Source organism: Pituophis catenifer, unplaced genomic scaffold, assembly GCF_029215685.1.
Source record: "Pituophis catenifer annectens isolate HBS135680 unplaced genomic scaffold, rPitCat1.0.hap2 SCAF_1, whole genome shotgun sequence".
Lineage (NCBI taxonomy): Eukaryota > Metazoa > Chordata > Lepidosauria > Squamata > Colubridae > Pituophis > Pituophis catenifer.
In genome coordinates this window covers 227303179-227375267 of record NW_027256881.1, presented here as the reverse complement: position 1 = coordinate 227375267, position 72089 = coordinate 227303179, and positions in this window count along the sequence as shown.

Below are 72089 nucleotides of genomic sequence, written 5' to 3'. Positions count from 1 at the left end.
CAGCTGAGTGTGTCTTTCGGCTTTGGCCCAGTCGCTTCACTCTTTCTGGTGCTACTAGTACTAGCCCTCTGCTCTTCCCCAGTAGCATACTGGACACCTTCCGACCTGAGGGGCTCATCTTCCAGCATCATATCTTTTTTCCTTTTGATACTGTCCATGGGGTTTTCATGGCAAAGATATTGGAGTGGGTTGCCATTTCCTTCTCCAGTGGATCACATTTTGTCAGAACTCTCTGCTATGACCTGGTCCTCTTGGGTGGCCCTGCATGGCATAGCTCATAGCTTCATTGAGCTATGCTAGCTCCTTTGCTACAACAAGGCAGTAATACATGAAGTGGTTGACTTATGATAGACCACAGCAATTTTATTCAAAAACTATTCAGGCAAAACTTAGAAGTTGTTTCTTAGATTGTTTCTTGCAAGCAGAAACAATCTGCATGATGGCAAATATTTATACTGTTTCTGCTAGAGCTGTGCAAACTCTTAAAAAAAAGATGCTTTAGAGTATGCACAAAGCACCTCTTTTCAAATAGTTGAATTGCTGTGTGTTTTTCCAAGCCCATGTAGTGACTTTCTAAGTTGTCCCCTACTATCTCTGCATGCTTTTGCATAGACAGCCATATCACAAAGTAGAGACAGAGGAGAGCAATTTTCAAAGACACCATAAGAGCATGGCAAAAAAAAAAAAAAAAAAAAAAAATCCACAAAAAATCCCTGGTTACTTTAATGATTCAAAGAAAGGCGATATATTTTTACCCCATTGAGTTCTGAAGAATCTCTTTTAAAGGATTTGCACAGCAATAGTTCTCACCACTTGTTTCAAAGGGGCACACTTCCCTTTATTGTAAAGAGAATCTTTAAAACTGAGGTCTTGCTTCTGAAGCAAGAGGGTGAAGAATCACATAAGAAATGGTAGGCTACAAAGAAAGACTCCTTGAGAATAATTAGCCTACTCTTTAGGATACTCTTATCTATTAAAAGCCATTTTTTTCTGGGTTGGAAGATAAAAGCTTTTACTTTGTCATAAACCAGTGCTGATTTGCTCAGCTGTAATACCAGCATAACAGTTGAAAAGATGTTGGTTGACCTGGTTTTGGGTTGAGAGATTAGAACAATCTCGACCTTAGTATTTGTGAACTAAACCCTGAACTGGCCTCATAACCTGGGCTCTTCCTGGTTAGTATATCTTATCTTGTATTTGTACAACTGTCCTTGGAAGCTGAAGTGTTGAAAGTGTAAATTGCTTAGCTATGATAGAGTTAGGACACTTGTACATAACTTGATTAGAATTTGGAAAACTCTTTCCATTTAACTGAGTATTCCAACTAATTAATTTGACAGCAGTTTTTTTTCCCTTTCTTCTGGAGATATCAGGGACGAAGCCAATCATTCCACAAATAAAACATCAGTGGTCCATTGTCCATTTGTATGTATGTGTGTGTATGTGTGCCTCAGAACAGAATCAGATATACAAAAGAGGTTTTAAAATTATGATGATGTTCTCTATCTCTATAAAATCCAGCAGGTCCTGACAGGTTCTGGAGAACTGGTAGCGGAAATTTTGAGCAGTTCAGACAACCAGTAGCAGAAATTTTGAGTAGTCCGGAGAACAGGCAAATACTACCTCTGGCTGGTCCCAGAGTGGGGTGGAATGGAGATTTTGCAATACCCTTCCCCCAGGAGTGGGGAGGGAATGGGGATTTTGCAGTATCCTTCCCCTGCCATGCCCACCAAGCCATGCCCACCAAGCCACACCATGCCCACCAAGCCACGTCCACAGAACCCGTAGTAAAAAAAAAATTGGATTTCACCACTGCTTCAATCTACTTCCATTATTATCCCATTTAGAAAACTCTATTAACATTATGATACATTTCAAGCAAGTCAATTGGCATCAAATATAATTTTTCACCGAAGTTCTATTTGTGTAATTAAAAATGACTCCAGTAGTGGGAAAAAAACCCTTATTATTACTCTTGCACTCCCTTTCTCTTCAGTTTTAGATCTAAACCACTGGATGTTGAATGATCTGTGGGGATTACAAGCAGCCATCAGTTTCCTTCCCAGTTATTAATTCCAGGAAATAACCCAAATTTGAAACAAGATGGCTTGAATTACTGTGTGTTTTGACAGATTGCATATTTAATTGAATACAGTTTGCTAACAGCATAACCTAGTTAATGAGCTTGGGCAGAAGTAGGGATTTAGGTATTTATGCATAGCTTAAAGTTGGGGATCATGTGGTGTAAGATAAATGTATGTTTAAATTTCCCTCCTGAAATATGCAATAAGGCTATGTGCATTGTGCATTTTTGCTTGTTTATTGTTTATTGTTGTCATTTTAAAAAGCATAACATTCATTTTTGTTAATTAATCATATATCTGAAAATGTCACATTGGAAACTGCATGCAATAACCTTGCCTTGGAGGGTAATGTTCTAAAATGTGTTTCTGTGGGAATAAAAACTGAATTTCTCAGCAAGAAATACATTTTTTTTCTCTCTTACAAATTCGGGGTTATAGTGAATTGGGAACAGGGATGCCATTTATTTACTTCATTTCCATTCTGTCGTGGGGAAGACAGAATCTTTGTGGCTTGCTGGACTGTAAAAAATGTTGATTAATAGTCCCTACATAATGAGTTTGGCTTAGTATATCCCTACTGCAATATGCAAATCCTCAGATAATGAAGGCTACTTATATTAAAGTATGTTCAGCAGCATTGTTGACAGTTAAATCCAAACATGCTCGAAATTGTGATCAGAATGCATGGTTGTGCGAGTATGCTATGCTGAGCTATTATACATGAACAGCTGCTTATGTATTTAACCATTTTTGCAAACTAGTCTTCAACTAGTTCCTTTCAGCACTGAAGAGAAGTGCAGATACCATACCATATCATGGTATCACTCTAGACATGAATAATACATCAGTAAAGCTTAAAATGGGTATCATTTAGGATGACAGCTGACTATTAGGTATGCCTCTGGATCAGTCTAGGCTTAGTCTAGGAAAAATGGCCCAGTCTAGGAAAAATGCCACCAAGCATGCCACCAAACTCTTACTAGAGTTAAATATGTCTTCAAAGTTTACTATGCAGTTAGATTTAAATTCTAATTGATTAGGATGGGTAGAGGAAAGGTATTTAAGCAACTTAGAGCAACCATGATTAAGATGATCAGTTTAATAATTCTTTAGTGGAGAATATGATCCTGAGCAAACCATAATGTCTCTACCCATATCAACTTGCCAAAATATAAATTCTCCAGGGAAGGTCTTTCTGTGTGACACCCACAAGAAAAGGTGTACAATGTGATTACAAAAGGGATTGTTTTGTTGTGGCTTTAACAAAAGATTCGGGTTAATGTCAGGGTTCCCAATGAAATAAAGCTCTGAGGCCTGAGGTTTCTCAAAGTTCCAATTTGTCATGTTGGCACATCTGGGAAAATCCGAATCTGAAAACTTCCAGGTTTTATCCACCCAGCTAACAGTTCACAGCCCTGCCCCACACCCACAAGTTCATCACATTGTCCAATCAACTCTTCACACTCAACTGGATACAATCTTCCGACAGTCTCCATCAAACGCAGGCAAAAGTCCTTGAATACGGAATGTTGTTATGACTAACTTTCTACCACTCCAACAACAACCCCCTCCCAACTTCCCCAGCTAAAATATGTGGCAGTTTAGAAGCAAAAAGAAAATTGTCTTCCAAAACTGACCACTAGGACATTTTCCTCATACTTCAAAAATGATGCGAGTATTGCTCATAGTATAATATTTTTGGAATCAGATTCATACTAAGTCGAATCAAATTGCAAACTTATCTGAATTGCAATCATGTGATCAACACTTGTAACAAAAACTTGCCAAACTACATGTTGAAAAACTCCCAGCCAGGCAGGGAGCAGGGGTCAAGCAGGGAACTAGCCTTAAGTCTCTGCATAGCTGCAAGAGGCAAAAGTCTGATCTGTCTAAGCTCCATGAAAATGTATCTGTTTGTTTCCAAGAGACGGCAAGCAATTTGGTGAAATTCCTGTAATATAGGTAGAACACAATAAAATAGCTGACTTGAACCTTTAATGAATGGATCTGTATGCTTGTGCCTGACACTATAACTTTCTAAGCTACTAGATATGTCCTGATAGATTCTAGAGTGTGGCTATCCTGAACCTCTTCCTCCACCCTCTGCCAATTTGGGAATGTGCAATCTCTTAATCCCGGTCTCTTTTTGGGAAAGCTCTGAGTTGGACAAATCCTCCCCCTTAGCTGCTGCAGGTGTACATTTCATCACAAGAATTTACATTTGGGAAAAAAAATGTTTGAAGAATTGTAGTGGAACCACCATTTAGCAAAATGATGAACTGCAATGTATTGAAATTTCTATAAATATGTAACTTCTAATAGCTTTAAGTCACCTCCAGATCATGCACCATTTGTAACTGCATCTTTCCTTATCTGAAAAACATAATAAGATGAAAGTTAAATGTGAGGAAATAGCTTTCTTTAAACTTCATGCTCTTGCTTTGCTTTGAATTAAAATCAATTGGCATTTGGTTCTAGTGAGAAAGCTGTCACATTGACTGAGAACTGGCTAAAGGTGCTTAAATGAAGGCAGAAGATAATGGACGATGCGTCAGGACCAAGACAAGTTGTCTATCGGCATGCACAAAGAGAACTCTTTCAGCTTGGTTTTATTTAACAGCATTATTAATCGTCTGAGAGAGGAAGTAAACAACACATTAATTAAGTCCATAGATGACAAGAAATAGAGATATGTGGCAAGGGCTATCCAAAGGCAGCTGAAATAGTGGGATGGGATTTATATACGGAATAACAATTATGTATATTGGAATGGTGAACCTGATATTACAGTTCCAGAAATACTTCAAATATTTATTTTGACTAATCAGCCAAAGAGTAAATGTAACACAACTTCAAAACTGTGTAAGCATAGCAATTAAAAATGGAGAGGCTGTCTAAAATTATGTTGTAACGGATCCAAAGATGTTAATAATAAATTATTTCTTATAAATACAGAAGTAACTGAACTGATTAAAGTTTCACAAGTCCACCTTATTTTGTAATCACTGAAATCATCATGTTTGTGTTAGTGAGAATTCACATGTACTTGGGTGACACATTTCAAAACTGAAACGAAGTCAAATGTTTCAGATACTTCAGAATTTCCAGGATTTCCTGTTGCTTGGGTTGCCAGTATTTTCCACTGTAAAATACTGAAACTGATTTTACAGATATTAATATTTATAGGAGGCCCCTATTTTTTTTCCACTGAGGCACCCAGACACATCCAACCTGAAATCTATGAAGAGATAGGATAAACCTTTTCAAAGATACACTTTGAAAATGTGTGCCTGCTCAATTTAGCAACCACAATCAGTGAAATAAAAGATAGACTGAGAAGTAAAAATGAAGTGATGGGAAACAGCTCTGAGGAAGATTTTTCACAGAAATTTGATCATGAACTGAAATGAATCTCTTTTCCTAAGTCAAGCAAGACTCTTCTACCATAAGTTGCTAAAAATGCTAGTCTTGAAAATAAACACACATTTTATTACCAGCTTTGCTTTTACAATAATGTTTGGTATTTAAAAAACAGGTACCAATGATACTTCATTCAATGTTTTTCCATCACGGTAGTTAATCTCAAAACAAACAAACAAACAAACAAACAAACAAACAAACAAACAAACAAACAAATCCTGAGAAGACATTGGAATATATGCACTTATTCTAGATATACTTCAGATCTGATTCAATAATTGACAAATCACCTTGCTGCAAAGCAGAACAAATCTGAAGCATTAGAATTTAATTGGATTTTCAATCCATCTCTCTCATTTAGTAGCATAAGCAGCTCACAAACAATCAAGCTTTATTTTTTACTTTTAACAGGAAGGATGCATGAATTCTAAGCCCTTCTGAACTTTGAAGAAATGTGTTTTTACATGATATAAATTTTTTTTCTTGTAATCAGAATAATGTATTTTCGGGCCTGCTTCTCATTCTGTGGGAGTAAATCTACCAGATATACAAAATAAGCATGGATGAGTTTTGTACAAAGAAAACCAAGCAAGGAGAATTTTTAAACTGCACTATTATGAGGGGAGTTCATTAGTCCCACACCAATCATTATTTTGCAGATAATTTCTATGGAAACCACAAACACTGCAGGAAACCTGCCATGTTTTTAAAGGATAGAGGTAGAAAATTTTGCACCAGATACTATCAAAATGGATTTAGAAAAGGTAGCAAGAATCAGCCAGAAACAGTCTGCCCCAAACCAAGAGCAACTGTTTTTAATATTGTTGTGTTCACTTCAATAATTTCAACAAAGCACAGAACAGCATCAGCAAATTATAACATTCCACTTCTTTGCCAGAAAGGACTTGATGATATATCTGTCATTAATTCATCTCTTCTCACATTGACATATTCTGTTTATAAAAACTGAATGCCAAGTAGCTTGTTTTGTTCCTTTCTTCCTTTTGTCGATGTCATTGTTCATTTACATTCTCTGCTTTTATGGAACTTTCCAAAGCCTATGAAGCTTTACAAAGGTTCGCATTCTGCTTATTTGTACATTATTTCCTGAAATTTGGCTAAAAGATTTTGGCAGAAGTAGCTTAACTCAGGATTCCACAAAACGTGATCTGTGTCCCTGCTATTAAGTGAACATACTTAGTTATGTTCTCCTAGTATAGTACATTCATTTATCTCAACTGACATAATTCCTGCTCTTTACAATTATATCACATGGGTAAATCTATTTGGTGGCAGATGCCATAAAATCAATTTACTGCAGCAATGTAAGATCTACGCAAATTGAAAATGTAAAATGAGCAAGCAGAATTTCATATCTGGTTTAATGAAGAAACAAACTTGTCTGAGAAATCTGAGCAGGATGGCATTTCACAACAGTTTTGAAGTAACATGGAATCTTGTTTTCACAGAGATTCCATTTGTCATAGCTAAGAGAAAATAAACAGTAAAGTCATAGAGAAGTTCCTAGAGCAGCCCTGCCTCTGCTTTAAGTCTTCTCTAGATTGCTATATGACTGTCTCCATGCTGACACCAGGAAGAGGAACTTCTGATGTGATCTAGCTATCTAGAAAATATTAATTTAACCCTAAATTAAAATTAATGTTAAACACATCCATGAGCCAGTTAGAAAAGAGAAACATAGCTCATAAGTAACAAGTAACATAAGTAACATCAGAAGTGGTGGATGGTCCAACACTGGAAGTTTTTAAGAAGAGATTGGACAACCGTCTGCAATGGTGTAGGGTTCCCTGCCTGAACAAGGAGTTGGACTAGAAGACCTCTAAGGTCCCTCTAAACTCTGTTATTGTTTCATGTGAGTGATTTCATGACAGTATAATTTAAGAATATAGTATTGGGTCCATTGTTTGCATCCGGGAGTGGAATTAAATTAAAAATAAACAAACCAGATTCCTATTAGTTGGACCTCTTATCTCTGATAGATTTGGGGATCTAAATTTAGAGCAAAGTTTGAAATGAAAATATGAAATGAAATGGACATATTATCACACTCCTATTTAACTTCATGATTCATCTTGTAATTATACAGTTACTGTCCTTTCATCTTTGTTTGTGGCTTTGCTTCACTTAATTGATTTTGTTACTATAGGCTATTTTACCGCTATTAGCTTTAAATGCAATTCTATTTTTAACACAGAGGTATAACTATTTTTGTGTCATAGACTTTATTGCCTATTTATCAATTTCTGGACGCTTTTTGCTATGAGATATTAAAACAGCATATTATTTATTATTATTATTATTATTATTATTATTATTATTATTATTATTAGTCACATTTTTATGCCGCCCAACTCCCGAGGGACTCTGGGCGGCTAACAACAGAGAATAAAACAATGCGAACAATATCCCATACAAAAGTTTAAAAGAAAACATTAAAACCCATACACTCCAATTCGTGTATTGACATCTAATTTTGTAAATGCTGTTTTATTTTTTTTAGTATTCAGAATTCTAAATTCAATGGAAAAAATCTAAATCTCAACTACTTTTATGGCTAAAGCTAGTTATAGAATAAGCTATTGTTTCTAACAAATTGCATGCATAGTAAACAAATTCTATAAAAAATGAGAAGGAAAAAGTTAATCTAAAAAAAAGAAAATTGAAAAAATTGTAAAAATATAAATACAATAAGTTGAAGAATAAATTAACATTTTCTTAATATCGCTTCTGTCTTTTGAGTACCATATGCAATATTTTATATAAATATTTACATAATTACATTAAGTCTATGCTGTTTGCATAAGATACCAAATCATTTTATATAATCCTTTTGTCTACTTTAAAACTTTCTGTTAACTGTAAGAAAACTACTGAAAATTATGTCCCTCTGTCTTCATTTATTCTCTTGATTTTATTTTATGTTCTCCTTGACAAAATTTTCATACCTCACAATATATGAACCAATTATTTCTCATCCATAAAATGTTTTTGTTGCATTCGTTTTTTTATTTTTAAATTTTAATAAAATAATTATGCTTTTGCATAGCCTGGATTTGTATCTATTTCATATTCCATACTCATGTCAAAATGGCATGATGTCTAACATAATGAATTTTGAAACCTATATTAATCTTGACTTTCTACCACAAGTGTCTATGTCACCCAAATATCGGGTCATGTTCTTCTAGCCCAGGCATGTGAAACACAAGGCCCATGGGCCAGATTCAGCCCGCTATGTGGTCAGATCCAGCCCACAGGGCCATCCTGGAAAATGTAAGGGGCCGGACTGCATTGGTTTGGCCCAGTCTACCCAATGCGAAGAAAAAACATCAGGCCAATGTGGCTTCAGCCTGGTCTATCCAATGCAAAGAGGAAACGTCAACTAGCGTGGCTTCGGCCCATCTGTCCAATGCAAAGAGGAAACATCGGCCAGTGTGGCTTCGGCCCCGTCTACTCAGTGCAAAGAGGAAAAATGCCAGAAGTTTGGGGAGTGGTGTCAAACTGGCCACAGCCACCCAGTTGGCCACACCCACCAAGTCAGCCATGCCCTCCTGCACAGCCCTGATGCGGCCCTCAATGAAATTGAGTTTGACATCCCTGTTCTAGCCCTAAGAGTCTTCCATTTCTTAACAATAGTCATTCTTTCATTCAGACAAGACAAGACAATAAGCTGCAAATGTGTTATACCCTGCACAGAGACACTTTTTGTGAGATGGGTGGCCCCATAAATTTGATAAATGAATAAAAACAATAAAAAATACAATTTCAGATCAGGTAAACCCAATCTCTTTCTTTCCATTGTATCTTATCTTGTAACATAAAATACCAAATTCAACCAAACCAAATAGAAAACAAGAATAAAAACTCTATAGAGTTTTGTATTTGTTCTGTTTGTTTGTTTGTTTGTTTTTGCAATTAAAAATGCCCATCACTTTGTTAGATACTAAAAGGATCAAATGGGAATCTCTGTGGAATCAATACAACACATTCTGGGCTTACTTCCATGGACATAAGGGTTTTCTGAACCCTTTAAAATTTCCTGGGGAAGAAGTGCCTGGCCCATGGAATCAGAGCCATTACATTGTCATAATATAATATTGTAATTTCTAGAGGCACTCTAAACTCATGTTTAAAGTAGATGGCAACTGGCCTGTTGTATTCTGTCAGAACTTGTATTTAAATGAAGAATTTTGGTTTCTGTTTTTAAATTGCCTAATTCTATTCATGCAGGAAAGTATATTCCCTTCCTCCAAGGGTCAGCCTGACCCAAATACTGATTTTTTCAAATTTATTTGGGCTTTTAAGCTCTGAAGTTAATTTGGGATGAATATTTGGTTTAACCAAATGCAATTGCAGCCTCCCCATAGAGCCCTGTACATGGGCTCCAGCTGTGATAAACAGGTCAACATGACAATCAAATGTAGCACAACACAGTTTGGAACGAAAAATGAACTCTTAAGCCACACAATACGCAAAAAGACTTGATGGGAAAAGTAGGTGGCAAAAGAATTTAACATCATGTCAACAAATCAAATGGAATAATTGAGAAAAAAGTATTCTGCAGCCCTAACTGAAAGCAATAAGTAGCTCAAGGCCTCTAAGAAATGTTTAAAATGGCAGAGTACAAATTCTGTAAGCTGAATAAGTTGCCCATTCTACATAGGTATATCTTAAAGGTACAAAGGGAAAAAGGCATCTCCATTCTTGTAAGATGTCATTACACCTATTCCTTCCAAGCATACTAGAAACTGGCTGTTGATGATCCTACAGTAGATATCCAAACAATCACCTATGGGAAGTGAGCTAAGTGTTATGAGTTGGACATGTCAATGGTCCCTGAAAACTTCCAATACTTCTTGGCATCTCTATTTATTGGAACCACAGATGTTGCATCCCCTTTTCGATGATGACCTGATTATGAGATCTGTAGAAAAGAAATCTGCTATCCAGATTCAAGAAAGTCTGCATCATTTTGACAAATAAGATGTCCAATAGAGACATTTTAAACTGCTAGGAGTATATACTTGGACTATTATAAGAATGTGTTGTATATTCACCCAACCGGATCACCCCAACGATGCCCTTGAAGTGATGTCCCGGTGCCTGGAGGCCATACGGATCTGGATGGGGAGGAACAGGCTCAGGCTCAACCCATCCAAGACCGAGTGGCTGTGGTTTCCGACGTCCCGATATAGGCAGTTGACGCCATCACTGACTATTGGGGGCGAATCATTGGCCCCCACGGAGAGGGCTCGCAACTTGGGCGTCCTCCTGGATTCGCGGCTGTCTTTAGAAGAGCACTTGACGGCCGTGACCGGGAGGATTTTTCATCAGGTTCGCCTGATTCGCCAGTTGCGTCCCTTTCTGGATCGGGACTCGTTACGCACGGTCACTCATGCCCTCGTCACCTCCCGCCTGGACTATTGCAATGCTCTCTACATGGGGCTCCCCTTGAGGAGCACCCGGAGGCTCCAACTGGCGCAGAGTGCGGCCGCGCGGGTGGTAATGGGAGCGACGTGGCGTTCCCATGTGACACCTCTCCTGCGCGAGCTGCACTGGCTCCCGGTGGTCTTCCGGGTGCGCTTCAAGGTTTTGGTTACCACCTTTAAAGCGCTCCATGGCTTAGGACCTGGTTATCTACGGGACCGCCTACTACCACCAATAGCCTCCCACCGGCCAGTTCGCTCTCATAGAGAGGGACTCCTCCGGGTGCCGTCAGCCAAACAATGTCGGCTGGCGACCCCTAGGGGGAGAGCCTTCTCTGTGGGGGCACCTACCGTCTGGAATGAGCTCCCCCTGGAGATACGGAGGATCCCGGATCTGTGCACCTTCCGCCGCGCTGTGAAGACCTTTTTATTCCAGCAGGCGGGCTTGGCCTAATCTCTTCCCTTTTAAATATGTAAATTTTAATCTGTTTTTAAATTATTGGGGTGTTTTAATCTGTCTGGGCCAAAATAATTTAATTTGATTTTATCTGGTTTTTAAATTTTTTATGTCTATGTTATTTTATTGTTTGGCTGTTCACCGCCCTGAGTCCTTCGGGAGTAGGGCGGTATACAAATCGAATAAATAAAATAAATAAAATAAACCTAAGATAAAATGAAGATCTTATTCCAAAACTAAACCAGAGGCTTTCGAGCTTTCCTATGATGCCTGAGGTTTTACCATAAAAGTTTAATAGTGCTAAGCCATTCATCATTTAGTATGCAAAAAGCTGTTTTGTCAAAAAAAAAATTGTCAAAAAATTATTGACCTCTGATTCTATCTTGGTGCTTTATGAGGAATGAGCGCCATTACTCTTTACTACTGCTGCTTGTTTTATGAGAGAACTAGTTTGGTGTAGTGGTTATGGTACTAAGCTAGAAATCAAGAGAATATGAGTTCTAGTCCCATTTTAGGCACAAAGTCAGCTGAGTGATCTTGGCTGGTCATTCTCTTTCAGACCTAAAGAAACAGGCAAGAGCTGTCCACTTCTGAAAACGTTGCCAAGAAACCTACAAGGATTTGTCTAAGCAGTGACAAGGAGCCACAAACTGACTTTAAGGAATATGCACACACACACACACACACACACACACACACACACACACACATAGGCATAGATACAAACACAGAGATCTTACAGTAATGGAACTGTGCTTAGTCACAGCTACCAGATAGCATAGAGCAGAGGTGTCAAACTCATATTGTTACGTGACTTATCAGGACTTTTTTCCCCTTCACTAAACTGGGTGTGGGTGTGGCCAGCGCATGATGCATTTGGCCCACAGGCTGGGAGTTTGACAGCCATAGAGGTATTTGCTTCTTACTATTCTGAGACTATGTCTTTCATTAGAACATATAAGACATTAAGTGGAAACCATTTCTGTCACTTAATCTTATAAATCCCTTGCTATGCATTACATAGAAGTTGTAAATAGAAATGCATGTGGCTTTTTTAAAGCTTGTAAAAGAAATGTTTTTTTTTTAAAAAAAAAAATTCAACCCTCACTTGCCAGACTAAAATATTGCCCTAATACTCAGAATAAGCAGACTTGATTTGGATTTATCTACAAGCCTTTCCTCTCTTTTTGTGGGGTGGAATTTGCATTATTTAGAAAAAGAATTTTGATGCATTCATTACTCAAACATAACTTCTTCTACAGAACTGGACATTAAGATAATTCAGTAGTGATCCAATTTAATGTAGAAATATTAAAAGTTTGAAAAAAAGAAAGAAAAAAATAGCACATCGGGAAAATCAGCAAAAACTGGGTTTTTTCTGCTGAGTAAGCTATAGAAGAAAAAAAAAGGAAAATATTTCAGATTTTCATGAAAGTTTATTGTATTACTTATTCTACAACCTGGTCTCTAATCTAATATGGCTTTTATTTTGCCAATTGAAAATCCAGTTTCATTCTTTATTTACTATAATTATATGCTACTTCTACACAATCACATCTTAAAGCAACTTACAATAATACATTTACAGAATGTGTAGCTAATACAAGACATGCAACTATCCAAATTTGGAGACAATCCATTGGCATCTATAAGATCATGATTACTTTCAACCTCACTGGGTCTGAATCCAACCTAATTCATTCATTATAGGCTTAGCTGCAGTGTGTATCATTCCAGGAAATGGGAATTGTCCGCTATGTTTAAAGTTGTTATACTTTATTAGGAAGCTATACTTATCACTACAAGAGGACAAACATATGTGTTCTTTAAAACAAAATAGAGTTCACATTGTGACTGATTTTTGACTGAAATGTTTAGTGGGTACCAACTGAACTGCACAAATGTGTCGAGTCCAGCTTGGGATCAGAAATTACATAGAACAAAAGGAGAGAAAACTTGGATCTGATGCTTACGGCTGAAGTTTAATACTGGGGAAAGAAAATTCCCCTCCCTTTTCTCTTCCTGATAAAAAAACCCCTCATTCTATAAAATGAGAAGTCTGTGGATTTTTACATGGTTAGAAGACATTAGAAGACTGATACAGATTAACAGAGTTGGAAGGGATCTTGAAGGTCATCTAGTCCAACCCCCTGCCAAAGCAGCCATGGTTGGTCCCTTCATTTTTTTTTTAATTTGATTTATATGCCGCCCTTCTCCGGAGACTCAGGGCGGCTTACAATGTGCTCAGCAATAGCTTTCATTCTTTTGTATATTTATACAAAGTCAGTTTATTGCCCCCACAAACTGGGTCCTCAATTTACCTACCTTAGAAAGGATGGAAGGCTGAGTCAACCTTGAGCCTTGGCGAGATTCGAACCTGCAGTAATTGCAGGCAGCTGGTCTTAATAACCAGCTTAATAACAGGGTGCCTTAGACCACTGTACTACCAAGGCATTTGAGCTGCCCGGGTTTATTAAACATTTTCCTTGATTGGACAGACAGAATTTCTGGTGCAATGTACCTTCCTTATTCACAGCTTATTACTTTGATTCAAAAGATCATTTGCTATTTTTCTACATCTAAGGCTTCTGTGAGAGGAGAAATAAAAGCTTCCACCTCAGCATGGGAATTGGGTTGATTCAACAAGTTTGTGGGTTGCAACCTCATAAAAGAGATCAAGAAAACATAATCTGCAAAAACTGAAAAGCTTTTTTCAGCACAAGGCCTTTAAGCACATGCAGCTGGGCAACTATTCAAGCAAAACTAATGCCATTGGAGAAGATACATCTGTGAGTCTGAAAATAATTGTACTGTTCTATTACAGCCAGCAGTATGTAAGCTTGAGTGGTTGCCACAGGTTACAAGGTGTTGAACATGTTTTATGTAGTTAGGTATGATTAAAAGTCAGCAAAGGCAATATTTTTTTTTCCTGTTCTTTTATCCTGTTTCTGCCTAGGACAATCATTTCTATCAAAGATTATAATTCTAAATAGGAAATTGGATAGTAACAAACTTCTGTTAAAAAATTAAGATAGAAAGGGTGATTTTTTTTTCCTTTTGTTAGTTGATAAGTAGAATGAAAAATACCGTATAAGCAACACTGACTCTTGCTTTGTTTTGACATATTTTGGCAAAATTACCAAGGGCTCCTGACTTATTTTCACCCTCCTATTTTTTTGATATGTAATGGGATACCAGATAATCATGATACACTGAAGTAGGAAATAGGTAGCTAATCACATGCAGATGCCAGGAAACATGTTTACAAAGTTAGAGGAGAAAGTAATTTGGAAATAAAACAAAGATCACTCTATAAATGGGAAAGTGGGGCAGAGGACCAATAAGAAGGAACAATGGGCTCAAAATATGATATTGTAATCCCAAAACTCTTTAAAAGGGAAGACACACACAGGTGAGAAAGAAGTCACTTAGACTACCGGGATGAGCCAGGAGCCCAATTGCTACTTCTCCATTCTAAAATGTAATCTAATCAAATTTATCAGAAAGATCTTGGGTGGATTGGTGATGACTTAGGGCCTCAAGTTGCTAATGTAAGAAACATAAGAGAGGCATTACAAAGTACTTAGTTGATTGATTATATTAAGAAGCCACAGAGAAACTATGTAGTTTCCAAAAAGTTGGGTGGTTAGTTTATCCTTGATGTGGCTCCATCAAGAATAATTCAAATGGAGAAGAGGGAAGGTGTATGAGTTCACTCTAGCCCCAACCCAATACATATAAGGACTGTCCTGTTTATATATCTGTCAAAAAAGTTCAGTGGTCCACTCAAAATTTGGCTATCACATAAGGAGCAATATGGATACAAACCTGAGGAAAAATGAAGAAGTTGTTACTTCTGATGAAAATATCAGCCCAGAAAGGCAAGAAGTGGTCAGGAAGAACTTCAGGTCTATCCCACCTCAGTTATCTTTGGTATAAGTAGGAGGGGAAAAACCTCAGTCTTTTAAGATTCTGATATTATAACCTATATCAATAAAGTAGAACTGTAGTATTTCTTGTGTTTGGTATGTTTGTATGTATACCATCCAACCTGGTATGTTAGGTGGTTTTAATTCAAGCCCAGTAAAGAATTATGGGTGAACCTAAATTAATTTGATAAACAATGGTTTGGATCAGGATTGTTACCAACCACGATTGTTCACATCAGAGTTGATATTTATAAGTTGCAAGTAATTAAATAAACTGTTGTAGATCTTCCCTTGCCATGGAGGAAGATAAGTGGATGATTTTGAATAGATTTTCACCTATCTTCATTCTCTTAAGAGTAAAGTGTGGTTTCACATTTCATCGAAATCCACCAAATCTTTTTCAGCCTTAAGATAAATAGTATGTTAGAAACATAATCTAATAAGCATACATAAATGTTGAACCATCATACCATGGCTCAGAAAGCCAAGGTAATAAGTTGTTCCTTAACTCATTTTCTTAAAAAGGACAGCAACTGCCATCTTTGAAGGAGGACATACCATAATTTTAGGGAAGGTTCTCTCTCTCTTATATGTGCAGCAAAAACTCCTGAAAACTAAGGGAAGCATTTTTAAAAGAATATAGTTTCCAGACAGGTTCCTGACAGAGACATTGATAAACACGAATTACCGGTAAATGGTTTAAAGCTTTAAAAGTTAACTTAAAACCTTGAATTCTATCTAGAATCAGTTGCAAATCAGGACAAACGTTCAATAATGCCCAAATCCTTGTATTGTTTAACAGCTTATTTGCTAAATTTTGTACTATATGAAGCTTCTGAATTTTCTACAAGGATAATCCCACGCTGAAATACAATAGAAAATAAAATAACTTTGCCAGGTTCCACTGACTCAAAAATGGATACAATTTCAATGATAGACATAACATCCAAAGACAGCTGAGATAAAAGAGCACTGCCAAAGTTTATTTATTTATTTATTGAATTTCTATACCGCCCTTCTCCCGAAGGACTCAGAGCGGTGAACAGATTAAGATTTCATATACATATAATAATTTTTTATATATATAAACAGTAAATAATAAATTGAGTCAACTTGGTGTATCTGCTAAGACCTTGGCATAGAATTTAGATGTTTATGCTAGCCCTGCTTGTTGAAACAGAAAGGTCTTCAGGGCACGTCGGGAAGTGCGAAGATCTGGGAAGCAGTTCAGACCTGCTTTCAAAAGGAATGTCATTTCATTGGAAGGAGACTGAAACCCCAATGTTGTGGTTGTTGGCACACCTGCATGACATGGTTCAGAGGATTTCTAGCTTTTATTTTGTCACAGAAGTTGTAACCGTAGAAGGGCAAGGAAAGAAAGACAAGGTAATGGAAAAAACATCTTGTTTGTTCAGTTATTTATAAGATTAGGAAACCTGGGTGAAGGGTTAGGGATAGAAGAGGTGATCAAGCTGTAAAAATTTGCTGATGGAGAAGACGTGGCATCAAAATAAATGTTCTGGGAAGCAATTCTATGAATACATCCACTTACCTTAGGTATAAATCAAACCCACAATTGCACTGTAAATCTCTTATCCTTCAATTGTACCACGGTGAAAATGAGAATATCATATAATTTGATGTGGGATTTTTTTTTTTTTTACAGCTCTCTTATCCTCAACAATGATATTTACATACACAAAAAAATAGCCCTATTTTCTGGGCCAAATGCTGAATAGCAGTAATTTAACTTGTTTTTTTTTTTTTCCTAAGAGAATTGAATGCTCTAGAAGATAGATGATATTCCATGAATGCCTCAAATCATTGCCTTGCTTTGTAGATAGGTCTGCAAAAATAGAAAGCCAAAAAGAACAACCAAGCAAACTAAGGAAACCCCCCCCCCCATTATTTTAAGCAAATATATTCACACCAGTTCCCTTAAATTAAATCTTTCAAGTTTTTTCCCCAGCATTTTTGGTGGATATTGATATCCATCCTATATTTGAAATTTTTATTTGTTGTTAGATTGGCCCTGCTTTAAATATCTGGAACCTGAAAGTGGGTGATTTTAAAGCTAATGTGAAATTGTTACGGGATATCTGACAAAGAATGTGACTAGCAGCTTTGAAACTTTGTGTGTACCATCACAGAGTTCTTTCTGTATGACAAATCTCTGTAAACCTACTCTGGTGTTGTGCTACAAATGGGAGTATGTATCTTGCTCAGAAGAAGCAGTATTCAATTTTTATTTCCCAGAATAGAAAATACTGAATGGCAGTTGGAGATTGGATATGGTTGAACAGAAAAAAGAGTTGTCATCATCTTTTTCCTTTTCTCTGACAGCAAGAATATTCATTTACTGAAGCATCATTGAATTAAATTTAAAATATACCTTAAATCAGGGGATAGTGGTTCTTTGTCAAACTAGAACGATGCATCAAGTGGTCTGCCTTGGTCCTAGCCGGAATACTGGCCAACATTTTTATTAATGACATGGGTGAAGAAGTAAATGGAATGCTTCTCAAATCTAAGGATGATCCAAAGCTGGATACACTCTAAGCACTGGGAAAATTATTGTATGATAGGTTTTATGGGATGATTCAAACACAAGCAGTATAGGCAGTCCTTGTTTAACAACACTAAAAGTGGTTCCTAGGTGAAGTGGGATCAGTAAAGTGGGATCAGTAAAGTGGTTCCTAAGTGAAACATCATGTGATCACATCACTTAGTGATGGCAGTTCTGGTAGTGACAGTTGTGATAGTTAGGTAGGACCATGCAGTGTGGGCAATGCTTCTCTTGCCCTGCTGTACTCACCTCTGCTTAAATGTCATCTGTTCACCTATCTCCCCCACATCTCTGCTCTTTTGGCTACCCTGCATTCTGCCACCTCTGCTGCCCTGCACTCTGTCCCGAACTTAGTGTGCCTTCTACCGCTCTTCACTGCTTCCAGCCGAACTTTGCTGTCCCGCTGCTGACAAGGCACATCTGGTCTGGCCCTTTGTGAAGCAGCTGCTGGCTGTATGTAGCCTTCCCAAAGAGTGGTGTGGCCTTCCTGAAGCTGCATGAGATGTTTGGAAGGCCTAAGGAGGTCAAGAGTTGCCTCACAAAGGGCCAGGCTAAGTATGCCTTATCAACAGAGGGACAGCAAAGGTAAATTGGTGGCAGCAGGGGTAGTGAAGGGCAGAGCATCAAGATTGGCGGTGATGAAAGAGGGCAGAGCTACCAAACAGGCAGGTGGAGGGAGTTGAAGTGCATCCTGCAATCATAAATGCAAGCAGGCTAGCAATTGTCCAAATGTTGATCAGGTGACGACAGGGGTGCCTGTAATAGCTGTAACTTCAAGGGCTAGTCAAAAATCCATTCATTCAGCATCATTTTAAGTTCAAATGATCACTCTTAAGTCAGGATTGCCTATATTCGAGCACATTGTCAGAGGCTGCATTCTACTGCAATGACGAATGATGTTATCTCTTCTCCAAAGCACATATTCTAATCTAAACCCAGGCTTTCGGGCCTGCAACAATGTGACCAAATTGCATCAGTTTTAACCCCACCCTTCTTCATACACAATCATACTCATACCAGTGAAAGACAGGGGTGAAATCCAGCAGGTTCTGACAGGTTCTGGAGAATCGGTAGCGGAAATTTTGAGCAGTTCGGAGAACCAGCAAATACCACTTCTGGCTGGCTCCAGAGTGGGGTGGGAATGGAGATTTTGCAATATCATTCCCTCTGGAGTGGGATGGGAATGGAGATTTTGCAGTATCCTTTCCCTGCCACGCCCACCAAGCCACACCACGCCCATCAAGCCACGCCCACAAAACCGGTAGTAAAAAGTTTTGAATTTCACCACTGGTGAAAGGTAGGCACTTATAAAATACGTTGTACAAGGCTTTCTTATTTCAATTGGCCCCTATACTTACTGTATAATATACTCAGTACTGTTGCCCATTATATCCTTTGGCCTGGATTCAAGGTTGGGGTTGGGGGGCACTCCTTCCTCCTTTTCAATCAGCATTGGTGGGTGGGGACAAATTGTGCCCATGGCCCTTCATTTGTGGCGTGCCACAGAGTTCACTCTCAGAGTTCCTTCTCTTTAACATCTATGAAACTGCTGGGTCATGTAATTCCCTGGTTTGGGGTCAGCCCCCAAATGTAATGTGAAATCCTGTAAGAATTCACCTTTTTATAAATATTCCTTCATTTATCCATTCCTTATTCTCTGTTCCAGATGATGTAGCTGAAATTTTGTAAGACCAGGTAAATGTTGCACTTCTCAAAATCCTAGAATGTTGTGTGGGAGCAATACCAAAAACTAAAACAACCCCCCCCCATCTTTGTCTTATAGCAGGGCTGTCAAACTCGAGCTGGATGCTCTGGCCACACCCATGCCCAATTTAGCAAAAGGAAAAAAGTCAGGATACATCACATGACGCCACCCTATAAGAATCAAAATCTAGTGAATAACAGCAAATACCATTTGCTAACCAAATTATGTCTCTTCTTCTAGCCAAGCTTTCAATTATGGCTTGCAAGTGAGGCTTTATTTAACCCTTCTAAGGCCTTGATAGTTTTTCTTTCTTTTTGTTCTCCTCCTCCCTTGTTTCTTTATGGGCAGGGATCATTTGTGCCCCACTTTTCTCATTTAGGAAAGAACTATTTTAAAGCTTTTGTGTCTTTGTAAGCAGCAGATTGCAGAAAGACTGCAAATGGGCTAAGGTGGAAGCTGACAGCAGATAACATCATGTGGGATTATCATGGTTACACCATATTAAATACCATTTGATGGCTGACAGGCATAAATATTTATTTGCTATGTTTGCTGTGGGATGGAACTATTCTTTAAAAAAAAAAATTACAGCATTTAATAAGATGGTATGCTATTTTGTACCTGACAGGTGACAGCTAATATAATGTCAGGTGAAGCCTGCTAAAATCAAAACAGTTTAGAGATACAACATATCCAAAGCATTACATTTGCAGATGAAAAGAAAAAGACAAATGATGCTTTATAAACTGTGAAAAGGATGATCACATGGTATGGAATAATTTCTACCATCCTTTAAAGCTGTTCCTTTACAGCAGGTCTGTCAAACTGGTAGCCCAAGGGCCGGATGTGTCACATGCAGGTCACGCCCATCCTGGCTCGGCAAAGGCAAAAAAACATCGCAATATGTCACATGACGTGATCAAGTTTGACACCAATGCTTTACAGTTCATTTCACTTGCAGAATTAAGAATGTGATTGTATTTCTCAGTATGAAATTAAAAAAAAAGAAAAAGTGCCATGCTGTGTTTGACCTGTGAGGTAAATTTCTGTGGTATTTAAGGATATTGTTACATGATCATTTATAGTGTGTGATTTAGTATCTTCTACTCAGTGTTGACTCCTAATGACTGTCTGGAAAAATTTCTACTATTTCCTTGACAAGAACATGGGAGTAATTTCCACTTGCCTCCTTCCTAGTGCTATCAAAAGGGTTTGGCCTAAGTTCCCCCAGCTGGTTTCATGCCTAAGGTAGGACCAGAACTCACAACCTTCTGGTTTCTGCCTAGTGCCTTAACCATCACATCCTACTGGCTCTCAAACTGGCTCTAATTCTAAATCAATATTAAACCAGTCTCTTGTTTACCTCTATCATATTCCAGGACAGATAAACCAGTTTTACCTAACCTGGGTGTAATGCAGATGCCTAGATTTCAATTTCTAAGCTCCCCCCCCCAAAGCCTGGTCATTACAGGGACAAAGCATTACAGAGGTGGGTTCAAAACCAGATGACTGAAGAACCACCCCTTCCTTAATGTGCATCACATGCAGATCAAAGGAGTGTGGTTTTTATCACCTGGTCTGTTTCCTCACCCCCCTCCAAAGACACCTCTGATCATTGCTGAGAATTCTAGGAATTAAAAACATCTGGCTGTTCTAAATTACCACTACAAAAGTTTATTCTGTATCTCCCATTCTAGAGTTTCTGCGGACAGGTAAACATACACAATAATTTCTTAACAGAGTCAGGAAGATTGCATCTCTGTTTAATAGTCTGCACTTCAATATATCTTGGCTTCACTTGAACATGCTGATCCCTAACTTTTGTTTCTCAGCAATCCTATTTTATGTCCCATTTTCTTGCCACCAGAAAACCATATGAGTTGCAGTAAAAGGGAATGGCTGTATGAGCACTCCCCACCACTGGCTTAGAATGACTCCATAACACCAGTGAAATGATTTAAAGCATATCTTCCTTAATGCTATTTTGCCACAGCAATGGCTGGATGAACCTCAATGATGCTGTAAGTCACTACTGGGGAAATGAGCAGAGCCTTCGCATTCTGCATTTTATTTAGGATTTCTTAACAAAGCTAAATTTGGGGTTTGGGGAGGGGGGTGGGGAGGGAGGCCAGTCCGGCTGTTAATTGTGCCATAGGGGGTACAACTCTGGGGGAAAGGGGACTGTTAGAATGCCCTCTAATGAGGGCTTCTCCATCAATACGCTGAGTGGGAGGGGCAGGAATGGCGGGAGCAGGGGGCCGTATCATGTGGTGGGGGCACACGCTCACTATCTCCGAGCGATTGCGTGCCCCGGTCCCCTTAGCTCTTCCCGTTCCTCAGGCTGCTTAGAGTCTCAGGGCCAGAGTCTCCGGCTGATGTTGTGTAATGCCAGGTCCATAGTAAATAAAGCCCCCCTCATTTGTGATCTTATTCAGGAGGGGGGAGCGGACCTGGCAGGTATTACGGAGACCTGGTTGGGCCATGAGGGGGGGGTTCCCCTCATGGAGATGTGCCCATCAGGCTTCCGTGCATTTCATCAGCCGAGAGCTCAGGGCAGGGCGGGGGGGGTGGCGGTCATTATAAGAGAGGGTCTTGATCCGAGGGAGACCACTGTGCCTCAGATAGCTGAATGTGAGTCCCTTTTCGTGAAGTGGGGTCGTGGGGTGCAGATGGGTCTGTTGATCACGTACCTGGCTCCCTGCCATGTGGCGATGACCCTGCCCGAACTCCTCAATGTTATAGCTGAGGTGGCGGCTGATACCCCCAGACTTGTGGTCATGGGGGATTTCAACTTGCCATCCATTGGTGAAACTTCTGAGGTAGCTCGGGAGTTCATGGCTTCCATGACGGCCATGGACCTGACCCAAGTAATTCACGGCCCTACTCACATGGGGGGACACACTCTGGACTTAGTTTTTGTCTCTGGTCAGTGGTTGAGTGGCCTTGATATAGGGGATATAGATACTGAACCCTTGTCATGGTCTGACCACTCGCTCCTTCGACTTGACTTTCTGACCGCCGCACCCCGTCGCAGGGAGGCGGAGCCGACCAGGTGGTTCCGCCCCAGGCACCTGATGGATCCTGATAGGTTCCAGATGGAGCTTGGGCCATTTCCTGAAACTCTAGCTCACGACTCGGCTGATGACCTGGTGGCCGCCTGGGATAGTGCGGCTGCCGGGGCTTTGGACCGGGTCGTGCCTTTGCGGCCTCTGACCCGGCACCGAACTCACTTAGCTCCTTGGTTCTCTGAGGAGCTGAGAGAGATGAAGCGCCGGAAAAGACGCCTAGAGAGCGGTTGGAGGGCCAGCCGTTCCGAATCCGACTTGACACTGGTAAGGTCTCATATTAAGACCTACCTAGTGGCGATAAAAGCGGCGAATTCTAGCTATTTTGCCGCTCTTATCACGTCATCAGATAACTGCCCAGCCACCCTGTTCAGGGTGACCCACTCCCTTCTCCATCTGGGAGCGTGGGAGAACCCCTTGCAGGGCCGAGCTGAGGATTTTGTACAGTATCTGGATGATAAAATAACTCAGATTCGGGAAGACTTGGCCGCTGACTGGGTTAGTTCAGACGAGATGACTGAGGCAGGCCTTGAGAGTGTTATCTGGGAGGAGTTCGATCCTGTGGCTCCTGAGGACATGGACAGGATCTTGGGATGGCTGAACGCCACCACATGTTTATTGGACCCGTGTCCCTCCTGGTTGGTGCTGGCTTCCCGGGAGGTTACACGAGGCTGGCTCCAGGGAATTATCAACGCTTCTTTGAGTGAGGGTGTCCTGCTGGCCACCTTGAAAGAGGCGGTGGTGAGGCCTCTCCTCAAGAAGCCATCCCTGGATCCGGCTGTTTTGGCCAACTATCGTCCAGTCTCCAACCTTCGCTTTATTGTGAAGGTTGTTGAGAGTGTGGTGGCGTGACAGTACCTGGATGAAGCTGTCTATTTGGATCCGCTCCAGTCCAGCTTCAGACCTGGGTACAGCACGGAAACGGCATTGGTCGCGTTGGTGGATGATCTCTGGAGGGCTCGGGATAGGGGTTATTCCTCTATCCTGGTCCTGTTAGACCTCTCAGCGGCTTTTGATACCATCGACCATGGTATCATGTTGCGCCGGCTGGAGGGACTGGGAGTGGGGGGCACCGTTTTGTGGTGGTTCTCCTCCTATCTCTCCAACCGGTCGCAATCCGTGTTGACAGGGGGGCAGCGGTCGATCCTGAGGCACCTTGTTTGTGGGGGGGGGCCACAAGGGTCGGTCCTCTCGCCCCTCCTGTTCAACATTTATGTGAAGCCGCTGGGTGAGATCATCCGTGGTTTTGGGGTGGAGTTCCATCAGTACGCTGATGATACTCAGCTGTACATCTCCACCCCAGATCATCCCAACGATGCCTTGGAAGTGATGTCCCAGTGCCTGGAGGCCATGCAGGTCTGGATGGGGAGAAACAGGCTTCGACTCAACCCTTCCAAGACTGAGTGGCTGTGGCTGCGGCATCCCGGTATAGCCAGCTGACGCAATCGCTGGTTATTGGGGGCGAATCATTGGCCCCCACGGAAAGGGCCCGCAACTTGGGCGTCCTCCTGGATGCATGGCTGTCTTTAGAAGGGCATATGACGGCCGTGGCCAGGGGGGCTTTTTATCAGGTTCGCCTGATACGCCAGTTGCGCCCCTTTCTGGATCGGGACTCCCTACGCACAGTCACTCAAGCACTCGTCACCTCTCGTCTGGACTATTGTAACGCTCTCTACATGGGGCTCCCCTTGGGGTACACCCGGAGGCTCCAACTGGTGCAGAATGCAGCCGCGCGGGGGATTATGGGAGCGACTGGGCACTCCCATGTGACTCCTCTCCTGCGCGAGCTGCATTGGCTTCCGGTGGACTTCCGGGTGCGCTTCAAGGTGTTGGTGATCACCTTTAAAGCGCTCCATGGCTTAGGGCCAGGGTACTTATGGGACCGCCTTCTGCCACCAATAGCCTCCCACCGGCCAGTTCGCTCCCACAGAGAGGGCCTCCTCAGGGTGCCGTCGGCTAGACAATGCCAGCTGGTGACCCCCAGGAGGAGAGCCTTCTCTGTGGTGGCACCTACCCTTTGGAACAATCTACCCCCAGAGATACGAGTGATCTCCGACCTCCGGACTTTTCATCGGGTCCTAAAAACTCATCTCTTTCAGTTAGCCGGTCTCTCTTGATTTTATGATTTTATGGTTGGTTTTAAACTTTGATATGGATTTTAAATTGATAAATTTTAAACTATGGGCCAAATTTAATTATTTTAAATCTATTTTTAATCGTACTTTATGTATAAATGTTTTTATTTTGGCTGTTCACCGCCCTGAGTCCGAAAGGAGAAGGGTGGTATAGAAATTCGAATAATAAATAAATAAATAATAAATTTTCTGAATCAAGCTTACAAACTTTTAATGGGCAAACTAGGAGGTCAAATCTGACTCTTCTAACAACTTGTGTTTTATACTACAGAGCACTGGTGGGGACATATTGCTTAATATAAATGATTTGCCTGTTTTTTCCCCCCCTCTTTACTGAAATTAAATGTTTTGCAAGCTTTGCTAACAATGTGCCTTGGGGTGGCAAGGTTGAACAGACAAAGACAAATAGAAGGTGGGAAAAGGGAGTTTTTCATCTTGAGCACTTTAGAAAATAACTTTATAAAAACATCATTTCAAAGGCAGGAGTTAAATTGTTACCTTGAGTTTTTAAGGGTAGTCCTTTGTTTGACTGCACTGTATTGGCATCAGGCAGTTTTGGGGCAATTAAAGCACACAGCTTTTTCATAGTTCCCAGTTTGGTGCTGTGAAGTTAAACAAAAATATGGGAAATGTTTTCAGTGTTGGAAAAGCAGGGCAATACTGATTTATCTTTTCCAACGATTGTTTACCTGAGGCGTTGGCACAGGAAGGCTGCAGGGTTACAATATCCCAATTCTTTTTCATCTTGTGATCAGAAAATGATGATTTGTGTGAAGATAATATAGGATGCTGACAGCCAGGGATGGCTAAATGAGTACACAATACCCAAATATACAGCATACATTTAGACTGCAGAATGTTGCTGTCCATTTCTTCAACTCAATCCCACAAACACCCCAAATAGTCCAGTTTTGGGATCTACCAATTATACCTACCTAGGCTATGATGGTCACAGAAAGCTGCCTTTTAAAAAAAAAAATATTCTGCTTTAATTCTTTGCTGTATCCATGAGTTTCCTACCAGGTAAAGGACAGACAGACAAACAGTTCGATGGACGAATATAGATAGATAGATAGACAGACTTGAGTTAATCCTGGTGAAATGAACTCAGTTATTGTTATTGTTATGGTTACTATTATGAAAGACATCATTTTATAAAGAAGAAAGAGGCCCTTGCATGAGGTGCTAATGGTGGAAAGATGTCAGGAAGTGGAGTCACAAAATGGTAGTCTCATTCTGGGAACAGTGTGGTATGACTGATTTTTAGAGTTTTCAATTTCAATAGCAATACTTTCAGTCAGGTTCATCAGGTTCAAAGCAGCTCTCATATTATATGATCATCTAGTACTTATTCCTAGTAAAAAGAGCCAGATTTTGTACCAACTGAAGTTTGGGGGCCTTTTTCAAAAGCATTCCCATGTGTAGCACATTTTAGCAATTCATCCTGGATGACATGAAGCAAGGTCTAATCTCTCTAGAGAGCATTGAAATTGATATTAGACTTATATATTAGAAAAGGGTGGCATGTACATTTGACACAGACTGATTACAATCCTTTTATTGGATTTTTAATGGTAAATCCATTGAGATTGCTTTGGGATTGTTTTTCAAAGGATTGGGTATCATCAGGTTTAGAAATTAATAAAGGATCAAGGATTCAATCTTCCCATTTTATGAATGGGCTCCCTAGAGGTTACTCTAAGTATTCCTTGAAGAATGCACACATTTTTTTGCATAATCTCATTTATTACCCCATGGGTAGTATATACATACACATATGTGCAGGGTTCAGAAGGTGGGCTTATCTAACTAGCGGTGTTCTAATTTGTTGTGTCTGCTTTAGCCTAACTAGTGAGAAAGTTAAATTTTGCAGCTAGCAAAATTCCTTACTTGGTTTATACTTGAGAAGAAGCTCACAAGTCGGCAGGGAAGCAGATAACTGTCTGAGATAACGGGATTGACATTTCATGAAAAGTATGCCTAAAGCATGCAACTAAATAGCAATAAATAAGAGAATGGGTTCTGAAATATTTGATCCATACAAAGGTTTTCTTTGTTTGATTTGCCTCTGGAGGCGTAAAGAGCCTGTATAATGAAATAAAGAAGTAAAGCATAAGTAGAACATCAATAGGAAGTAAAGAGGCATTTCTGTAAAATTAAAAGTAATGCTGAACAGAGAAAGTGTCTCATATTTTTCTGTCGGCATCCATTGAGTTCAATGAAAGAGAATTTATTTTTGAAATTTATTTCAAAGGAGAAGATAATTTCACTGCAATTCTTAAAAGTGGAGTGTGGTGTTCCTGCACTTATCTAGAAATGAAATGAACAAGCAATGGGCCTACATGTCCTGTTTTTCATCAAGCATTTTTCCATCAGTTTCCACCTTCTGGCTCTCAATAGTTCAGTATAAACTAAAAAAAAACCCCAACCATCAGGAAAGAAAGGCTCTCTTGCTCTTCCCTCCCCCCTCATCCACCCAGAAGTGGATGGACTCAATTACAGCAGTGATGGGTATAGCAATGGAAGACCTAAAAAGACCAGATTAGAGACAGAATGTTTGGGACAAAATGCAGTTGTTGGTACTCAACCCTGACTTGATGGCACATAATCAATCAATCTGTGAAATGCTATTACAGAAATCTTTGTTAACAAATGAAAAGGAATGGATAGTTTGAACCTTTTCCCTCTGGCCTTTCCTATGTAAAATGGCTTCCATGATGAGAAAGCTCATTAGTAGTCTTTAATTAATAAATTAAGGTTTGTATGGACTTTGTGTGTACTGCGTTCTCTGGGGTCCATAGCTGGGGCAGACCACTATCTAAAGCAGCTGTGAATTCTTCTTGTCTATAGCATAGCCTATTAAGGCTAACCTTGCTTTAGATTTCAGAGCAAGTCTCTATTTCATTCCACTTCTTCCTCCTCACATTCTGAATTCTCATCTAAGCTCTCACTGATGAGCTTGACTAAATAATGGTCTTTCTTTCTTTCTTTTAAAAAAAATTTGCCAGTTCCAAAGTCAGCCACTTATGGTAAAGAGGGTTAATCTTGTGTTAACTTTTACTTGCTGATAGGCAAAGAATATAAAGAATAAATCTGCTTAATAAGAACTATAAATAATTGGAATATACAGTAGATAGTCCTCAGTTTACAACAGTAATGGGGCCCAGGAACTCTGCTACTGGGACAAGGTTGTAAAATGAGACATCATGTAACTGTGCCAACTTACAGTGGCACATGCAGCAGTTCTAATTGCTGTCATTTGGGGAATCTCGGTTGCTGAATGATTGGGAATTAAGCAAGGACTACCTGCAAGTGTGATAACTACCTGAAGTTTATTAAATTGGCAGTAAAAATTATAGTTACAGGAAACTATAGTTATAGTTTCCAATAGTTAATTACCCAAATGAAATATTCTCGAAGCCTGATCAGCAGCCATTAACTCATAGATCCATTTCATCTGCATCAATTGAAGTTTAGTCTAGCTCAGGGTGTCAGCCTCATGGCCTGCGGGCCAGATGCATCATGCGCTGGCCATACCACCCCCGTTTTAGTAAAGGGGGAAAAAGTCATGATACATCACATGATGACAACCTGATGCTGCGAGTTTGGCACCCCTTGTCTAGCTCATCTTTGTCCAGTCCAAGCCAACATGGTAAACTACAGTAGAAGATTCTTGACGTCCCAAGCTAAAGAGATCAGATGACTGGTGAAATCCTACTGGTTCGCACCGGTTCGGATGAACCAGTAGTGATCAAAACTATTTCCAACGATCAGCTGTGCCGCGTAATTTAAAATCACTAGAAAGCAGGAAATCCTAATCTAAATCACAGAGCACAGTTGTTCCCCCCCATGGTTATACTTACTTATTTACTTACTTACTTATTCCGAAGCCTCCTTTTTTGCGTGTTTGGTGTGTATTGTTCATGCACATGCAACATGGTACACATTTGGTGAGTACCATGCATGCGCACACACACAGCGTGCATTTGATGTGCACCATGCATGCACGTACACACAGCATGTGTTTGTTGCACACTGTGCATGTGTGTGCACAGTGTGCACCTGGCACGCAGTGCGCATGCGCGGCCAGCCAAACTGGTAGCAAACTGGTTCAGATTTCACCACTGGATTAGATATCACTTTCCTATAAATAAGTAGCAGGAGGAGAGCTGTCTATCAGAAAGCAGAAGCTAGCATATTTTATTAAAGGCAGAAGCTTTTGTGAAGTGTGCATCTGATGCGTCTAATGAAGTGAGCCACAGTTCACAAAAGTTTCCACCTTTTAATAAAACTTCTGTGTTCCTTCTGACTGCTGTAAATCAGCTTCCCATTTCAGCAAGATTGGATGGGACATGGTGCCACCCATTACAATTTTACCCAAATTCTCTTCTTCTTTCATAAATATTTGAAAAGTGCATTCTCCTTCTGTAAATTGAATGATGCAGGAGCTTTGTTCCATACAGGATTAATGCTAATCTTGGAGTCCTGTGCAGTTGTGCTGTACCACTGTGGGACAAGCAGAGAAGAAAAGGAAATTAAGAGATGTTAACTTCTGCTGTCCACTCAGATGCTGCTGAAGGACCAACAGTAATTGAACTTAATAGTAATTGATTTAACCACTGAGCAGAGTTACAACAACAGTGAAAAAAGTGTCAGCCCTAGAGGCCATCTTTTCTTTGGATCTTCAGGGCTGACACACTGCTGTGGGAAAGTGGGAGGAGGTGCCATGGAGTTAGTAGAGTTATTTATCCATAACAACATTCTTTTCTCTGTGAGTCAAGGATGTTCAGCCTGCACCTGGAGTGGCATGACTGGGAGGCGCGACTGAGACAATCCACTGTCCCAATCTCCAGTTGGGATATTGGATTGATTGGACCATGTGATGAACATGTGGGTGCAGGGGAAGGGAGTTTGACTTTCTTTTGGATTGGGAAAACCCGGGAGCTTTCAGATTCGGATTTTCCCAGATGTGCCAATATGACATCTCTAATAAAATGGACCTTTGAGGAACTGCCCGCCTTGGAGTCTTACTTGGTTAGGGATGTTACTTGGAACCCTGACAAAAACTGACTTACAACCAGTCCTCACACTTATGAACATTGTAGGATCCCCATGGTCATGTGATCAAATCTGAGTGCTTGCCAACTGGCATATATTTACAACCATTGCAGTGTCCTTGGGTTATGTGATCAACATTTGTGGACTTCCCAGCAAGTCAATGGGGGAAGCCAGATTTGTTCAATGACTGCATGGTTCACTGAAGAACTGCAATTTAAGAACTGTGGCAAGGTAGTTGTAAAATCAGGCACATCTCACTTAACTGCCTTGTTTAGCAACATAAATTCTTGTCTCAATTATGGTTGTAAGTCAAGGACTCCCTGTATAGTTCTTAGGCGTTGGTGTACCATGCCGTTTGATCAGACACTCTGGAATTTCAACACCCTTTTTCCTTAGGTTGTCATGCAGTAATCAGTAAGTTGTTGCCATTTTTCATTGCCTAGGATCCATGGGAAAAAGGAAGTTTCTCATGAGCTACAGGAAAATTAATTGGCTGCTAGAGTATGATTGTTCTGAGAAGCAACTTAGAACTAAGGAGAAATTTCCTGACAGTTAGAACAATTAATCAGTGGAATGACTTGCCTACAGAAGTTGCAAATGCTCCAACACTGGAAATTTTTAAGAAGAGATTAGATAACCATTTGTCTGAAGTGGTGTAGGGTTTCCTGCCTAGGCAGGGGGTTGGACTAGAAGACCTCCAAGGTCCCTTCCAACTCTGTTATTCTATTCTATTCTATTCTATTCTATTCTATTCTATTCTATTCTATTCTATTCTATTCTATTCTATTCTATTCTATTCTATTCTATGTTTAATCACCGGGGGATTCTTCCTGTATACTCACAAAATGTGAAACAGTATAAACTGCTATATATAGCAGTTTATACATATAACACTAATATAATAACAAAAAAAAAAAAAGAAAACAAACAAACAAACAAATATATGCCTACTCCTTTGGCAACTATGAATTAGTCAGCCATAAGGTGGCAATCAGGATTATCCAAAATATCAAAAGAAAAGCCTTTTATTACTCCAGTGTATATCCGGAAATATATGCAAGATGTACTGTATGTTAGTCTCGCACAGTAGCTGCAAAATTTCAAGCCTGATCTCCATGTAGCTTTTCAACATTTTAAATGAGATCTCTAGAGTTCCCCTAGAAGTTTCTAATGAATTATGTTTCATGTGACAGAAAGAGAACATTATTAAATATACAAGGAGAGTAAACTTATTTATTCTGTTTAGTTGACTCAGTTTTACTTGTATTTCTATGTAAATGAAATGAAGCCACAATTTTCTTTTTATTCTGGCTCTGTGCTTTTTTTTTTTTTTTTTTTTTTTGGTCAATACTCCATGGCCCTTAGAGTCTTTCCAGAGAGTCAAATGTGGTCTTGGTTGTGATATAGATTCAGATCCCTTAAAAGAGAAACTTGATAGTGGAACTACTTATTACCAAAGAATTAGTGAGTGTATGTCTTCAAGCAGAAACCAAAAGGTTGATTTAAACTGAATTAAACACGGTGTTGGACTTCACAGTCCCGGTGGCCCATTTTAACTCTAGGAGTCTATGAAAGTATGATTGTAAAACAGTAAGTACATTTGTAATATTATAATGAAGTTAACAAGATAACTTTTGGACAGGACTAACCTGTGTTCTCCTAATAAGTGCTCAATAAATTAGGACAAAGGGTTACAAATATTCATTGATTTATACATAAAGCAATTAGTGGCATCAAAAAGAGAAGGACGTGTAATTGACAACATCTTCAGCTTTGCACCTATGTTCTCCATTCATTACCTTGAAGTAATGATCTATATCCCTTTGATTTAGTTCCCCCACTGCATGCCTGTAACTGACATAATTGTTTGAGAACATGAATTGGGCATTAAAAAAACACCATCGCCTTAAGAAAGGGACATTAAAATAAATTCCTCCTATCTGTTGTGAAAATATCTGAAATAACAGATTAACAGAGTTGAAAGGGGCCTTGTAGGTCATCTAGTCCAAACCCCCACCCAAGCAGGAGACTCTACACCATTTCTGACAAATGGCAGTCCAATCTCTTCTTGAAAGCCTCCAGTGATGAAGCTCCCACAACGTCTGAAGGCAAGCTGTTCAGAGGTGATATTCAGCAGGTTCTGACCAGTTCTGGAGAACCAGTAGTGGAAATTTTGAGTAGTTTGGAGAACTGTTATATACAACCTCTGACTGGCCCCGCCCCCATCTATTCTCTGCCTCCTGAGTCCCAGTTGATTGGGAGGAAATGGGGATTTTGCAGTAACCTTCCCCTGGAGTGGGGAGAGAATGGAGATTTTACAGTATCCTTCCCCTGCCAAGCCCACCAAGCCACACCCACAGAACCGGTAGTAAATTTTTTTGAACCCAACCACTGAAGCTGTTCCATTGTTCTCATTGTCAGAAAATTTCTCCTTATTTCTAGGCTGAATCTCTCCTTGATCAGTTTCCATCCATTATTCCTTGTCTGGCGTTCGGGTGCCTTGGACAATAGCTTGACCCCTTCCTCTCTCTGGCAGTCCCTCAAATATTGGAACATTGCTATCATGGATCCCCCAGTCCTTCTCTTCACTAGAATCTTTACTATTCAGATACTATATTCTTTCATCCCGGGCTAATACTACAGTGGAATATCTTCTCAAAAAAGGCAAACAAGATGAGTGTTTGTACTTTAATGGGCTTGTTCTTTGCAGGGAGATCAGGACTATTATATATCCATGAACAAGGAGTTTGAGGCAGAGAATTTTCACCAATGGCATTGCAAGAAATGTTAGTAAACAGAGGGAGAAACCTTTGTAGCAATGATAGGATCCCACAAGACCATCAATGTTTGCATTTTCAGAGACATGCCAGAACTACTATGTAAATTCTAGCATTTGGGAAGTGGGATTTTTGCTTCGTTTCTTTTTAATACAGAGAAAAACAGAACAAGCATCTGGGCTTTTTTTCCCCTCTTCTGCAAATAACCTCATTTGGCAAAAATGTATAGGTCACTTTTGATTGCCCTTGAGCACACTCCTGTTTTGCAGAAGTTGATAGAAACTGTCATCATCAAAAACCAGGAGCAGCAGTTAGTTAGTTAGCTTTTTTTCTCCAGGTTTACATTACTGTATGGATGTGTTTTATTCCTTCCAGTCCATATATATTAGCGTTTTTCATTTTTCAACCACTTGTACTTGAAAACAGCTTGATCCCTGAAACAAAGGTATCTCCCAATCTCATGGCCTCCCAGAAGCTGGTTAAAAACTTGGCTATTCCATAAGGCCTTTGGTGATTCATGAATAATAACACTAATAATATTTGCACTACATTGCTAATCAGATTTGGATTTTGTTGTCTTTTGTAACTTTTGTATCCAGGAGCCTGGATAGCTCAGCAGACTAATGCATTGTAATTTAACTCCAGCTGTCTGCAATTAGTAAGTTCGAATCTCCCCAGGCACAAGGTTGACTCAGCCTTCCATCCTTTCTAAGGTAGGTAAATTGAGGACCCAGTTTGTGGGGGCAATAAGCTGACTTTGTAAAAATATACAAAAGTATAAAGGCTATTGCTTAACGCATTGTAAGCTGCCCTGAGTCTCCGGAGAAGGGTGGCATATAAATCAAATAATAAAAAAACTTTAATTTTTAGTTAACTTTAGCCAGTCATATGTTAGACCTTGTGTTTGTCATTGAATGACCTGGATATGAAGGACATAAGACCCAATTATTTGCCTTGGTCTAAACAATTCCTGGCCCAGATGAGATTGGTTGCCACCATGACCTCTGCAAGACAAATGGGATTATTAAAAAGCATCAGGTGCTTTATGGATCCAGTAGGATTCTGGTAGGCCCGTGAAGAACATCTAGACCAGGGCTGTCAAACTGGCAGCCCGTGGGCCAGATGCATCGTGCACTAGCCACATCCATACCTGGTTTAGCAAAGAGGGAAAATGTCCCAATACGTCATGTGATGCCACCGTGATGCCATGAGTTTGACACCCCTGTTCTAGACAATCTGTTAGGCAACTTCATTGATTGCATGATTAACTGCTGGAAAGAAAAGATGACTGAGCTCTTGACATCATTGCTACTGAATGATTTCTCTCTGTTTGCCGGTCCTGTGCCTTTAAAGTGGCATCTTTAACTTATAAATCTCTGCATGGCTTGACACTGAGGTTCTCAATTTCTTCAACCAGAAATGACATTTTCTGCAACAAGCAACTTGAATGAAAATGCTTGACACTTTGGAGACTACAGGGGGTACAGAATTTTGTTATTGTTATGGTCTCCTTGGGGACCTGCTTCCCACCTAAGATTAAGCATGATATGATTCTCTATGTTTTGGGACACAAATTAAAATGGAATTATTCTAGCGGACTTTTTCTAAATTAGTTAAAATACATTTTATCCTTCCAAATTGCTGAGAATTGCATGATTGCATCTATTTAAAAATCTGATAAATAAATAAATAAAATAATAATAAAAACTGTGGGTCTATTTCTAGTCTCCCCAATAATTGTTTTCCTCACATGAGTTGCTAAGAAACAAGGGGGTGGGGAATGTATCTTCATTAATGGCAGAAAATTATAAGGAAAAAAAAAATGTAGTTGCAAGCCACACCTTTAATGTAATGGGAAACTGAGCCCATAATTTCACTGGATGAGATTGCACAAGCAGAGTTGTACTCTGAAAAGTGACAGCTTTTTGAGAAGGGAAACTGACAGTGCAAGCCTATAAATGACTATCCAAAATAAGTCTGTTTTATTTCAACGGGATATTCTTTTGAAGCAGAAAATCTCGAGTTGCATGCATAAAAGCAGCGGTAGGATAAAAATGCTGGTGCAGTGATCATACTTCTGAGTAAAGGCTCTTCAAACTAGAATGTAAATTCAGCTTGGCAGACACTGTGCCTTGTGTTGTGGGGAAAAGCTGTCATATGGAAACAAGCCATAGGAAGTGGTTTCTTTTTTTTCCTTGCAGGTGCATTTTCAATTATTTCACTGCTAGCTTAGGGACTTGCACGGGGTTGTCTCATAATGGTTGGTCACACACAGATCATCTCTAAGAGGGATGAAACAATCCTCACAGTTAATACTTTGTGTGATTCAGTTGGTAATACATTGTTGTTTTATTTTAAAGGGGATTGGGATGGAGTTCTATGCTATGCTGCTGGCCTTTAGGTTGACTGGTGTGTGTCTCTGTTGCTATCTATAAAAGCAGTCTCTGTCTTCCATCTCTTGAAAGGAACAACATGCTTTCCCATGAGACTCTGAGAATCAAAAACTCCTTCTGCAGCCTGCATGTGCAGGTAGGTTTGCCACAAAGGATTAGCTGGATCCTTTGAGAATGTGACTCCTTTCTAGAACTAGCCAAAAGAAGGAACTTTTTACAACTCTTCTGCAAGAGCTCCAGATAGCTTTCAACTGAAGCTTAGTTCCAGGAATGGTGGGAAAGGAGATGTTTCCTGAACTCCTTTAGGCTAAATAATTCTGACCAATTTGAAATATTTTGTTTTCGAGAACAGTCAAAGATGGGGGTGTGGCATCTCAGTTCCAAATGGGTTGTTCCATAGGGTGAATTTCAAGTTGGCTTTGGAAAAAGAAGCAAGCCTGATAGCCTTGGTGGGGCCTAAATTTACCATGAAAAAGTCTAGGCTTGCTGAGTTAATTCAGTCCCTCAGGAGTCTTCCGTGGCCTGTAGAAATTAGGTGGTTCTGATTTACAGTAGCTATCAGTCACAATGATTAATCTGGATATCTACATGATGCTGGGAGAAGGGAATGCACTGCTGAAGACCTATGCACTATTCTGAGAAATATCTGACTGATATTTGTGATACTTGTTTAAATTAATCCTGTGTGAACTACTCAGCTAAATCAAGCCACTTCTGAAATTATAGGTAGTTCCTGTCCCATTGATGTTGGAGGTACCCTGTAGGCATTTCTGGGTTAAAGGATTAGCTGGTGTTATCACTGTTGCCCAGGGGGATGCCCATGTGGGTTCCTTTCATGTCCCGCAAGGAGCTGGAGCTGGAGCAAGTGTTGGGAGCTCCCCCTGACACACAGAAGCTGTTGGGTTTCAAACACGGGCTTGCTAATCTCCAACCCAGTTTTCTGACCATGGGAGGTACCATGCTCCTTCAGGTAGTTAAGAATGCTCCAACCATTAGGATTTACTGACATAGTTTTCCAGTCAATTTCTGGCTACAGTGTAGAGCTCATGAACTCTAATCCTAAACAGTTTTGAACCAAGCTTTTTAAAAGTCTAGATTTTACACATTTTAAGATGCTCAGTCGACACCCAGGGCAGGAACGCAAGAGCAGAATTTATTGGTTTTTGCTTTGAGAAGTTGAGGCTAGCTCCATTTGGGCTGATCTTCTAAAAGCAAAGCCATTTTTTTTTATCCAAGGAAGCTTTTGACATTGATATTGATTTGCTGCTGAAGTATATTTTTCATTTGATGGATGCTATTCTTGATTTTATTCATTTTTTTTTCAATATGAGTTTTAATTGCTCAGTTTTAATTTCCTCCTCCTCTTCTTCCTTTATCTGGAAAAGAACTGAATGAAAAAGGGTATGATAAATTAAATCAGTAATTAAAATAGTAATTAAAATGATTACATAAATGAACAATCAGGAGAACAAGGGATACTGGGAAGAAGTTAATTTACATTGTTCATCATTAAGTATTGCCCAGTTCTTGTCCATACCCCTGACGTGTGTGTGTATGTATATGTACATCTGTGGTAAAATCTGAACTGGTTTACTACCGGTTCGCTGGCACAAATGCCAAAAGGAGCCATGGGGTAAGTAGAACAGTGTGCAGGGGTGTGTATGTGTGATCAGCTGTTGTGCGCAATTTTTTTTTTACCTTTAAAAGCATTTTTTTACAACCTATTCAGCCGAATAGGTTGTAAAAAGTGCTTTTAAAGGTTAAAAAAAAAGGCTCAGCTGTGATCGTCAGAGCTTTTTTTTTTTTACCTTTTAAAAGCAATTTTTTACAACCTATTCGGCTGAATAGAAGAAGAAGCAAGCGGGCGACCAGGCGATTGGGTGGGCATGGGTGGGGGGTTGGGGCAGTGATTTTTGCTACTGGTTCTCCGAACCACCTGCTGCCATCACTACCAGATCGGCCAATCTGGTCTGAACCAGGAGCATTTCACCCCTGATATGCATATGTTTTATGTTTATACACACACACAGAGTATAATGTATATGTATATGTATATGTATATGTATATGTATATGTATATGTATATGCATATGCATATGCATATGCATATGCATATGCATATGCATATGTATAAAGAATGAGGCCTTTGAACTATGGTGCTGGAGAAGACTCCTGCGAGTCCCTTGGACTGCAAGGTGATCAAACCAGTCAGTCCTAGAGGAGATCAACCTTGACTGCCCTTTAGAAGGCCAGATCCTGAAGATGAAACTCAAATACTTTGGCCACCTAATGAGAAGGAAGGACTCACTGGAGAAGAGCCTAATGCTGGGAATGATTGAGGGACGGCAGAAGAAGGAGACGGCAGAGAACGAGGTGGCTGGATGGAGTCACTGAAGCAGTCGGCGTGAGCTTAAATGGTCTCCGGGGAATGGTAGAGGACAGGAAGGTCTGAAGGAAAGTTGTCCATGGAGTCACGATGGGTTGGACATGATTTCGCAACTAACATGTATATGTATATGTATATGTATATGTATATGTATATGTATATGTATATGTATATGTATATGTATATGTATATGTATATGTATATGTATATGTATATGGTATATGGCATATGGTATATGGTATATGGTATATGTATATGTATGGCACATTGCTGAAATCCTTGTAAGAAAGCTGAATCCTGGCAGTTTCCATAAAGTACAATAAATAATTAAAACATCTGTGGCTGACTTAAAATAATATGACATAAAATAAAAGTCAAGCATGGCATCAGACTCCAAAGACTCTCTGGAAGAGCTTCTAGAAGGCAATTAAAATAAAAAATTAAACTCATTTCAATTGGGATGCCAATCCAGAGGGCTGGTATTGTGACTGAGGAGCAGTCTCCCTGAGCCTTGACCTCCCAGCCTACCCTCTGACCTACTAAAAGTAAGGAATTATAAATGTTTTTTTCCAGCAGGATTGAATTGGCCAGGCCAATTCTATTTTGAGAATCCCATCTTGAAAAAAACTTGGTGTGATTTCTTATTATCTGCTTCCATCCGTAGGAAGTTAGCACCCACCCCTTTCCTAGAAAAATGAAATATTTTAGGAAATATTAAAAAGGCAGAATATATTTCCCTGGATGAGAAATGGAGAGACATGTTTTAAAGATAAAGCAGCTCCCACCTTTCTGCCTACCCCCCTTTTGTCAATGGGCCAGAGGGAGAAACCCAATCCTTTGTCAATGGACCATTATCTGCTACACAATAGGACCCATCTAGCAACAGAAACTCATCACATGGCACCTGGGAGGATTACATCAGCCAGCAAGGCTAGCTAAGACCCTGGGAGTCTGATAACCAATCAGGATACTATTTCTGGGCCCCAGAACTCAAGCCATGTGATCCTGTCCACCATTAAACATTTTTCCAAGCAGTCTCCATGTTTCCAATGTCTTTTTCCCCATTTGGAGCTGAACCCAGAAGGATATTTCTTCTAACACATCCAAAAAAATGCAACTAACATTTTTTTTTACATGAATTAGGATGAGGATGATTGGCTGCAGATGTAAATTCCACTTTCCAAAGGACTTTGTATTTGTAATGCCAGTCCAAAACATCTAAGACAATTTTGATGCTTGCTTCCACATTCCATTATTATGCTTTTCTTTTCTGTTGGGTTTTTTGGGGGAGGAATACAGTAGTGATCTTAGAGCTGACAGTAATGTACATGAAGAGAGAAAAAGAATTGTATTATTAGAAGTGGAGCTAGTGTACCATGCAAATCTTCATGAAAAGCACTGTCTATAAGATCTACAGATGATAAACTGTATGTGGTAGAAGATGCAAATGATTATACTGTAAGAAAATGGAGAGAAAAGAGAGAGAATGAGAAGGAAAGAGAGAGAACTACAGCTGTGAAGTCATTAATGGAGACAGAAATAAATTAAGAGGCAGACACAAGGGATAAAAGTGTTATATTTTTTTAAAATGGCATTTCAAATAAATAGAGAGTCAATGAAGTGAAGAAATACATTTTAAACTGCAATATTTTGCTTAATCTACTGTATAGTCCTCTGTTCAGTCCTTCCTATACTCTCGTGGAAACCCAAAAGCTCACTTCTTTAGTAAACTAGGTAGAGGATACCTAGATGATAGCTAGATAGCTAGCTAGATGATAGATAATAGATGATGATGATGATGATGATGATGATGATGATGATGATGATGAAAGAGAGAGATACTAGATAGATAAGATGATAGAGAGACCGAGATATAATAGAAGAAGAAGAAGAAGAAGAAGAAGAAGAAGAAGAAGAAGAAGAAGAAGAAGAAGAAGAAGAAGAAGAAGAAGAGGAGGAGGAGGAGGAGGAGGAGGAGGAGGAGGAGGAGGAGGAGGAGGAGGAGGAGGAGGAGGAGGAGGAGGACGAGGACGAGGAGGAGGAGGAGGACGAGGAGAAGATAGGGGATGGAGAGGGGAGAGAGAGAGAGAGAGGATAAGAGAGAGGGAGAGAAGCCAAGCCTATTGTCTGCTCAGATGTTAATTGGGAATATAGACTGCTATTAGACAACTGTGGATGATGAAATTATCCACAGTTCATGTTTTGTTATTAAATCTTGAGAACAGTCGCTTAGGGAAAAGAGATGTCTATGCAATGTATACATTTATATACTAAATATGCCTAAAGCTCAAATACTAATATCATCCATGCACCCACATACTTGCACACAAATATAACCCACATCTCTATATTTTTCACTCAGTTACTCTTTCCCTTTCATCACCATTAAGATGGTGAACTTGAAGATGCCAGATTTGATGAATAAAAGCTTTAGTCCCACTGGCAAGGTGTAAAGGGCACAGGGAACAACATTGAACAACAGGAGAAAAAGCCACTAACAAAGCAATAGTCAGATAAGTGGGGCTTGAACCTATATCAAGAAAGTAAAAAATCTCAGGAAAAAAAAAACCCTTCTTAGTTCACATGAAGATAAAGCAAGGGGGGAGGGAAGTACATCCAGATTTGCAACATTGTCCCAATAAAATTAGTTTTAGACCTATATTGCACTGGTTTTTAGTCTTGTTGACCTTCTACTGTTGACACCTGGGCTTTAGTAATTATATTTTACCATCAGAGGCAAAGAGTAGGCTATTATTCTTTGTAACTCAGATCAAATAGGCTTAAACCATCATTTTGGAAGCAGGATTTGGAGATGCAGTTGACAGGCCCCTGTGAGCTGCAAACATGGGGTTGGAAACCACATGGAACACAGGTTGTCCACCCTTTGCCTAAAACTAGAATGCCTTTACTTACCAATAGCAGGTAGCAGCAGAAGATGAATGTAATACTTTCTAGCCCTGACTTGAGGATATCTCTAGACTTGGATACTCAATCCAATCTCAATCAGTCAGTCAGTCAGTCAGTCAGTCAGTCAGTCAGTCAGTCAGCCAGCCTGTCAGTCAGTCAGTCAGTCAGTCAGTCAGTCAGTCAATCAGAATAGAGCTGGAAGGGACATTTGAGGTCTTCTAGTCCAACCCCCTGCTCAAGTAGGAGACCCTACACCAGGGGTGTCAAACTCAATTTCATTGAGGGCCGCATCAGGGTTGTGTTTGACCTCGGGGGGCCAGAGGGGCAGGGGACATGGCCAGCTCGACATCACTTGTGTCAGGGGTGCCCGTGGTGGCCTGAGCGCTCTGACAGTGAAAATGGGTTCCAGAGTTCCATTTTCGGCTGCCAGGGCCTCCTGCCACCCTCTGTCTGCAAAAATGGAGCTCGGGATGGCCACCTGCAGCCCTTGTGAGCTCCATTTTTCTGACAGAGGCACTGCGGGCCAGTTTTTTGCTGTTTCCAGGGTGGCCCCGCAGGCTAGATCTAAGCACTCTGTGGGTCAGATCCAGCCCCCAGGCCTTGAGTTTGACACCCCTGCCCCAGTGGTGGGATTCAGCCAGTTCTCACCACTTCAGGAGAACCAGTTGTTAACTTTCTGAGCAGTTTGGCAAACTGGCTGATGGAAGAAATCAGTAGGGCAGAGAACCAGTTGTTAAATTACTTGAATCCCACCACTGCCCTGCCCTACACCGTTTCAGACCAGTGACTGTCCAGTCTCTTTTTAAAAACCTCCAGTGATGAAGCCCCTACAACTTCTGAAGGCAAGGTGCTCCACTGGTTAATTGTCCTCACTGTTAGGAAGTTTCTCCTCAATTCCCAGTTGCTTCTCTCCTTGATTAGTTCCCATCCATTGTTTCTTGTCCTCCTCCTCTGGTGCTTTGCAATCTAAGTCTTTCTTAAATTATTAAAGTGATTAGCTTACACAGGAGACCAAATGTTCTACACCAATACAAACTTATTCTGGAACATATAAAACAACTTACAGAATTAAGCACATTTAAACCACTTTGCACAATTTTGATTCATATTAGATTAAAATGTTTATTGTGATTTTACTAACCATTTGAAAAACAAGCCTCCATGGAGGACACTGATCAATCAATCTTATTTAGGTACTCTTCTGGCTTCTGAAATTATCATAGGCATGCTATGGCATTGCCTTTAGGACTAGACACTTTTTTTTAAAGGGAAAGAAAATATAAGTTGATCAGGGACATGAATAGTGCAAGCAGTGTCATTCCGCATTGAATTTCTACCCTGTTATTGAATCAGAGAATATATGAGCCCTTCCAAGGTGTAGGAGATTCACATTGCTGACATGAGGCATACAGAATGAGGGCTTTGAATTAAATGAACTTGGTCATATTTTAAGCTTCTGCTTACCTCTGAAGCTTCCTTAAACATTTTGCATGTTGGGAATCAGATTATCCATATATTCTCATGTCATTCTCTACTACTCGTCTTGTTGCTCAGTGTTTCCCATCTATGTTTTTGAAGTCTTAACCATGCATTTGGACTTTAGAGAATTGATATCTGCAAAAAAAGGGGGACAGCAATAGGCTTTAATGAAGATGGAGTAGCCTTATGAGGATGCTACACACATAGGTTAGAAAGACAGGATATACAGCAGTTATAACATTTTATGTGGAAAGCAGCACACAGCAATGCAATAAAGGCAGTTGATGGACAGCCAGGACATTAATATGAGAAGAGCAGAGATTGGAGCCACACATATCATAGAGGAAGGTAACCTGATATTCAAAGCTTTCTGTCATGTGAGCTACTTTTATACTGAGCATTAGACTTGTCAGGTTAAGTTGAAAGAATATATACTCCAGAAAGATAAGGGTTTATTAAGCCAATATAATTTGTATAGCTAAGATTTGTTTAACCATGCGTGTCATGGTTTTAGAGGGTATATTTATTTAAACAAATTAGAATAAAAATGGAGATTGTGCACTAGGGAAGATGGAAAACAAATCAAAACATTATCTAAAAATATATAATAAAATGTAAGACCAAACCATGAGCTCCATTCAAGATTCAGTTGTATTGGGGGGCAGTGTGGAGAGAGGGCAGAAGAAAAACACATTCTTGGACACCTATTAACCGAAGCAAAGTTGGAGAAGAAGGACAAAGACTTTAGAATACCCTCCCCAGTCAAGCTCTCCAAGCACCTACTTTATTATTTTTCTAGCACCAAATAAAAATAGGTTACTTCAACGCATTGATGGGGTGAAAGCGCTACCAGCCCCAAAGCAAGGGCAAAAAATCAGTTGCAAATGCAAGTCACTTAAATTTTAAGACAAAAAAAAAAATGATGATGATGATGATGACGATTGATATCGTGGTACCAGGTGACGCCAGAGTCGAAGAAAAAGAATTTTAAGCCAAAAAAAATAGATGATGATGATGATGATGATGATGATGATGACGACTGATATCACGGTACCAGGAGATGCCAGAGTTGAAGAAAAAGAACTGGAAAAAAAATCACAAAATATCGCGTCCTGGCCATCGAAACTATGTGATTATGGATGAAACATACAATAGTGATACCCATTGTCATTGGGGCACTTGGTACCATGTCCAAGAATTTTATAAAAATACTTCAAGAAATTGCAGCTTCCTGCAATAACACCAGTGGAACTGCAAAAAACTGCACTACTTGGAACATCGCACATCTTAAGAAGGTACTTGGTTGATACCTAGGACGCTGGCAGCAACCCGTATCAATCATTAGCGCCAGTCAATGGTATTTGTGATGCATTTGTAAATGTTCAGTTGACTGAGTTTCATGTTTAATGAATAAAGTAAATAATAATAATAATAATAATAATAATAATAATAATAATAATAATAATAATAATAAATAATTAGGAACAAATGCAGATGCATTTGATAAGAATCCTGTGATATCCTTATATTTTTAATGATCACATACTGAGCAGTTGCAAGACAATAGCTCAGACTGACTACAAACAACATCACAACAAGTTGCTCAGATCCACTGGAACTTGTGTCACAACTATCATCTGCCTGTAACAAAGGACTGGTGGGATCATAAGCCTGAAAAAGTGGTCAAAAACGAGCATGCAAAACTACTGTGGGACTTCCGAATACAGACTGACAAAGTTTTGGAACACAATACCCCAGATATCACGATTGTGGAGAAGAAAAAAGTGTGGATCGTTGACATTGCCATACCTGGTGACAGCAGAATCGATGAGAAACAACTTGAAAAAGTCACCAGATATCAGGACTTGAAAATCGAACTGCAGAGACTCTGGCATAAACCAATGCAGGTGGTTCCAGTGGTATTCGGCACACTGGGTGCTGTGCCTAAAGACCTAGGCAAGCACTTAAAAACAATTGGCGCTGACAAGATCACCATTGGTCAGCTGCAGAAAGCCACCTTACTGGGATCTGCTCACATAATCCGCCGATACATCACACAGTCCTAAACGCTTGGGAAGTGTTCGATTAGTGATTTGGGATACGAAATCCAGCATGGTCATCTCGTTTGCTGTGTATACTGTCATTTATGCATCTATAATAATAATAAATAAATAATGCATAATTAGGAACAAATGCAAATGCATTTGATAGAAATCTTGTGATATCCTTATATTTTTAATGCACTGCCATGCCTAATGGCTGGTAATTTTGGGAATTGTGTGTACGCATCAGTGGTGGGTTTCAAAATTTTTTACTACCGGTTCTGTAGGTGTGGCTTGGTGGACGTGGCATGGCTTGGTGGGTGTGGCAGGGGAAGGATACTGTAAAATCTCCATTCCTACCCCACTCCAGGGGAAGTTTACTGCAAAATCCCCATTTCCTCTCAATCAGCTGGGACTCGGGAGGCAGAGAATAGATGGGGATGGGGCCAGTCAGATGTGGTACTTACTGGTTCCCCAAACTACTCAAAATTTCCACTACCGGTTCTCCAGAACTAGTCAGAACCTGCTGAAACCCACCTTTGGTATGCATATATATGTTTTCATATCAGTGTTGATTCCTGGCGATTGCCTTGACAATCCTTGCAGATTTCTTAGTAAGATTTTAGAAATGAGTTGCCATTGTCTGCTTCCTAGGGCTGCAAGAGAGGGACTGGCTCAAAGTGCCCACTGGCTTTTTGCCTAAAGCAAAACTAGAATTCAAAGTCTTCTGGTTTCTAGCCTGGTCTTAATCACTACACCAAACTGACTCTCTAATTTGGGGAATTACACTAATTCTGATTGAATTCAGGTATAGTTTGTGCTCAGTTTTTTTCTATAGCAGATAAACAAAACAGCTGATAGTTGCTGAAATTTCACACTACTTTTTTTTTTTTTGCAAATATTCACATAGGCAATAGATTGAAAAAAAATATGGAACTTTATATATTTCCAGACATATAACATGTCTTTAACATGTTATAACATGTAACATGTTAAATATAAAACTCAAGCCATGTCTTGGAGCTTATTTCCAAGTTATTGAAATACAAATAAAAAAATTAAAAAGTTAAAAGCTGTGTGATTAACTGGATGCAAGATCTAAACTGAATGATTGATATGTAATAATGGGAAGATCAACGAAAGACAAATATTAAATATATTATAAATATCACACTTTGACAAAATTGATACAAGATGTTTTACTATTGATATATTTTTTCTTCCAACTGTATTTTTTTCTAGAGCAATATTGCAAAAAGTGAACAGAATGCAAAAAGATACAATAGAAGAAACAATACAAGAAATATTAAAGATAATTAATAATGAAAAAGAAAAGAACAAAATACAAATAGAAGATAAAGATGCTGTTTAAAGATTGGGGATTTCCCCCCTCTTTTTCCTCTTCTCTTGCTTCTGCATTGTGCCTTCATTAGCTGGGCTAAAATGTACCCTTTCCCAGCTGAATTTGCTGGCTAAACTAGAATTTTGTATAAGGGATTAATAATACAGCACAATAATTATACAATAATACTTTATTAATTAGTCAGTTGACCATATAAGAGCATCAGCCATAGTAAAATACAATAAAATTAGGCAGGGTAAAATACAGTGAATTTAAAATACAATAAACTATGATAGGATAGAATGAAATATAGGAAGGTACAATAAAATAAAGATAAAAAGTAAGATATCATACTATGTGATGAAATAGTTTGCAATAAAATGAATACTGAAGTTTAGAGATAGTGTGTTTTTAGATGGATTATTATTTTATTATATAAAAGATTGAGTATAACTGAGGTCCTAGAAAGATAGGCAAACGTTTTTCCTTATTAGACCCTGTTCTGGAAAAAGCCAGCTGTGTCATTTTCTCCTCTTTCTTATTCTAAAGAAGAAATTCCAGGGTCTTGTTTTGTATGTCCATGATGGTAAAGACATAGCCTTTAGCTGGCCATATATGACAAAGTATTAAATTATTCATCCCTAAGAAAAATATCACAATCTAAACCTCATTTGGTTCTTCTAAATGATTAGGCAGTGCCATAGCTGTCACTTTTCAATACATTCCCAACTTCTGGACAAAGGTTTTGGGAGAACTCAAAAGTCCTCATTTTTGTGAACAGCCTGTCATTTTCATAAGCAGTGATTTTGGAAATGAATGCTGCGCCAACAGTCTCTTAACTACATTTGTGTGTGTGTGTGTGTGTAACTTTGCAGGAGTGATCCTTGTTGATATTTTGATGTTTGCTGAAAGGACGAAAAATCCATGCACTTATAATGGAAAAAAAAATTGCTGAGTTCAGAAGCAGAAATCTGTTTAGCAACTTCAAATGTGTATTTTTCAATGCCAATTGTAAATAATATTAGTTTGATAATTTCTTCTCAGTTTCAGACACATTGTGACCTCCACTATTCAGCTTTGCTACAACAGTCTATTTGTGGCATTATCTTATCTTATCCGATGGAAGCAGAAAGACTATTATTAATAGTAGAACTGTCAGTTGTTTTTAAGTGGATATGGGAAGTCATAAATGGGGCATAGTGCAGCTGCTAGCAATACTATGAAACAGGAAGCGTTTATGAGATGACCATTTTTGCTCTTAGGAACTTGAAGATGAATTTGTCAACAGCATCCAGAAAGGAAATAATAACACTGCTATTATAGCTAAAATATCTGAGTGCAGAAAATGCCAACAGTTAAATTGAAAACTGCTCCATTTTCAGCCTAAACATTTTACTAACTTAAAATGACTAATGTTATTGGCAAATTTTAGAAAAACTTTTAGTGCTTTGATAGATTTTTGGAATTACTTAAAGGTTTATTTTTTATCTAATCTTGGGCAGTTCAAAAGAATTTTGAAGATTTTTCATATACCATGGACAGCTTTGTCATACAAAGCATTCTCATGCTTTTTGTATTAATTAATTAATTAATTTAGTTATTTATTTTATCATATTTATATATGCCCATATCTCATTATTATTTAATAGGAAGAGAATCAGAAAGTGAGGCAGTCTTTTATCAGTGTGCTCAGTGACACAGGCACACATCAGTAAAATGTATGCAAAATTTAAGATTCCTGGTGCAGTTACATGTATTGACACATCAAAGTTATGTTTTATTGGATTTCAAAGCATCCAGAATTATGTTGCAGCAAGATAGGAAGCAAATTAATTTGATGGATAGATAGATAGATAGATAGATAGATAGATAGATAGATAGATAGATAGATAGATAGATAGATAGATAGATGATAGAATATTATTTCCCATGGTCTTGAAACTATACTATTGATATGAACTAGGAGTGCATTAGCATTTTAACTATGCACTATGTTGTTGTACTGAACTATGCTTTGTATCTTTTTGCTCCTTTTCACGTGCCCATTTCACATTTCATTTTTCCACTATTTGGAAAGTGCTGCAGCGTCCCTATGTGCATAACCATTATTATTGTTAAAATTCATTTGGCCTGGTTCTTCACCTAATCAAGATCATTTTGATTTCAATTTCAATTTTCTAAGTACTAACACCAAAATACTGCTTTACTGTGAGTTAAATGTCACATTAATGTCTTGTCAATATCGGGTACCACACAGAGGTGGGTTTCAGTAGGTTCTGACCAGTTCTAGAGAACCGGTAGCGGAAACTTTGAGTAGTTCGGAGAACCAGTAGTAAAAATTCTGACTGCCCCCCCCCCATCTATTCTCTGCCTCCCAAGTCCCAGCTGATCGGGAGGAAATGGGGATTTTGCAGTATCCTTTCCCTGGAGTGGGGTAGGAATGGAAATTTTACAGTATCCTTCCCCTGGAGTGGGGAAGTATCCTTCCCCTGGAGTGGGAATGGGGATTTTGCAGTATCCTTCCCCTGCCTCACCCACCAAGCCACACCCACAGAACCGGTAGTAAAAAAATTTGAAACCCACCACTGGTACTACAATATAAAGGAAAGTCTATAATAATCAGGTTCCAGCATGAATTGTCCACATCTTGTCATACTGTTCTACAAGGTGGTGACCTCACCTCTACTATGCATGATGAAGCTTTCCACCATCTTTATTAACAAAGACTGCCTCTGATTGGGCCCAAAGCCTTATCAATGCTCAATATGCAGTATTCTTAGTCATCCTTTGAAGCATGATTGATAAGAAAATGGTCTCTGGGGCCATATGGAAAAAAATAATGTTTGAAACAGATCCCAATAATATCATGGTCCAGAAAAATATGTTCAGGTGAACACTAGAACTCTTTGATTTTTTTTTTCTTGGATATGCAGAAGAGAAAGGCTATGCTAGACATGCCTGGGAATTGCATGATAACACAGCACTTTTTTTTAAAAAAAAAATCTATTTGTAAGAGTGTTTATTTTTAGCATCTGCTTGTGATAAGAAAATGGAATTTGAGCTTGAACTGGCTGCATCATTTGGTATCTTATAGCTGCTGAGATTTTGTAGCTTATATGATAGCCAATTCTTATCTTCACACCAACAATTTAAATACAGAAGTATGAGAAAAGAATCTATAATTTTGCCTAACTTTTGCTTAGCTTGTAGGATTCTGAGCCTGCTTCTCTGTAATGGAAAGCAGCCTTGATAAGCAACAGTATTCTAATCTGTAGAAGGTGTTCCTGGTTATTTTATTTTATTTTATTTTATTTTTTAAAAAGATGCTTTATTTTCATAACAAAGCATTTGACTTCAGGTTAGAACAGATGTATTTGTGACTATTTGTAGTGAAATATCCACACATTGCAGTACAGCAGCAATTTACAATTGTCTGGTTGTCTCTCACCTTTATCAAACAGTTAGTTGACGAAGAAGATCCCATTATATTCTTATTTTATTACATAAGGAAACAAACAATTGAAATCAGGAGCGTAAAAAAATAAACAGCTTCCATGCAAATGTCTTGGCTGTTCAAAGCTATGATGCATTTGATGTTCTTGAAGCATCCGAATTATAAAATAGAAGAAATACCGGTATGCTGTGGAGGAAGGGAATCACTTAGGAAGCCATAACTTTTCCCAAAATACTTTTCCCTTCAGTCTGATGCAATGCAGAGGATGGAAGAGGAAAAAAAAAAAAAAAAGCTGCCAAATGAAATGCAAAAAAAAAAAAAAAAAAGGCCTAAAAATGAAATGTTCATTCTACTGCTCACTTTCTAAAATGAGAGATGATTGGGCTCAGGGTAAGAAATGTTTTGAAATTGGAAATAAGGGCTGCACAATATGCTGGAACCAATAAGCTTAACCCAAAGGTTCAGGTGGTCATTTGCAATCTGCCTCTATTTTGATGAAAAAAAGGTACACTATAAGTGCATGTATTTTGAACAGATTTAGCTATTAAGAAAAGCCTTCTGGGCAGTTTATGATGAAAATAGCAAGCAGAGAACACATCCTCTGAATACATTTCCCCAAGATGTATCTATTCCACTTATTTAGTTTTGTTTTTAGATTGAGGATTGACCGGGCTATAGTTTTTTTTTCTCCAGAGGATCAGCTGTTGCTGGGATCAAGGCTACAGCTGGGTGCTAAGCAGTGGTGAAATCTGAATCAGTTTGCTACTGGTTTGCTGTCCGTGCATGCGCGCTGCGTGCCAAGCAGTGGTGGGTTGCCCCCAGTTCGCACCGGTTCTATAGAACCGGTAGTAAAACTGGCGGGAGGCTCTGCCTACTGGCCCTGACGTCATCAAAACACTTCTGCACTGCTTGCGTGTGGCCCCGTTGCAAACTGGTAGTAAAGGTAAGTAGAACCCACTCCTGGTGCCAAGTGCACGCTGTGCGCATGCACATACACAGTACGTGCTAAAAGGAGGTTTGGGAAGGCAAGTAGAACAGTGAGGGGCAGGGCCAGATTTAGATGAAAAGAGGCCCTAGGCTATTCCACTTATGAGGCTCTTTCACCTATAGTGAAAGTGTAATTTTAATTTTGCTAACAATTTGAATGTAGGCCCCTCTTGATCTTGAGGCCCTAGGCTGAAGCCTAGTTAGCCTATAGGAAAATCTGGCCCTGGTGAGGGGGAGATCAGCTGTGCTGCACGATTTAGCTTTGGTAGAAAGCAGGATTTCCTGCTTTCTAGCAAAGCTAAACCCCACGGCACAGCTGATCATCGGGAATATCAGTTCACCTGAACCGGTAGCTTTTTTTTTTACTACTGGTTCACCTGAACCAGTAGTTTATATCACTACCAGTTTACCTGAACCAGAGTGAACCGATAGCATTTCACCCCTGGTGCTAAGGATGAGCAGAGAGGCAGGACACTGTGGGATTCTGCTGCTGAATAATCTTGTTGCTAGTGCCTCCCACTGATGGATGCCTTTGCTTCTGCCTGGTTCCTGCTGAATTACTGACTTACTCATTGGTGAGACGCTGGAACTTTGGAGATGTGGACAGTGGGTGGATGAGGGAGGGTAATAAAAGAGTGGCAGGCTACTGTGGTCTCCCTTCCTCTGTGGAGGCCACATTTAAAGAATAGCTAGAAGCTTCATCTGGTAAAGAACACTGCACCATGTGCAATGATGTGTTACCTCTGCTCTGCTAGTTGGATTGGTTGCAAGTTTGCTTCCTGGGCTGATTTAAATTCTTCATGACATGGGAGCAGATTATCTAATAGTCTGTCTCTCCCTGATTACATCAGATTACATCATTTGATCTGGCAGAGATGTTATGCTGCGGACACCACCTGCTAAGAACTCATATTTGGTGAGTGCCAAGAGGAAGACCTTTCCTGCGTGGTGCAGTGGTTACAGTGCAGTACTGCAGGCTACTTCTGCTGACTGTCAGCTGCCTGCAATTTGGCAGTTCAAATCTCACCATGCTCAAGGTTGACTCAGCCTTCCATCCTTCCAAGGTAGGTAAAATGAGGACCCAAAATTGTTGGCGGCAATATACTGACTCTGTAAACCTCTTAGAGAGGGCTGTAAAGCACTGTAAAGCAATATATAAGTCTAAGTGCAATTGGTATTGGTATTAGATTAGCTCCCTCCCTCTTGATGATCTGGACCTGGTTATACCATAAAGCCCCTGGGATTTTGGAGACTTGTTTAAATGGTTCCACTTTTTAAGGTGGATGTATTCATTCTCTCTCTGTGTCCTCCTAATTTGTTTAATGTTGCCTTTTTATATAAAAACAACAACATATATTTTCATGTAATTTTTTTTTTTTTAATTTGATTTATATGCCGCCCTTCTCTGGAGACTCAGGGCGGCTTACAATGCGTTAAGCAATAGCCTTCATACTTTTATATATTTATACAAAGTCAGCTTATTGCCCCCACAAACTGGGTCCTCATTTAACCTACCTTAGAAAGGATGGAAGGCTGAGTCAACCTTGAGCCTGGTAAGATTCGAACCTGCAGTAATTGCAGACAGCTGTGTTAATAACAGGGTGCTTTAGACCAACTGTACTACCAAGGCTCTTGGTAGTACAGTTATTATATTATCTAATTATTATATGCCACCCAGAGTCAGATATTGCATAGGTGGTTCCCAACTCAATAGCAGTAACTGCAAGAGGGATCTTGGAGTCCTAGTGGACAATCACTTAAATATGTGCCAGTGGTGTGCTGCAGCTGCCAAAAAAATCAACACAGTGTAGGCTGCATTAACAAAGGGATAGAATCAAGATCACATGAAGTGTTAATACCACTTTATAATGCCTTAGTAAGTCCACACTTGGAATACTGCATCCAGTTTTGGTCACCACGATGTAAAAAAGTTGTTGAAACTCTAGAACACGGGTGTCAAACTCGCCGTGTCACATTGCCATCCCATGATGTTTCATGATGTTTTCCCCATTCATGGAGCTGAGGTGGGCATGCCCTACACATGATGCATCTCGCCTGCAGTGCATCAATTTGACACTCCTACTCTAGAAAAAGTACAGAGAAGAGCAACAAAATGATTAGGTGACTGGAGGCTAACATATAAAGAACAGTTGTTGGAATTGTTAGAAATGAAAAGAAGGACTTGGGTAACATGATAGCAGTGTTCCAATATCTGAAGGACTGCCACAAGGAAGAGAGGGTCCACCAATTCTCCAAATCACCTGAATGCAAGACAAAAATCAATGGATGGAAACTAGTCAAGGAGAGAAGCAACCTAGAACTAAAAAGAAATTATCTGACAGAACAATCAGTGAAATGACTTGACTCCAGAAGTTGTGGATGTTCCAACACTGGAAGTTTTGAAGAAGATATTGTACAACTATTTGTCTGAAATGGTATAGGGCAGTGATGGCTAACCTTTTTGCTGTTGCGTGCCAAAAGCAGGGGGAGCACGCGTGCGTGCCCACACCCACAATTTAATGTGCTCCACCACCCCCACACATGCACATGCGACCCCCCTGTGCTCCTCCTGTTTTTGGCACACAATGGCCTGGTGGGCCCAGTAGGCCCATTTTCATCCTCCCCAGGCTCCAGAGGCTTTCTAGGAGTGAAAATGGCCTTTCCCACCCCCCTGAAGGTCCTCTGGAGACTGGAAACAGCCTGTTTGCCAACTTCTGGTGTGCCCAGAAGCCCCAAAAATCAGTTGGCCTGCGCGCTCATGTGCACTGCAGCTGAGCTAGGGCAATGCTCGCCTGCCCATTGATATGGCTCTGGGTGCCATTTGTGGCACGTGTGCCATAGGTTCACCATCACGGGTATAGGGTTTCCTGCCTGAGCAGGAGGTTGGACTAGAAGATCTCCAAGGTCTCTTCCAACTTTGTTATTCTGTTATTTCTCATAAGATTGGCTATATTTATTTATTTAAATTTATTTGCCATCCATCTCACCACAAGGTGACTTTTGATTACTTTACCAATTTGATTAATAATTTCCCCCAACACTTATTTATACCTATATTATTTTAAAAGTCGAGCTTCAAGTCCATTCTTTCTCATGAGCAAAGTGAATATCTGCTAAGCTGACACCTACTACTAATATCCCTCTGACAGTTTGAGCCTATTATCTCTTAATTTGTTGTTTTTTGTAACAGGCTTGCTTCCCCAAATTTGCAAACCATATGCATATATGAAAAAATAATTTTAATGCCCTTAGAATTTCAGAACTGATCATAGTATGGGTGTAGATCCCTTTGCAATTACAAAGGAATAATTATCAAGTAGTATGTAATTACCAAATATACAAATATTAGCAAGAACAGTGTGAAAAGAACATGTAGACAGTTATAATATTTTAACACACACACAATATAATCAACGTAAGCATGAAGCTGTTATTTTAATCTGGGAAAACAAAAAACCAATATGAAATTTATATACATACATATGTTTGTGTGTGTGTGTGTGTGTGTGTGTGTATGCATTTGAATTGACAAAATTTTAAAACAGGACAATATAATATGGTCTACATTGTTTTGTTTTTCTGTGATATAATAAATTAGTCTGAATTTATTTAAATTTTAATTTGTGGCTTCCACAAAATTTCAGTCTTTTTCCTCTAAAGCTAAGAGGTGCTCATAGCAATCACATGTGGATGTGTTGGGGACAGAAGTTACACCACTTAATAGAGAGGAATTATAGTCAATGATTAATAGTTCAGACTAAGATGATCCTTGTGATCATGTCACCATCAGCTCTCATCGTAAATCACAGTGTTTTATGAATTGGAGAAATTTATGATTGCTAGATCTACTATACAACTATGCTTCTTTACTACGAGTTTTTGAGTTGCAGTAGTAAATTAATGATTGGCCACTTATTTACTTTATAAGAAGAGAAAAAACTCAGATGAATTAATAATTTACTTTTATACTTGATGGCAGTCCTCCATGTCATAGTTTCTCCATTCTTTTTTTCTCCCTATAGGAAATATTTCTCAACCTACTTGAGGTTTCGCAAAGACTTATACTTTCAGTTATCATTGCTGCAAATTTCAGCACGTTTTCTTTAAACAGCCATGTTATAGGAGCTATGATGGCACAGTGGTTAGAATGCAGTATTGTAGGCTAATTCTGCCAACTGCCAGTTCGATCCTGACTGGCTCAAGGTTGACTCAGCCCTCCATCCTTCTGAGGTCAGTAAAATGAGAACCCAGATTGTTGGGAGCAATATTCTGACATTGTAAGCCATTCAGAGTGCTGTGAAGCACTATGAAGTACCCTGTTTCTCCGAAAATAAGACATCCCCTGATAATAAGCCCAGTTGGGCTTTTTAGCACATGCGCTAAAATAAGCCCTCCTCGAAAATATTTAAATGCGGAGCTAGAAATCAGGTAAGATGGCAAGAGGAGCCCCATCTTGCTCCATGCACCCCAAAATAACAAGACCTCTCCGAAAATAAGGCCAATCGCTTATTTCGGGGTTCAGAAAAATATAAGAGAGGGTCTTATTTTTGGGGAAACACAGTAGTTTATAAGACTAAGTGCCATTGTTATTGTTATTATAGCTATTTTTTAAAAATACATAATTAAATAAATGTTGCCCTGTTCTTCAGTCGCTTAGTTGTGTTTGACTCTTCACAACCCCATGGATCATAAGACACCAGACTCCCTTTCCTCTCATGTCTCCTGAAGTTTGCCCAAATTCATGTTCATTGCGTCAATGACACTATCTAACATTTCATCCTCTGCCATCCCCTTTTTCTTTAGCCTTCAATCTTTCCCAACATCAGGGTCTTTTCCTATGAGTGCTCTCTTCTCATCTGGTGGCCAAAATATTTAAGCTTTAGCACTAGGACCAATTGCAATGGACTTTTTCAGACCTTCTCAGAAATCAGATGTGATTGAATGGAAGAAAGAAAAAAGAAAACTGGCATGCTTGATTCATTCATAAAATACTGCATATCTCCATCCATCCATCCATCCATCCATCCATCCATCCATCCATTCATCCATCACCTGCATATCACCCCATTTTGTTGGATGGGGGGAAAGTTAACACATATTTTTACCAGTGCATAGGAAACCAGAGCTTTGATTTTCTAAATCTTATTTTGGATCTGAGCCTTAAATCATAATGGATTACCTTTGGAGGATAGGAATTTTCTAGACCTTTGGATTGAGTCCCTGAACTGGATTTTTCCCAATAGTGTAGTCCTACAAATACCTACTCCAGAGTAAGCTCCAGAGAGTTAAAAAGAAACACCTAAACCCAAGTAAAATAAATACAGAAATTCAGCCTAAATCCGAATTGTAGAGATTTTTGTTTTATTAAGACTAAAACAGTTGTTGTTTGTTCATATACAGGAAGTTGGTTATAAGAAAAAAAAAATGTTTTGCAAGAGTACAAATCCATCATATAATTTCTTAATGCCTTGGCAAGTGAAATTAGATTTGGAGACTAATCCTTAAAATAAATTGTGTCTTACTCACTTTTTACTTGGTACCTTCCCCCAAAAGAAGGAGGCTATCGATTCCAAACAAAAAACCTGAAATATCAGCTGTGATATTAATTTATATCTGCAATGTGTTATCTTACAGCCAGACACCTGCAATTGGAAGTTTAAATGTGCCACCACCATACTATATAATCAGGCAGATTAGATACAGGGGTCAGAGTTGCACAATGTATGAAGCAACAAGACACAGACTACTGTACAGATGACCAGCAATGTTATAGTGTAAGTGTCTCCTAATCTCACTGCAGACATTTTAATTCTGTCCAAGTATAGAACTGCTTTTGCACCAAAATAATTGGTTATACCTTTTCTTTCCTACTGCACCTATCAGTATATAAGAACCCAATTCTATAGCATAGCACAACGATTGAAGGATTTGGGGCAGATTCCTGATTTCCACCTAACAGCACTAAAAGCCAATTAACCTGAAATTGCACTATATAATTTCCCCATCAACAATGGATTAAAAGAGAATGCAAGCAGGCTGCTTCAGCAAAAAAAAAAAAAAAGACTCAGAGTATCCATTTTATAACAGAAAGGACTTTGTTCTTTATCACAGTCAATACTTACACAGGAAAAAATAATTGCACTTAGACCAGGATTTCACCACTCACTCTCAAAAAATAAGCAGACGCATCTTGAAGAATACCTTCTCAAGGGATATTGAACCCAATTCTTCTGGGACTTGAAATACAGGCATAGATAATCACTTGAAACTGTAAGCAGAAATAAGGCTGTTTTCTGGGCAATTGTGGTCTATCTTTTTCAGGAGACCAAACTCTTCTCTTTCTGTCATTTTCTACAAATGAAATAAGGAAACTAAGGGGAAAAAAATCATACAGTATTAGGCTTGTTTAATGTCTTGCTTTGGGGATGAAATGAACAACCAGGGTCAGTATTTCACAAGAAGTCTCTGGCCCAGGAAGTTTTTAAATTTGTGGACTTATACTTGTTAGAAGGAGGTCTGGTTCTGTTCTGTCCCCCTTCCCCACACAGGCAAACACACAACCAGGCACGCCTGCCAAGATTTTATTAAGCAATCAGACTAGAAATCCTTGCAGATAAGAGTTTTGCCAGTAAACTGCGAAATGCCTGCCAAGTCAATTTTCACTCACAGTAAGCGAGAGAAAGTTTATCCTCAGTCCGATTCAGTAGCAAAAAGTAATCCATGAAACAATAGTTCGCCAAGGTCCAATCCAAATATGCACAAGCCAGATTTCAGGTAACACAATGTGATCTCAGGTTTTTAACTTTGACCATTACAAAGCCTGAAGAGCAATCACACCCACTTTTATTCCTTGTGGGGTGTGGCTCAGTGACTCAGCTCAATCTCTGGCCCTCTCATGCCTGTTTCGTTGCTGTGCATGCTTCTCCCTCTGACGCTGCCTGGGATCAAGTCAGGATTCATCATCCTCGCTCCCTATCTGTTGTTGTTCCGATATGCTTTCCTCCTGGCATATCCCAGGCTGTTCCTCTTGGCCTTCGGATGGAACCTGAGGCATTGCCAGAGAGGAGGCTCCTGGAGAGGGAGGCCTCATCAGTTCCTCCCCATCACTTTCTGAGTCCTCTTCCTCTGTTAGGACAGGCTCGGGAGTTGGGGTCACAACTAGGAGCTAGGACAAGAAAAAGAATGCAGAGTTCAGGCAGTTGCTTGAAGCAGAGGTGAAATTTACTTCCAAAAGCACAATACAGACAGGTCTATGACAATTTGCCATGGCCAACTTGTCATGGCCAACTTACCACAGGATAATTTATCATGGCCAGTTATATTGTGGAACAACTTGCACGGAACCAGAGTTACATCAATATTAAAGAAATGATGGAATAGAATCATTAAAGAAAGGATGCAAAATAAGGGACAAAATGAAATGGGAATGACAACAATTAAAAAAATGTTTAATTACCTTAAATACTTACATTGAATTGTCCCAATGGTGAGTTGTCCTGTGGTAACTTGGCTGTGGCGAGGTGTACCACAGCAAGTTGGCCATGGCGAATTGTCCCGTTCCAATACGGAGTACCAAGTCAGCAATCAGAGATGGACACTCCCTTGCAAACTCCCTTTGCAAGGGAGTTGCAAAGGGAGTTGCAAGCCGTCCCTTGCAAACTCTTTACATAGGAAAATCTTGCCTTCATTTTCTGAAAAGCCCAGCCTTTAGGAATTCTTAGAAAGTGTAATAGGAACAGTTTTCCTGCTCAATTGGCATTATGGGTAGAAATGGCAGTGTCAAGGAGAAAAGGATCCTTTGTTTATTAATGGGTGGCATCTCTGGTATCCTGAAACGAATGTTTACCTGAATGGGCTGCTGCCTTTGATGAATTCCAGCCTCTTTGTCAAGTTTATTACCTTTCTTTCAAATGTAAGTCCTAACCTTTTGCCCAGGAAATGGCTGGGAGGTTTGAATGAGAGAAACAGAGGGAAGATTGAATGGCTTGGAGAGTTTGATTTCCTTCATACGCATCTTAACTGAAATGTTGTCTGTACTTATTATTGCTTGACATTAACAATACAGTAGTTTTTTTTTTTTTAAAGAATATGGATCAGTAAGAAAATACATCTTAAAAATAGAGGATATTGCAACAAAAGGAGGCAAAAATAAAATAATCTGAATTTTTGTTTTTTTAAAAAAGAATCAAGTCAGGAAATGTTACCAACAAGACTCAAATATATATAAAAAAAGAAGTCCTATGTAAAAACACAATCCTTCTTATATGAAAGTGTTGCCAGAGGGTCATTGACAAGTCTTTATTTTGGGAAACAGGCATTTCCAACAAAAAGAGACCGACAATAAACAAGACTTCAAAGCAGCCCAGTCAATACTTCCCAACACAAAAAATTACACCAGAAAATAGATCAGTACTCAATTGCGGCTCACCAGAAGGAGAAACTATTACAAAGAGAAAAACATAAAACACACCTAAACACAAACAGCAGAAAGACTTCCAAAATACTTTGCAAGGAATGTAGATGGATTTCTGAATTGTGCTATTCTTTCCTCTTTATGCTAGTAGTTCGTTCAAAGCAATTTTATCTGCTTTTGAAGATACAGGGAATCTGGAAACCTTAATTAGTCATTGGCAATTAAAGAGATGTTAGGATTTAACTGTTGCTGTTAAAGAGATTTTAGGATTTAACTTCCATTGTGTTTGTAATGAAGATTTATTTATTATTTTATTTTATTTTATTTTATTTTATTTATTTTATTTTATTTTATTTTTTTATTTTATTTTATTTTATTATTTTATTTTATTTTATTTTATTTTATTTTATTTTATTTTATTTTATTTTATTATTTTATTTTATTTTATTTTATTTTATTTTATTTTATTTTATTTTATTTTATTTATTTTATTTTATTATTTTATTTTATTTTATTTTATTTTATTATTTAAATTTTTATACCGCCCTTCTCCCGAGGGACTCAGGGCGATGCACAGCCACAATAAAACATGTATATCCATAAAGTTTAAAAACAGTTTAAAAACATATTAAATAATTTGGCCCTATATTAAAAAACTAAAACACCCATTAAAATTTGTTATTTAAGCTAGCCCAGCCTGTTGAAACAGTAAAGTCTTAAGGGCATGGTGAAAGGTACGTAGGTCAGGGATCATACGTATCTCCGGGGGCAATTCATTCCAGAGGGCAGGTGCCCCCACAGAGAAGACTCTCCCCCTGGGGGTCGCCAGTCGACATTGTTTGACCGATGGCACCCTGAGGAGTCCCTCTCTGTGGGAGCGTATTGGCCGGTGGGAGGCTATCGGTGGCAGAAGGCGATCCCATAAGTACCCAGGTCCTAAGCCATGGAGCGCTTTGAAGATGGTAACCAGCATCTTTACTGCCAGCCCAAATCAGGAAATAATGTCTTTTACAGGGCTCAGGCACAGGTAAAATCAAACTTTGAGGCCATCATATTTCCAAAAGCTGACTCCTCAATGTTTAAATCTGAAAATGAGGGTGACCCAAAGGTGAATAAGTCTGACTTGGGACTCCATCACAAGACATACTGGATAAACCTGTTCCTCATCCACAGATTCTGAAGCAGCCTAAGGATCGTGAAATTTCAGCTCCAATCAGCTTCATCATAGCTAGTATTCTCGTCTTGTAGGTTACCTTTGTTTTTTATTATTTTGTTAGCTATTATATTTAGGAGCAGAGGTATTGAGCATTCAGAAGTACAGAATAACAGATTGGAATGGACCTTGTCAGTCATCTAGTCCAACCCCCGGCTCAAGCAGGAAACCCTATAACATTTCTGAAAGATGGTTGTCCAGTCTCTTCTTGAAAGCTTCCAGTGATGAAGCTCCCACGACTTCTGAAGGTAAGTTGTTCCATTGGTTGATTGTTCTGACTCTCAGCAAATTTCTCCTTCTTTCTAAGTTGAATATCTCCTTGATCAGTTTCCATCCATTGTTCCTTGTTTGGCCTTTGGGTGCTTTGGAAAATAGCCTCTCTGTGACAGCCTCTCAAATATTGGAATACTGCTATCATGTCACCCCTGGTCCTTCTCTTCACTAGACTAGCTCTGCCCAGTTCTTGCAACCATTTTTCATATGTTTTAGCTTCCAGTCCTCTAATCATCTTTGTTGCTCTTCTCTTCACTCTTTCCAGTCTCAACATTTTTTATAGCGTGCTAACCAAAACTGGATGCAGTATTTTAGATGTGGTCTTACATAAAGCCTTATAGAGTGGTAGTAGTACCTCAAGTGATCTTGATTCAATCCCTCTGTTAATGTCAATGAATATTCATTGAAGAAGTCTTGAGTCTCTATCTCTATTTCTTCTCTAGTAAGTCCCAGGACTCTCCCCTTACATTTTAGACTACACCTAGTCCCTTGCTAGATATAGCGCTTCTATTTGAGCAAATATAGTTGCTTGAATAATATATGTGCTAGTTGTGTGTGAGGGAGTGAAGTTGGGGTTGCAGTCTACACTTTAGAAGCCACCCAGAGCCATTTGTTAAGATGAGAGTTTATAGCGGGGGTATCAAACTGGTGGTCCATGGGCTGGATGCGTCACACACAGGCCATGCCCACCCCAGTTCTATGAAAGGAAAAAACATTTTGAAATGTCATGTGACGGCAATGTGACACCGCAAGTTTGACACCCGTGGTCTATAGCAGGGGTATCAAACTCACATCGGCATGGCGGTGTCATGTGATATATTGGGACTTTTCCCCCCTTTGCTAAACCAGGTGTAGGTGTGGCCAATGCATGACACATTCAGCCCATGTGTGGGGAATTGGTCTATAGCAATGAAATAAATAATTAAAAGTAAATAAAAGCAGCTGCAGTCAGGCAGAAATGCTTCCCATACCCACTTCCTTCATGCATTCATACATTAACTTACAACTATACTCAAAAACTGTTCAAGCTGGTATTGCAGCTATGTGTGTAAATTGAGCCACACCCAGGCATTTTCAAGGACGTATGGACATATAGACATAGAGCAACAGCCTCACCCCATGCAGGCCTTTTATTTACAAAAGCAAAGACTGAATAGAAAAAGAGGTGTAGGAAGAAAGGTGATAAACAAGAGGCATGCAGATGGGGAAGCAGATGGGATGTCTAGAGACTGGCAGCTCTTACAAGAAAGCAAGATGACTATCCTTCAGCGACCAGGACCTCAAGCTAAAGTGAGTTGGATATCCTAGTGGGAATCCTGCCCAGGGTTTTGTCAGGAAGTTGGTAGTAATTAGAAAAGGAATAACCATACTGAAGAGGCACTTCATCCAATTTGTGCAAGAAAGTTTGGGAAACGTCAAAGGATGTATACTACCTTATGGACTTAAAGACATGTTGAACTCAGTATTTAAAGACTTAGTATAAAGGACTGAATATTAAAGGCATATTTACATGGCAATATCACTTTGCAAAACCAAGAAGGTTGGAGTTGACCCAACAATTCAATGGATGGAGTTGAACAGGAATAGCCTGTATTGGGGTAGGCATGTGCTCCAATAAAGCTATGCTATGATGTTTCCTCCAGAAAAAAAAAAAAAAACCTCACTGGTTGCTTGCCTAAAGAAATGGTACTCAGGTATGTTAATCTTGGAAACTTTAAGTCAATATGAACTTAGCTGTTCTCTTGACTATACCTTGCCTTTTAATTTTACCTCTTTTTTTTTTTTTTTTTTTTTTTGTATTTAAGCAATGCCAAGGGGTCAATTCCACATTACCTCTTCTTGTACTACGCTTTGCATATTTTGGTAGCAATGATTGGGAAATTGATGCTGACTCTATCAGACACTAATATAATCACTGACTTCATTTGTTAAACTTTCCAAGGACCAGCTGTGAAATGTTAATTGGGAAATCGCTATCCCTGGACACCTGCAATGATAATGATAATTGCCGGGCACTGGCCATTTCAGGTGTTGAGCAAAAATAAAAAGGCAGGTTTCCTCAACAAGAAATATTTGGTTGCCGTTCTGAAGAAATAAAACCTTAAATGCAAGTATTGAGAAATGTATTGCTTATCATGTAGAGCATGGGATCGTGGACAGCTAGCAATGTAGCCGCACAAGATCATAAACTTTTAACATTATTATAGCAATAGCACTTAGACGTATACACTGCTTCACAGTGCTTTCCAGCCCTCTCTGAGCAGTGCCTCCCTTCTAAGTTTGCACGAGCTGTGAGGTCAAATTGCCTGAGAACACAATACTTGCTCAAGATCATGTGCTTGTATAGAGCGGAAAACCTGGATCTCCCCATAGCAATAGCACTTAGACTGTGCTTTACAGTCCTCTCTCTCTAAGCCATTTACAGAGTCGACATATTGCCCCCAACAATCCGGCTCCTCCTCCAGACCTCCGGACCTCCGAAGGATGGAAGGCTGAGTCAATCTTGAGTGGGTGAGAATCGAACTGCTGGCAGTCGGCAGAATTAGCCTGCAATAGTGCATTCTTTTTTTTTTTTTTGTAAATATTTTTTATTTTTTTCTCAAACATAAACATAAAATATAACTTTCAAGAACAGAGTTTCAATCCGGTCATAGATGGTTAACATGCTTATATTCTTTTAACACGCTCTATTCCTCTTTTCCATTACATCTTTTAAAAATTTAAAACAGCAAAAAAAAACAAAAAAACAAATTTAAACATAGAATTCTAACACTTTCATCTAAACAAATCTAATATATCAATATAGTTTTAACTTCAAATTAAATTTTAGCTCATTATCTCTGTATCTATATCTCATCAATATCCAAATAGTTATTAACAATATTCTAGTCTCTTATTCTAATTATATACCTTACAATTTTATCACCAAAATTATCAAGTTCAATTTCAATACAACTTCATTTTGTTAAAATTTATAAAACACAATTTTATCAACATCTTAGTTATTTGACCCTTTTTATCAAATCAAAATATCTTGAACTTTCCAATTTAATATCCCACATATTACAGTTTTATCACAAGAACATATAGCTTATTCTTCTCCAAATTATCAATTCTTTTGAGATTATTCCCAATATTATCTCCTCCCAATCTCCCAACATTATTGGCTGATTTCCAGCATATTGTATTTAACTAGTTTCTAGCATAAATTTCTCCCAGACTCCCTCCATTGTTTGGCTGATTTCCAGCATATTTTGTTTGGCTAATTTCTAGCATAATCTCCTCCAGAACTCCTTCCATTGTTTGGCTGATTTCCAGCATATTTTCCTCCAACTCTCGTCCTATTGCTTGGCTGACTTCCAGCATATTTTATTTGGCTAATTTCCAGCATTTTCTGTTTGGCTGATTCCCAGCATAGTCTCCTCCAACTCTCTTGCCATTGTTTGGCTGATTTCCAGCATTTTATTTATTTTCCCACTTACTTCCTCTGAGTCTCTAACTCTTATCTAGTTAGAATCCTTCACCTCATTATTTTAGTTTTTCCTTACATCATAATTATCTATTTAATCTCTATATCTCAACATATTCATCAAAATTAACTCTCATTATGTTTCATAATAATCATCATTTCCCATATTTGTTAAATTAGAGTGTACATTAGTGTACACTTCTCATAATAATTTTTAACCACTTAGTATATAAATCCTTATTTTAATTGCCATTTATTTATTTTTTTCTTTATTATTCCAAAAACCTTCCTGTTTAATCCAAAAGAAAAAAAAGAACCCTTTTATTCCTTTAGGCTTTTAAGCATTAGATTACAATTTAGTTACATTTAGTTTAAATCTATTTTGTTTCTTCTTTTTCCTGTCTGTCCACATGTTCCACTTCAAAGTTCATCTATTCAAATTAAAAGTTCTATATATCACTTTAATGCTCTTATAAATGTCTGCTCCAAGCATGATGTCTCCACTTCCTGTCTTTGTTCGTGCGCCACACCTTCTTTTTGCTAAATCTGTAAGTTTCCATTAAAGAAAAGGTCCACGATCTTTCTTCTTAAAATCACCCAGAACAGGATAGAAATTTCCAAAATCCATTAGTCTAATGTTAATTCCAAAGTAATCATAATAATCCAAAGTAGAAAGCCATTTAGGATATTTCTTTTCCAAGCAGAAAGTAAAATCTCTTCAATCCACTTTCCTGCTTAGTCACCTCAGACTTCATGGCAATTTTGTAGCCATCCGTCTGTCAATCTTCATTAACTTCGTTAACTTTCACAAGTTTAAATTCCCAAAAAAAATACTTCTTCAATCCACTCCAAAGAGAACAGAAAAAAAAAAAGTCCAATTTTCCAAATTATTAGAAACAAATTCTTCTAAACCAAATTAATTAATACAAAGTTTGTCTTGGGTCTCCATTTCCCCTCCTCCTTTCTTTTAAGTCTTCAAGCCCCATGTATCTGTAGCCACTGTTTAAGGTTGGGGTCTTATTTTTTAAAAAAATATTCCAAGTAATCCCTTTATTTGCCTGGGTTGGTGTCACTCAACTGGCTTTGAAATGCTCGTTCTTTCTTCTTCCTCCTGCATGATCTTGTGTCCCGGTCTGCCGTGGCTTTGTGGCAGCCGCCATGGCTGCCTACCCCCGCCGCCGACTTTGAAGATTCCCTCTGGCCTCCGAGGAACTTGCCTGTTCCTCTTGGCCCTCCGAGGCGCTCCTCTTCACCCCCCATCCCTACAAGATGGGGGTCGGTCCGAAGACCAGTCGGACAGCGGTTTGTCAGTTGGGGTTTCCGCGGGCTCGTTAGAGCCCACTAATTTCCCGACTGTGTCGCCGCGGCTCCAGACCAGAAGTCCCTGCAATAGTGCATTCTAACCATTGCACCACCACAGCTCCTAAAATTGTGTGATTTTAATATTTATATATATTAGTGATTTTAGTGATATTTATATATGTTAACTCTATTATATATTTTATATGTGGCCTAAGACCGCTTCGCTCAGCGTGGACCAGGCAAACCAAAAGGTTGGACACCCATGATGTAGAGCAGTGTTTCTCAACTTGGCCACCTGAAGATGCGTGGACTTCAACACCCAGCTGGCTGGGGGATTCCACACATCTTCAGGTGACCAAGGTTGAGAAACACTGATGTAGAGCCAGGAGAAAGGTATAGGAATTAGGGAACTGAGTCCCATACATACCAAAACATACCCACTCAAGTTAATCATTTGTATGGATTGGTAAATGGCTCCATAAACTATCGGAGATTGTGAAATAACATTTGCTTAATACTCTATCCCATCCTTGTTAACTGTGCTCAATATATGTGAGTTCTATTTGTGTTATGTTTCTTTTTCACTAAACCTCTCTCTTTCGTGGTGAACCCATCCTATCATTTCATCAGGCAACAGGATAGGGAAGGAGAAAATTTCATTACAAGTACAGCAGCTTTGGTGATGAACTGCAGATGACTCTCATTTACCCTCCTACCCTGTTTTCAACTGAGATGAGTTTAGAAATGGAAGCATTTAGAGGTTCCACTTAAGAGTAATGGCATGCCAAATAATAGAAACAATCAGTTATTGCCAATCTCACTTATAGGAGATTGTATTTTCTATCAGCCCAAGCATTCATCCTCAGCTCATTTGTTATTAGGGTGTTGTCTGATTTTCCATTTCAATAGCTGTGAAGAGAAGTTCATAAAAGCTGGATGTTTAAGTCCCCAGAGGTCTACCTCTATCAGAGAAAGAATGTCCAGTAGTTCTTGGGCAAGTTACAGAGTCTTATAGTACCAGATGTCAGCTCAAACTGAAAGGTTAATAGAGCAACCAGGCTTGTGCGCACACACACACACACACACACACACACACACACACACACACAAACCCTATGTTTCTTACATATTCCTAACAACAACAACAACAAAATCCCACATCCCTTCCACAGGTATCTGCAGACTATCAAGATCACATTGTGATACATACCTCCTTGGATCGAAAAGTGAAAGGCCCATGATTGGAGCATGGCCTAGAAACTTCAGTGTCATGTTGCTATCATGAGATGTTTCACAACATTTTTCCCATTCGTCAAGCTGGGGTGGGCATGACGCATCCGGCCCGCAGGCTGCCAGTTTGATACCCTTGGCCTAGAAGAACCAACCAAGGCCTCTAACAATGTTCCTGACTATGAGGAAAACCTGTTGAAAGCACATCTGGATTTCAAAAATAGCCAATGCTTAAAAGTGGAAATCAGATTAAGCCTCTTGCAACATCTTACAAAATTATTGACTTTTTGGCTTAGAGGCTATAAACTGGTGCATTAAATCACATCCCTATATGTCACCAGTGCTGTGGAGTCGGAGTCGGAGTCGGAGTCGGAGTCGAGGAGTCGGAGTCGGAGGAAATTTTGGGTACCTGGAGTCGGAGTCGGAGTCGGCAAACAATGCACCGACTCCGACTCCGACTCCTACTAAATTTAGATTGGAATTTTAAAAAAAGCAAGTTTAAATGTCCCAATTCACAAAAAGTTATAATTAATGACTTCTCTACTGTAAGAATAAAGACCAATGCATGCAGTGCCTCACGTAACCGCAAAATGAACACGTTAAGTGACCGTGAAGAAGCATGCTTTTCATGTGCTTCACTATAAGGCACGCAACGCACAATTAGGAGTGGCAATACTTATACTTTCCATAGTGTTGTGTTCTGCTGTTACAGGGAACGCAGCGCCCATGGGTAACCTAGCCTCTCACTGATAAGGGATTAAGTAAATATGTTTTTTGCAGGACTAGAGACACTTGCATAAGTGAAGGGAATGGAGGGTCAATAGTTCAAGACTGAAGCTGTAAACCATTGGAAAAACTGCTGTCATTCAGCTAAGGCTATAAAAACTTGTAACTCTGATTGTTAGCTTAAACTTTAAACATGACTAAACACTGTTTAAATTTATGAACCGGCCAAATACTCTGTTCAAAGAAAATACATTGTATGTTTGTATGTGTGTTTCTAATTATTGTTATTTATTCATATTTGTTCTCTTTTATTCTTTAAAGTTTAACAATTCATTCTTTATCTTAATATCTTTATATTTGTTTGGGGTTGGCTTTCTTCCCTTTCATCTTTTTTATTGTACAGCAATCTTTCTCCTCAAACCTACCACCTCTCTCTTTTCTTTCCTTCTTACTTTCTCTTCCTCACCCTCTTCTTCTCCTCCCTACTTCCTCTTCCTTTCTCCTTCTCCTCCTCTCTTCCTCCCTCTCTTACCCTCACTCCTACTCTAATTTCCCTTCCCTTCCTTCATCCCTCTCTATTGCTGTATCCTTTTATGTATATGGACTACTCAGAGGGCTGAAAAAGTTATTTCTGACTGGTCCTCTCCCTTTTGACCAGTCCTCGAACTTACGACTGTCCTCACATTTTACGTTTTTGTCACCATGGTGAAGAGAAGCAGTTGTGAAATGAGTGACATGGTTGTTAAAAATGCTGCACGGGCATAAATGTGAGGATGGTCATAAGTGTGAGGACCAGTCAAAAGTGCGAGGACCTGTCAGAAATGACTTTTTTCAGCCCTCTATACACATAGCCATGGCCACCCGGTCACATGACCAGCTAGCCACACCCACCCAGTCACATAACCTCCAAGCCATGCCCACAAAATAAGCCACGCCCACAGAACCGGTAGTAAAAAAATTTAGAACCCACCCCTGGTTGGGGGTCACCACAACATGAGGAACTGTATTAAAGGGTCGCGGCATTAGGAAGGTTGAGAACCACTGGCTTAGAAGAACTTGGTGGAACAGCTTCTTGGATTCAACTGTAAGTGTTTATATTGTATAGGACAAATCATGTCTAGGTTTAGTGCTGGGATATATAGCTTATTTGTTTGTATAAAGCCATGTACGTACAACTTACAAGACTGTGTATGTTGATATTAAAAATCTAATTATATGCCAGTTAGTATAACATATTTTATATTTTAGGGAAAGAGGCATCCTAAACAATGGCAAAAAGACTGCTAACAACAAACACAACAAAGTCTACTGTTTATGAGCACTTTGCATTATCAAGTGATGGAAAACATTACGTGTGCCAATGTATTAGAAAAGATGATGATGGTGAAAAACAATGTGATGCAAAAATTAGCAGTTTCAGTGGGCCTGATAAAAATGCACCTACAAGAGCATCAAATTTGAAAAGACACTTACAGCGTTTTCATCCCAAAGTGTTAGAAGCCGTGAATGAGAAAGATAGCAATGAAAACATTGCATCTACTTCTGTGACAAAAAACGTTCAGAAATCTACTGGAGAACAATCACAAATAAGAAAATTCTTTATATCTGACAAAGTTACCATAAGGATGACACCAGAAAAATTCAAACACCACATTATTGAAATGGTAGTAAAGAATAGTGTACCACTATCCTTCTTTTCACAGACAGCCTTTTTAGGCCTAAATGGAGAAATGGCAAAAAAACTTGGTGTTTCTCTGGAAAGAGAAAGTATAAGGAAACTTATAATTGAGGAGGCCAAATGTAAAAAGGAAGAACTACAGAAAGTTATGAAAGGACGTTTTGTCTTCCTTAAAATGGATGCATGCACACGTCACAGAGTCAATTATTTCGCTATTAATGTTAGATTTGTGGATGAAAATAACAAAACAATAACACGGACCCTCGGAGTAAAGGACACTCAGGCACATCACACCAGTGATTACCTTCAGAAGTTAGTGGAGGGTGTTCTAGAAGATTTTGAAATTAAAAAGGAACAGATTTTATGTGTTGTGACAGATAACGCTTCTAACATGTTGAGCACAATTGAGAAGATGAAGGCAGATGAAGAAGGTATCAAACAGATATTAGACTTAGAGGAAGACAGCTCTGCAAGTATTAGAGAAAGTTTAGAAACTGAAGAGAATGCTGACATTTTTTTAGACAACTTTGTTGAAGAAGCATTGAAGCTTGCTACTATTCATCATATGCGATGTGCTGTTCATACACTGCAACTTGCCATAAGAGATGGATTAAAAGATCGCCATGCAGCTACATTAATTGGCAAATTACGGCAAGTAACTGTTGCAGCCAGGGCCCCAAAAACAGATGCAATTTTGAAAAGACGTGCAGGAAAAGGAGCCATTTTGGATCAAACAACTCGCTGGGGAAGCACTTATTTAATGGTGAAGCGTTTGCTTGAACTTAAAGACTTCATAGAAGAAATGGACAATGAAAATCTTGCATTAACTGCAAGCCAGTGGACACAAACAAAAGAGCTGGAGAACCTTCTTTCTCACCCCTTCACTGTCACCAAGAGGTTGCAATGTGATGATCTAAACCCGGGTAAATTCCTCTTGGAATGGAAGAGCCTGTTATATCGCCTGAACAAAAATGGAGGGTTAATAGCTGAGGGCATTGCATCTTCAATGATGAAAAGAGAGAGTCTTTTGCTGGAAAATGAAATCTTGTTAGCGGCTATTTATGTCGACCCAATGAGCCGACTTTTATTGAACAGTAAACAGATTGCTACTGGGAAAAAGGCCCTCTATGATGTAGCAGTTCGCATGAAGGGATTACGACCTGAAATACCTCCACAGGAGGATGGAGTTCTTTTAAGCAATAGTGGTAACTCAGAATCATCTTCTTCAAACGAAGAATTAGACTTTGATTCCTTCTTAGACAAAATGGAAGTTGCTAAAGGAAAGCGACGTCGCATAAGCGTTACAGAACCAGTAAATGTCCAAATAAAAAAATTCCAACAGGAGTTTTATAAAGCACTAAAAGAAGTTGAAAAGTATGATCGCTCATCAAAACTTACTGTTGAAGAAGCCATCCTTGTTTATCCAGAGATCGTTAGTGATGTGGCCAGAATAGTTACTGCAATGCCACCCACCCAAGTCAGTGTCGAAAGATTATTTTCAGCCCTAAAAATAATAAAGTCTGACTTAAGAGCCTCTATGAAAGAGGATCTGGCAGAGGCAATTCTCTTCCTTAGAACTCTACATTGAATTGATTTGCATTTGCTAAGCCTATAACTACATTTCAAGATTAATATAAACCATTTCTAGGTTTTACAGATTTTGTTTTTGGTTCATATAGATAAGCTTTGTTTTTGTTCTAAAACAACCAAATAATGTGGTTTGTATTTTTGAACTGGTAAAGTTCCTGTTCCTGATGTTTATGCCTGCTGCTACTATCCAGCAACTTGATTAATTAAATTAATAAAAAAAAATTAATAAAACTTTGTTGTTTTCATTGTGTTTGTCTTTTGCTTAAACTGTTCAATACAGTAGACTGTTGGCTTCCCAGCCAGTAGTCCTGTGGTAATGACATGTATGTTGCCTTTCTTTCCTTCAAGGAATGTATAAAATACATTCGCATATTAATACAGAGGAGTCGGAGTCGGGGAGTCGGAGTCGGAGTCGGAGTCGGAAGTACAAAAAACTGAGGAGTCGGAGTCGGAGTCGGAGTCGGAACATTTATCTCCCGACTCCACAGCTCTGTATGTCACAATGTTCTACTAATTTTCTTCAACTGCTTGCAGATGAAGTTCTGGTTTTGACTTCACAGAGGCTTACCCTATTAATTAACTATTAAGTCTGTCCCTGGCATGATATCAAATTACCAGAGACTATCAAGGGATTCTTATCTATCCCAAAGTCTCTAGGAGTTGGGCAGTGTAAAAATTAAATAAATTTATTTGTAGTCATTCTTGGTTATGATTTCACAGGCTTCAGTAGACCTCTAGATCATCCTTTTGAAAAAAAAAATCTATATGGTTGCTTGAAGTTGACAAAGTTGGTTTTTGTGGCATTTCTGGTTAGGAACTCTTCTTTTCTTATAAACTTGTGTTCTCTTCTTCTCTGTGATTCTTTCTCTGTACATTACAGTCTCTAAGATAAGCCACTAAATAGTTACCTCTCTGTGAAGTCACAACCAGAACTGCCCTTTGCAAACATAGGAGAAAAGCAATAGAACATTGTGATATATAGGGATGTGTTTTAATGCACCAGTTTAAATCAAAATCATATCAATCTTTATTATGCTAATAGACCAGCATAACTGTGATTGTTATTCTTCTTCATGTCTCCTTTAGTTTTTATTGTCCCATTGATCTGTTATGGGGTTTGTTTGTTTTTTTTGCCTGAAGAAGTAGGAAATGGGACATGAAGAAAATTACCTATATTGCCTGCTTTCTCTTCTGAGGCAGCACTAACAATTTATGGAAGTTGTTGTGTCTGAAGTCTTCACTCTGTTCTGCTTCTCCTAGAGGGCGCTAAGCTTTAATCTGATTGGCTACCTGTCTGACAGCTGAGTATAAAAGGAGGTGTCAGATGGAGAATTAGCTGTTGCTGTTAGCTGAGCTGTCACTTCTAAGCAACCCTGTTAGAACTAATAAACTGTTAGCTTTACGATAATTCTGTCTCGCCTCAATTCTTCCACCCTCTGTTGTCGGAACAGAATAGAAGTTGCACTCATTAACATTGCCAAGGAAAAAAGAGCAGCATGGATATAAATGTAATAGATGACAGAAGAAGAGAAGATCCAGGAGAATGTAACATCAACAGCATTCTTTGGATTGCAGGTTTAGCACTGTTTCAGAAGTGTTTACGAGGCCTTGCTGTTGGATGGGAGAGTTATGGTGTGTACTGCACACCTTGTATACAGGAACTGTGGCGCTCTACTCTAACTACTCTGGCTAAACATCCTTTTAGAAATTAATAGAAACTTTTGGGGAAAATAAAGGATAGGAATGTGTGGGGATATCTTGTATTCATTCTAAAAGAACAGATTTTATTGGACTTGTTTTACTTTTTCTATTTCTTCCTCTCAAACCCAACCCAACCCAAAGATAACATTAGAAGAACCCCAGGAGGTTTTTTTTAAAAAAAGGGTAGGAAAGCAACATGGATAATAGAACATGAGGAAGAAGCCATAGTGGGGGAAACATTTTTCCCCTCTTTTTTGGTCTCTAAATGTTTTCTAACCCTTCACATCCATAACTGCATAGCTAACAACATGTGCAAAATAAATCTGTGAATATAAACCCTAATTTATATGGAATGACAAACAATTTTGAACGACTGAATTCATAAACTCTCTTGGTTACAGCTTTAGTTTCCAGCCTAGCTTATAGTTAAATCAAACCACCTTATTCTCAAATCAAGATCAGCTTGTGATACTTGAGACTTGAAAGACCAAGTAAAGCTTTTATTATTAGCTTTCATCAACAAAGCATTTAGAGGACATAAAGAGATTACAGTAGCTTCAGTATTTTGATTTCTGTTTTATGGCCCCTCATTTTTTTCCTCAAAGAGCAGAGTAAAAATTATGTGAAGTTTATGTGTAACATACGCTGATACATCACCTAAAGTCTAGCAGAATTTATTAACTTCTGTGGCTTTCCTGAAGCAAAAAAGCAAATTCATAAAAATAGATTGTGAAGTAAACAAGACTGGTTATGTGAATATGGGCAAGGTATTTGAAGAATATTACTCTCCCTAGTAAAACAAAACAAAATAAAAATAACAACAACATACCAGTTACCTTTCTGCTTGCCTCACCATGAAGA